This window comes from Mugil cephalus, chromosome 6 (genome assembly GCF_022458985.1).
Source record: "Mugil cephalus isolate CIBA_MC_2020 chromosome 6, CIBA_Mcephalus_1.1, whole genome shotgun sequence".
Classification (NCBI taxonomy): Eukaryota; Metazoa; Chordata; class Actinopteri; order Mugiliformes; family Mugilidae; genus Mugil; species Mugil cephalus.
Window position 1 is genome coordinate 24,139,758 of NC_061775.1, and position 60,948 is coordinate 24,200,705.

A 60,948-nucleotide genomic window follows, 5' to 3' on the forward strand; every position below is an offset into this window, starting at 1 on the left:
GCATTTTATACGACGTTTAAAGTTGAATTGTGTGCTTGTTTGTTTTGTATCACTACAAAAGGCCAGAATTTCAGTAATTAAAGGAAAATATGAAGGAAAAGTAAAATGAAAAAGAAAATCACTTAAGTAAAAGTTCCAGTGCTTCACCATGCACCTTATCGCTTTGTCACGTGTTGCCCTGAAGTTTACCGTAGACTGTAAAAAGTGAGATCATGATTAGACATCATTAATATGTAATGTAACTTTTACTCCTTTGCCAGGAGTTTATGAACTGGCAATAAATGATGAGACCAAGATAATTCAGAGACAAGCTTTGGGTTGTTTGTTTTTTGTTTCTTATTTGCTGGATATCATTGTGTATTTATTAGATCTTCACATGTACCGTGCTTCAGTGGTTAGAACTGATGCCTCACAACAACAGGTGAATGATTTTAAATTGTCTGTGTGTCTGTGACTGACGACCTGTCCTGGGTGTACCCCGCCTCTTGCCCAGTGACAGCTGGATAGCCCCCCTCCACCGAGGGGAAGTGAATGAATGAACGCATTGTACAGTTACTGTAGTTTAAATCAGAAAAGTCATCACGAGGGCTCGGGCAGGATCTGCTTGCGCACTCATTAATGTACATATTGGCAACAAATACATATATTTAAGCATTTTTAACTATTCCATGTTTGTGTGCAATGCTTGTTATCATGTATTTTGATTCAGCAAACAATGACTATTGAATTATGGTGTTTAAACATACAGTTTTTTTTTTTACTCTGCTCCCCTTAGACCTGACCCTCGTTGGCCAGCTAACATTCCAGCCCATACCTGACTGTTGCCTTTTCGCTAGGTTGATGAACTCCAGATTCAGTTTATTTACATCTGCTATCCTGCACGGCAACAGCAGAGCCTGCCTCTCCAGGTCAAGGCTGTGTTATTGCTACAACATAGACTGTTTTTACATGAGTATTGTGGTCAGTCATGCTTGAAGGAGGGGGCAAGATTCTTTCTGCTAAACAGACGGTAACCTTCGTCTTAGCAGTTAGCGTTGACAGTGTAAACAGGCTGGAAGTAGGCCAGTTATGTTCGAGACTGCCTAAATATGCCAGGCAAGGCTAAAAGTTTATATTTAAGCCACGTAACTGCTAAAGCTGCATTTGCACGCTCCTTCGACATTTCACGCTTTCCCCTTCTGGGTAAAAGTTTATTCATTATCAGAATTCTTCTGCAGTTCATTGGAAATAATAATGAGAGATGGTTACACAGTTTGAATTTAATGGATTTATAATTTGTAAAGAGCTGGAGGATCTGGGTTAAAGTTCCACATGTGATGAGAATAAATCAACAGTTTGCCTCTTTGACGCTGCTGAAACGTTTAAAGTTCAATGAGTTCACTGGATGTTGCATTTTTTAATCAACCCATTAAAAGATGCAACGTGGGGACTCATTTAATGGAGTCTCTGACATGAAGGAGGAGACCTGTATGCTGCCAATAGTCTGATTTCTTTGTTCTCACGAGCAGGACTTTTAGTGTAATATGAAATAATGCACGACTTCCATGTTCAACAATTAACTTATTATTATTATTACTGTGTTACTGCCCGTGACTTCACAGTGGGGTTCTTAAAGGTTTACTATTATTACTGCTAAGCTACGTTTTTTGATTCAAAAACATTACCAGAGAGAAAATCCAGAGCATGTATGTAATGCATGTAAGAACGATTCTTGACTGTATTTTTTATTAGGAGCTAGGTGTGAAGACAGGGTGCAGTGACCGTGGTGTGATTCTCAGTCACTTTAACTCATAATGACTGAACTGGCCGCAGAGATTTGGCTGTGTAGTCGTCTCTGCTGGTGGTGCTGAAATTCTGTTCGACCAATGGAAACCTCACATGGGTCTATTTGATTAACAGGGATCAACAAACAATCTGATCAATATAATATAATGTTTTACTGAGTCAAAACAAACATCGAGACACATGTACAGTTGCTGCCACAAGGGGGTAGATATAGTACTACATGAGAGGAGACAATTTGATATAATTTTGGGTTTCCTCACCTCGTGCTGCGGCTGGTAAGTTATCATGACCGGTTTGCAGGTCTTCCAAGGGAGGAAGTCAGCCATAGTGGTGCTGAGGCACGGCCCATGCTCTGGCAGACAGATTGAAACAGTTACTATCCACATGTAAAACGTCCTTACGTCATAGAAACGGGAGCAAACCATCACCTGGTCCACGCAGTATGTAGCTCGGGTTGAGAGTGGATGCTTTGGCCGGCGCTCTGTCCTTTTTATTGTAGTGTTCTTTGGCTGTGGTCGTGTAGTACAGGCCCGAGAGACTGGATTCACTGAACTGGACGTTGCTTTTGGTCATCAGGTCAGGCCCGGGCACGGTCATCGGATGTCGTGTGTGGCTCCGCTATGGCAAGAAATGCGACATATGAGTTGGATCATGATTTCAACAACATCAAACACAACTCCAAAGACTGTTGCAACATGTGCACAAAGGAACACAAATGAACCTCCAGTGAAATATGTCTGTTCACATGACATATCAAAAAAAAAAAAAGAAAGAAAGATCGTTATAAAATCAAAAAAAAGTAATAGAAGGTGTCTCATCTCACATCAGAGAAGGAGAGTCTGCTGATGGTGACTGACATCCTGTCTTTGTTTCTCTGTGCATCAGTGTCTCCTTTTGGAAAGGAACTCAAAGTATTGCTCCTTTTTGCCAAAACATCTGGATCAACTGGAACACAAGCAAAGATACGTTAATAAAGCAGCATTTAATCCATCTCTCACTGTTTAGCGTTTCATTGATGTAGCACACAGTCTGAATAAGGGTGTCACACTCATTTTAGTTCAGGGGCCACAAACAGATTTTTTTTTATTAATGAAGCATCCTTTCTCTTTTAATTTTGCTGTCATCTACTGTTCAGTTTAGGTCTGTGTTGTGCTATGTCGACAGCGCTGGGAGTCTGTGATTTCACCTGGCAACTGATTAGGCTCTCGGCCAATTGCGGGACACGTCAGTCAATGTGTAATATGCGGCCTCGTGATTGGCTCAGCAGGGCTAGGGGCGGGGCCTACTGCGGGGCCTACTGTGTATAGGCCTCACACCGGACCTGAAGAGACTCCCAGTGGAAGGCTTGTGTGTTGCATCTGTGTGGCTTCTGTCATTAATGTGTCAGTGGGTGAACGAGGGACACTCTAAAGAGCTCATGAGAAAGCACTTTAAGGAGTACTAAGCACAGACCATTCATTCATGAAACCTTTCATTCATTTTTTACAATCGTGATCAAACATTAATAATTAGAAACATAAAATAACTGCCTAATGTTTACATGTCCAAAATCACTAACACCATGAGGACAGTGTTCCCAAATATAGGAAACAGTATATTTATATAAATGTAACCAAAACTTTTTTTAAAATTTATTTATTCATGTATTTTTTTTTTTTTTTTTTTTTTTTTTTTTTTTTTTTTTGATGTCCAAATACCAAATACTCCCCTCTGGCAGGCAGCTGTGATCCATCGAGTACAGGACCACTCAACCATGGCCACCAGCTTTTTCAAACTCTCACCTAGCTTGTGATAACGATAATCCTCTTTGGACGTCGAGGACCACGAATCCTTGGAGAAATTTCCCAAATTGAGCTTCAGACTCTGTTTCACCACATGTGACAAAGGAGACCTGTATCAAAAACACGGATAATGCCTTTATTATTTATATGTGGAAATTTAAATGAAGATATTTGACGATGTCAATCTGACTCTTTGACCTCTCTATGTATAGGATAGGAACTAGTCATGGTGTCATGTGGAAGGAGTTGCAGACCTGCAGACAGCGGGCCGTATGAATGACGCAGCGTGGGTCGTCTTTCTTTCTAACAGCTTCTCAGGATTGCCCATCGGCACTGAAGAGGTGTGCTGGGCGAGAAAAGAGAAAAGAGAAGAGAGCAGTCACAGTCACGGTCTTGTGCTGATTTCTTGGAAGCCATTACAAAAATGTCAGTACCCTTGTCACTTTTGTGTGTACTTAATGCTGACAGTGCAGGTGTTACAGGTCACTGTGGGTCACAGTTAAAGATGGTTACAGGTTCTGTGGCTGATTCACAAAATGGTTTAAAGTAGATGATAAATGGGATGATGAAACGGATGAGAAAAATAAAAGTATCGTGCTATAAATGGGGTTTTATGGGTACACTATAACAATAAAAGTGTACATATAAGATATAGCTATTATCAACAAAATGCACTATGTATTTGGCCTGTGCTCTCAGTGCATCATACAGATGCAGGTCCTGAGAGTCAGAACTGATCTGGGCAAAAAGGCTTTTAAATTTTCTGCCCTGTCTACGTGGAACGATGTGCAGAAGGACTTTAAATTGACACATCTTGTAATCATTAATCAAGACAATTATGAAAGACAGAGAAATAAGCTCAGTTGTATCTTGTGACTGCACTGTGTAATAATGTAGACCCACTCATGTCTTTCTGTAGAGTGTGTCTGTATTTTATTTGTATTTTGTCTGAAATCGTTCTGTTTTCTGTGCTGCCATCGTGGCCGGGTCACTCTTGAAAAAGCGGTTTTAAATTTCAATGAGTTTTACCTGGTTAAATAAAGGACATATATGTATATATACTTGGTCACTTACAGCTGCAAGACTATAGATGATAGATTTTACTTAAGCTTAGTTTCAGATTTTAATTTCAATATTAATATTATCTTTAATAAAAGATATAAGGTACGGCTTTACCCCATAAAATGCTAAAGTAAATTAGTACTTATTTTCACCTCTGTTTAGTAGATTTATATCTACACTATATAAAAACTTTATATCTGAGTTGAAGCAGAGACATGTGGTTGCTATTTTTTTCTAGGTTTAGAATAAAAACCTTGATCCCAGTTCCTCGTCACCTACAGCAGTAGCTGCTCCATTACCTTTTTATAAGACTGAGCAGCTCCGCTCCAAACTCCCTGGAAGTTGTTGTTGTACTGTGTGGCAAAGCTGTGATGGCGCCCATCTCCTTTTACTGCGGGTGAGCCCTTTTCTACAAAGAAATACATCCGTTTACAGTTTGGGTAAACATTTATTCCTGCAGGATTATGAGACCATTCCTAACCACATGTGATGAATGTTTACATCAGTCATATGTGACTGAGTAGATGTTAGAACTGTGTCACTAACCTAGATGTTTAACAGTGGATTTCACAACAGGGCAGTCACGGTGTGGGACGAAGCTGGCTTGGAAGGTGCTTTCTGGAAGTTTTTCCATGTGAGGGATCTTCTTGGTGATCAGTGTTGGCCGGATTTGAGTGCGAGGGGGCTGGAGGGGACGGAGCTGGAAATTCTGGGAGTGGGTGGTGCCGAAGTCAACGTTTCTAAGGTCTGCTCCCATCTTGAAGTTGGTCTGAAGCTTTGTCCAGTGTGGGATGCGGATAATACGTGGAAATGGGGGATGCTGGTAGGACGCCTTCGCCTCTGTCAAGTACTCCTCGTTGTGCATTGAGGTCTTGTTGCTTGGCTTCGCTGGAAGATGCTGGAAGTCCCTCTGGAAACTGGTTGAATATGCATCTGAATTTCTCCTGTCCACAGATGGGACTTTTGAAGACAGAAGAACCTCCTTGGGCACAGAAGAGGCCGGAATCTCTGCTTTCGGCACCGCATTCATGCTGAACCCCGCCGGTATCCTTCTTTACATCAGCTCTTCGGTTCAGCCAGCCATCCACTTCTGAGGCAGGTGAAAAATGCTACAATGCCTCGCCATGGAAACCTCTGTGCTGTGGAACATGATAATGATGATACTGTTGCTGCTCCTGCAGAGAAACAAATGTATGCCTTGGTGTCCCGTTACCTGCCCAAATTTAATGAGTGGAGTGGACACGGACAAGTATAGCACTGCTACTTTAAATACATAATTGCTCACATTAGAAAACACTTTCACTATTTTCAGAATAAATAAACTGATGTCTCTGGCTTGTCGCTGGGGATAAAATAATATTAAGCCCTTTGGATTTAATACTAGCTTTCCCACCTATAAGATGTGGACATGGTTTCCATTCATTCATGTTTATTGATTGCAGTTATTACAGGTTATTTTATAATATCAATTTACAGAGTGGCCACTTATATTGAATTTGATTGTGTTAATATGAATGTAGAAGAGACTACAAAGCAAACCTAAAGTTATTTACAATTTAATTAAATTATAATCCTGGATTAAGTTAAAAGTCATGATTCAAAACTACTGCCCTCACAACAACAGCAGGTGTCAGTCAAACTTCATTTTGGGGCAGATCAAAACTCAAACGGGAAACGTCATATTTTTTATTTTATTTATTTATTTATTTATTTTGCATTTTCTTGTTTAAGTGGGAGCCAAAAGTTTAATTCAATTAAATGTCACAGTTGAAGTGAATTACTTTTACTTTTATGTCACATATCGCCCAAAACGGTTTGCAACGCTCCCCTTTATTAGTGTTGGAGATATTTCGCCGGGCTTAATTAGTAAGTTTAGTTATTATTATATATATATATTTTTTTAGCTGATTTTGGTTATAATGTAATTCGCGTCTAGCTAATTTAATGTTCAATGATTAATAAAGTTATTTTTTAAGAAGAATTCAATTCGTAGTCTTTTATTGCTAAAAGGAAACCTCGACGCAGGAAGTGACGTATTTCACCCGGAGCCTCTTCCGCTCTCTTTTCGTCGAGGCTCAGCTAGCGGCCGGGTGGGTACACGTTTTCTCCATTAGACATTTATCGGTTTTTAGTTAACGCCGAGTCGTTGAATGTGATCGAAACAACTCTTGGTTCGTTATATGTTGACGTTTTCTGTATATTGTCCGCCAGTGACCAATTTTAGTGGCAGAAAACGGAGATATTTGTGAATGAATTTCACGCTAACGTTGCGCATGTGGCGAGGCCGCGCACCCAGTACCAACTTAGCTAACGTAGCTAACATTTACCAACAGTCTGCCAAAGCATTTAACGACGTAACTATCGAGAAACACACAGTGACTATGTTATAGTTTATTTTAGGCATAAACTGTAATATATATTTTCCCCCGTGGCTGTGAACGGGCTGCTGAAGGAACGTCAACCACCCGTGTGGTTACCTAAAGTCTTAATGTCTGAAATGTGATAATCCCAATTAAAACCTGAAAAAGGTGTTAAATACAAGCATATTATGCATCGTAGGTTTTAAATAACATTTAGTCAAGTCATAAATCCTTACGTCCATCTATCGCTTCATTCGCTTTTTGTTCAGTGCGTTGGTGACGCTCGGCTAATTCCGTGTAGTTCTTTATGAAATATAACTATTGACAGTACGCAGAAATAGAACTACAAATGCCTATGTTCCTGTTCCTCTTTATTGGAGCCCACCCCAGGGATGTCCTGATTTGTGGGTTGAATGTCAATAAATTTTGCTAAATAATTCTGGGTCCTTGATTTTCCTAATTTTTCGTACTTCGTGTAGGCCTTACACGTAATGCGTAATGGTCTTAAGTTGTATTGTTCCAACTTGCAGACAACATGTTGTCTTGACACTGAAATTAAATGATTGTTTTAATATATTTATTACCTTTATAAACACCTGGTCTCACTTTGTTACTAAAACAAACAAAACGTCGTTTGTGACTTGTGTGAAATGACAAAGCTCTTAAATCTTTCTAAATGGTGAGTTTGATGCTAATGTCACTTTCCCCCACTTGCAGCCTGCAAACATGCAGATCTTCGTGAAGACGTTGACGGGGAAGACCATCACCCTTGAGGTTGAGCCCAGCGACACTATCGAAAATGTCAAGGCAAAGATCCAGGACAAGGAAGGTGAGTTGTCTGGCAAGTTTGTTAGTTTGTAACACATCTTTACTCCCAAATTACGTCTCAGGTTGAATCATTGCTTCAGATTTGGTCTGATGGAGTTTTTATAAGGCCATTATTATAAAAGTTTCTTATATTAAACCAGCTAAAATGACTTTTAAGTAAGTTTTCTTTCCCAATTCAATATAAAGATAATGTCTTGATAATATGTACAGAGTTGTTTTTTAAGTGACATAATAACCCAGTGTTAAAAGTTGTTGGTCTTGATGATTCTTAGTGCATTTTCATTGATGAATATTGTGTTTGCAGGAATTCCTCCTGATCAGCAGCGTCTGATCTTCGCTGGAAAGCAGCTGGAGGATGGACGCACACTGTCCGACTACAATATCCAGAAAGGTAAGAGCTTTGTAACACACGGCCGGAGTTGTGTTGAATAATGAACAGAAGACCAATTTCCTAAATCTCATACATATTTGGCATTAATTTGCATTGTATTTTCGTTATTTTGGTTTCCACAAGTACTCAGATTTAATACATTTGAAAGTGTAGACATGAAAATAACTTCAGTCTACATATGGTTGAACTTGATATTAACGTAGCCATGTCTTGTCTGTCCACCAGAGTCCACTCTTCATCTGGTTCTGCGTCTGCGTGGTGGCATCATTGAGCCCTCACTCAGGCAGCTGGCCCAGAAATACAACTGCGACAAGATGATCTGCCGCAAGTAAGTCCACATCCTAAATGTGACCCTTTATCGAAGTGTGTGCAGTGGTGATATTCGAAGAGCGTAGACAACATGTTTGACACTGCAGTGCATCCCGTCCATGGTTGGAAGTCACCGCAAACTAAAACCTGACTGTTTGTTTTTCAGGTGCTATGCCCGTCTGCACCCCCGTGCTGTCAACTGCCGCAAGAAGAAGTGTGGACACACCAACAACCTGCGTCCCAAGAAGAAGCTGAAGTAAACACTTCGCATGAGTTGGCAATGTGTGCCATTTTGTGTTAAAATAAATGTTAAAAAACTATGCAGCTTGTTTGGCTTCTGTTATTGAGTCTCGATTTATAGAGTACCAGATTGTGGCTCGTTAATGTAACAGCCCAAAACTGTAACTGAATCAACTACAAGGAGCAAGACGAACAAGTAAACTTATTATCATGGTTATTGTTTGCCAAATGTTCCCAAATGAAGATCGGAACGATTCATGGGAAAAGTTTGGCTATTAATTTACGTGAAAGTCCTGTTCTAAGAACTTGGTCTGCAGAGTTGTTGATTATAACCGTGTAAAACCTGGCTTCTTGGAACAGTTCTTCAAAACTGACTGGCAATTTGGCCTGGTTTCCACTTTTATTACACATTGGCACATTTCACAAAGGCTGAATCCAGATGAGGAAAAACAGTAACTGCAAGAGGGACCGTCTGGCACGCAGCACCTCACAGGCCACCTGCGGTTCCACTTACCTTAGCAGCTACAAGGCAAGATGCCCAGACAAATGGATCAAAGCACAAGTCAGTTTATAAGATGCGTCCAAACTCAGTAACCAACCAGAAAAACACAGAAGATGGAGCCGTGTAGGAAGAAAATGTAAGATGCAAACAAAGAGCACAGCAGTGACTTCGCATGATTTGACTTTTAATGTCTAAAACAGTTCTATACAAATATAAGGAACTCGTCTCACAATGTCAAAACACACACACACAAAGCACCTGCTCGGTAAATCTTTCAAAAAAAACGCCCGTCGTCAGTTTCCCTCCTTCTAATAAGCTAATCTGAAATATTCTGAGGTATTTTTACGTCGTACTGAAAAGTCAAACGTGTTGGATGCTGATCGATGAGCTAAAATAATTAAAAGGAAAAACGGAGCTTAAAATCACTCGTACATGTTCAGGTCTAATCCAGGAGGAACGTAGTGCATTCTTTCCCACAACCGGCAGCAAATGTTGCAAATCCTTATTCCAGTGGTTCCAAGGAGGAGAACACCCACAGATATTAAAAAATATCTTCATCTCTGTTGGGGTGTGAAGGATTTTTTCTTTTCAAAGAGAAACAGCTAAAAGGAGAGAAACGTACGTCACCAGAAAATCCTCAATTAGCCTGAAACATAAGGTGGATTTCTCCTTTAAAATGATGCAGCTACACAGAAAAACTACAGATCAAATTCACATTTTGTCACAAAGTCATAATACGAGTGATCGTATTGCGTGGTGACGCACTTTTAAGTACAATAAATCAATACTTAATCGATCCTAAAAGGAAAAATCCATCCCCGTCCGTTGACCCTGCTGCTTCGTAACAGCAGTTTGCAGGACAGGAACTGCCCCTAATGTGTTTACACAGTGTTACTACGCAGCAGTGAAACACTGGAATAAGGCTCTTACGAAGCAGAGACGTCACCCTGGGCTGTATTTTCTCCACGCTTGATGAAATGGCTTTGAGCAGTGTGTCATAATCTGGTGAAGCCATGAGGGGGGAAAAAAAAATAAATAAAAGCAACGAAGCTTTGCAGACGTCTCATTATCTACGCGTGACGCGTGTTAACTGCAAACAGGCAGCCCTGCTAGACGTTTTATTGCTACTTCAGAGATACTTGGTGTCAGAGCACCCCCCAGACACCACTGTAACTTGTTGAGATTGTGTTAACGTGAACGGCGGCAACATTAAATCATTTGCATCTTCACAGTTTCAAAATTTTGCAAAGCAGCAAACGCAGGTGGATGCAATAAAGAGGCGCCCCTGCGTTGCGTTGTGGTCGATTGCATGAAGAGATTTTACGCATTGACACGTTACGAGGATCCTGGGTGTCGCTGCGTAGTCGGCTGCAAAGAACTTGTGTGTACTTCTGTTACTGTGACATGAAGAAGTCAATAACTCATCAGGGGCCCGAGAAGCAAAGATCAATAGACTCTGCATTAGAGGTTCACGTAAGACGCAGACGGACAAGTCAGTTAAGTACCAATTTACTAGGACTACAGCGGTTGTGCTTTTTTCGCACACTGCCAAGTAACCCACCCACACACACACACACACATATATACACACAAAGCTTTGCATTCCTTGGCAGGTACGGGGCTTCTGCAGAGCTCATGCAGTGCTCTAGACGTGATCTATGCTCTACGGCGCCACTCAGCCTCTCTAGGGTTATTATTACTAATAAGTAACTGGTAGTGTTGAGCAACACAGACAAAAAAAAAAAAAAATCACAAACTGGATCGTACCGTGAAGACTGACGAATGTAAACAAAAAAAGAAAACTTGGCACGAACATTATCGAGTGCAAATCTCAGGTGTCGGCTCGACGTCATCGGGGCGGGAGAGCGGCCGAACTTCGCGTCCAACAGGCACGACTCCGCCGCAGTTCTGGCTGGATACCAGCGCCAGCTTCCCATCCTGACTGTGAGCAACACATCGATGAACATGAATAATAGAATAATAACTGGTGAAAAGAGCAGTCTTCTTAAAACATGAGCAAGGAAAAAAAAAAAAGGTTGAGAAAGCTGGAGATCCTCAGAAGACAGAATGGGAGCAGGTCGGTGCATCTCTGAGTTTGTAAATGTTCTGGCCGGTCTGGAGTGAGGCCAGTCAGGCCAGGCTGAAGATGGTGAACTGGAGGAGCCTTGCCTCCATGTGTCCTTAACCTGACCACAGTCCTACCGGGTGCATCTCCACAGTGTTTGAAGATGGTTGGTATTGTGCAGGAGAAGACATTTCTAATTGTGTAGCTCAGCTTTGTAATCGCGTAATCGTAAAAACGCAATATAGACGGTCATGTTGATGTTTCTACAGACCAGATATGAAGCACTTGTGTTTAGCACATGTATAAAATATAACTGAGAATTTTTATTTTGCACCTCAAACCTGATGCAGCACGAGCTTCACTGTCTGTGTGCAGACATGGCTGAGATTCAGCTCTGCAGGAGAAAAACAGAAGGCTGCCACCAGTGGCCTCAATCACAGGCATTATATTCAGATTATTTCCTTCTTCAACAAAAAAATAAAGTAAAGTAGACACCCACTAAACTAAACAAACCAAAAATCCTTTGGAAACACACTGTTGGAAACTACAAAGCCTCTTTTAAAGATTTAAGATCTTCATATAAGACGTTTTGTATTATTTGCTGTAAATAAATCAAAGCGCAGGAGGCCGTCATTTTTCCAGAGCAAACGGATGCAACGCACTGAGATCTGTCACTGACGGGGGCTCGTGACGAAAAAAAAAAAAAAAAAGGAAAAACGTGGTGCTAAATCGTGACGTGGGAAAAGTGTCGAATGCTCACGATACTTGGTTACGTAGCACCTTTTTAAAAAGGTTCACCTGCACTGATCAGACAGACTTGCAGTGGCTTCTCTTATTAGACACGTGGAGGGAAAACGCGTGCTCACTGTGGAGATGCAACAAAAAAAAAACAAAAAAAAAACCTCCCGCTGTGGCTACTTCTCGACCAGTTTTGACAGGCTCTCCCTCAGGCTGCTCAGGTCGCAGATTTTGACGTCCAGAACCTCGATGATTCGTCGGACCTCGACCTGGGTCTGCTCCTGCTCCTCCCGGTTGGAGGCCAGCGTCTTTTCAGCGCTTTGAACCTGATCCTCCAGCTCGGTGTTTCGTCTGTCCAGATCCTGCAAGCACATTTAATCTGCATGATGCATCCATAGCCACATTTTTACAGTTGGTACGTTTTTTGTTTTTAGTTTACTGCTGTTATGAGTCTATCCTTAAATAATAAATGATATAGCAAAACAGGGAACTAAGTCTTTGTGCATTGCTTTTCTTTCATATGTGCAGTAACTGTCTAAACATTGGCACCTTTTCATAAAATTTTCTACATTTTAGATTAAAATCAAATACATCAAAAATATCCCTGATCCTCTATATCCTCGTCTCTCACACCAGCTACCTTCATGTCCTCCTTCACCACATCCATAAACCTCCTCTCTGGTCTTCTTCTAGACCTCCTCCCGCCTGGCAGCTCTAACCTCAGCATCCTCCCACCAACATAACCCTCCTCTGAACATCTCAACCTGGCCCCTCTGACTTTATCTCAGCCGTCCCTCTCATGTACTCATTCCTGATCCGACCCAAAAAAAGTCCAGGGAAAACATCTCGAGCTCTTCCTCAAAGAAATGTGTCACCACCGTCCTTTAGGTAATTAGGTCGTCAATTAAAAGTGTTAAAGATGAGAATGTGTTTTAGGGTTTCGATTTTTAGAAGTGGTAAACTTTTGGTTCGGTGACAGCGTTGCACAGATCCAAACTTTTAGGCAAGAAAAAAATAAATGATGAACAAAAACAAAATGTTCATATCTTCAAACCTTGTTCTTTATCAGGTTTATCCTCTCTTTCATTATGCGTGCATTTCTGACTTTAGATTTCAATCTGGTAACAGCAGCTGTGGGTAAACACAATGTTTAAAGCCACACAGGAGCTCCTCGTATTGCTTTAAACTGTTCACGCTGCAAAGCTGAACGGGCGATGAGTCTGTGTCCTGGGGTAACGAGGTAACCCTGGACACTAAAAGCCCCAATGAATAGATTATATGGAACGGACACAAGGACGACAAGGGTCAAGATGGGAATGTAGATAATTTACGAGTGACACCGCGGGTAAGGATGACAGAGCACCTCGTAAAGGCCGCGCGATATCCATCAGGTGTAATCTCACTCCTTAATAAAGGGAATTCAACACAATTTGTTTTTCTCCTTGACACTTTCAGTTCACCTGCACCGATTCTCCGCCGCCTCTTTATAAGCGCCCTCGATATAGGATGAATACGTAGAATATAAATAGATCATTAACATTTCTGATTTACATATCTGCAAAGTAAAAAAAAAAAAAAAAAAGGAGTGCACTCCACAAGGTTAAGCAACTATAAAATGTAGATGAGTGGATCCAGATGCTTAATGCAATGATTATTCTTGTGATTAATGAGTTACAAAGGTTATGTCATTAAAAGTATTGTTTTTGTTTCATATTTTAATGCATTTTCATGCAAAACCAAAACCACTAAACCTGCAGCCATCAAATGTTTGGTCATTTAACCCGATAAATTACATTTAACTGATTTATTTAAACACACTGAAAGACACAGATCAGGCATAACATTATGACCACCTTCCTAATATCGTGTAGGTGCCGATCAGTTTAGGATCTAGTGAATTTGGAGGTCAGGTCAACACCTTGTGCTTTTCATCATCAAGTTGTTCCTAAACTGTTTTTGTGTCTGTGTCAGGCCTCATCCTGCTGCCATCAACGAGTGTCATTGCTATGGGGGTGGTCTGGTCTGGTCTGGTCTGGTCTGGTCTAGGTGGGGGCTACATGTCTAAGTAACATCCAGATCAATGAATGCCAGGTCCAAAAGTTTCCCAGCAGAACATTGAACTGTCACAAGATGGTCAATGACATTCACTTCACCTCTCGGTGGTTTAAATGTTGTGGCTGACCAGAAAAGTCTGGTGCGTCGCCAGCTCTTATACTGTTATAACATCTGTGTCCAGACATGGTTGATTGGCTGAGATTCAGCTCTGCGGGAAACCTGAGCACCGCTACCACTGGACCAATTAATCCACTGCCAGGAGATTAGATTTGTTTCCGAGTTTAACTGCGACTCTCATCTCTTAATTTAGTAAAAGAATAAACTGTTGCCATCTCAAATTCTTACATTTGAGAACCTGGAACCATCAGAAGTTTTGATTCGATTTGATTTTAATCGGATACTTAGCTAAACTTTAAATTGAATAACAAAACAGATGAAATTTAAAGAAAAAGATGCATGTAAATGGAATTATAGAGGGTGTGCACATGATGTCACAGCAAGCGGAGTTACGGCCACTGAGAGGCAAAAAGTGACAGTTGAACATGAAGATTAGCAGCATTAGCTTGAATCACAGGCTTTAATAACATCTAAACTATAAAATTAATTACAAAATGGTGAAGAGCTGTTGCGCGACTGACTGTTCCAACAGATTTTAAAAGCAGTCAGATATATTTTTACAGATATCTCTGACTGACAAGGAAGAGAGACGTAAATGGAGCGTTGCATTACAAAGAAAACAACAGGAATCCAGGCACAGAAACCTGGTGTCGACAGTAACTATCTTAGTTCCAACAGTAAATAACAATAAAACAATAAACGGAATATTTGTGATCACTCCTCATCCTCCTTTTAACGCTACAGTATTGTATGGCTAACGTTACTGCTCTGTAAAGCTCTTAGCGTTAGCACCTTTTATTTAGCTACATTTATCATAACTGAAATGACCTAAAACTAACCGAAACTTAGACTAATCCACTTTTCCAAATCCATTCTAGCCATACTATGAATCATCGTCGAGACCATTTGTCCTTAATTTGATATGATAATCCACATTTTCCCCGGTCTCTCTGTATTTACTGATACATTTCACTGTGTTTTTGCCACTCAGGGGGGCGTGGCCCAAGGCGGCAGTGACGTCAATGCATACCCTCTATTTAGTTTTTCCTTTGACCATGAAGCGTGAGAGTGAAGTACGTGACATTTTCAAGTAAAGACAGAACATGTTTGTTCTCACGTTTGATCAGTCATTTCAAAAGGAAAAAAAAAAAAAGCAGTAAACAGTACCTGGAGTCTCTGCACGGCCTCCTCTCGCTCCTTCTCGAGCTCACCCACGTCTGTTTTCTTGCTCTGTAAACTGTGGATTTCCTGAAAACACAGTAATTGCAGGCAGTTACCACACTTGTCATCCTGATTCCAACGCATCCTGTAATCAGGACACAAAGCAGCCGTCTCTCGTTTTGCACCAGAATGTTTCAGTTCGTGTTGAGAAGCAGGTTAAAAAAGAAAAAAGAAAAGTCATTTGTTTTATACACCAGGAGTCTGCGATGAGATTTGGGGCCACCCTGATGTTTCTGAAAGTGGAGGGCGTTCCACCTGCGGGGACTCGTATCATTACGACCTTTGAAACTTGTTAAAGTGACAGACAGGATGCAGTTATGCTAATGAGGCTGGAGGACGGCAGCAGACTGCTTTCAAAGAACGGTTTAATTCATCCGGAGAAAAAAGGCTTGGGGCTGACAGACGTGACCCAAACAACAAAACATTCACAAGACAATACAGGTACTTATACTAAGACCTTTATTTAAATTAGCATGGGAAAAAAAAAAAACTATCCTCGCACTGAACAAATGACCACAAACAGAAGCTGGTACGTCAACCTGAAAATGCATTCTTCTTTGTTATTCAGCATTTTTTTTTTTTTTTAATATATTCTGAAGTAATTATGTTTTAGCCAAAGACAAAAACAAGGTTACTGGACCAGAAAGATTCATTACAAACCTTATGAATGATTTATGGGAGAAGAACACAAACGGACACATAGCCGTCCTTTCGCTCATGCATACACAGATGAACGCTGCTGCACACAACATTACACACATAACACACAATGATCAGTTTGGGATGTAGTGAATTTAGAGGCCAGGTTAACACCATGTGCTGTTCTTCATATTTTTTGTTTTTTTTGAGTTGTTCTTAGGGAAGTTTGTGTATCAATTTCGTTGTATGCGGAGATGTACAATGACAATAAAGTCTATTCTATTCTAAACTGTTTTTGTGTGTGTGCGTGTCAGGCTGAATCCTACTGGGGATGTCTGCTGCCATTAAGGAGTGTCGTTGCTATGGGGTGGGGCCACCTGGTCTGGTCTAGTTGGGTGCTACATGTCTAAGTAACATCCACACGAATGAATCCCAGGTCCAAAAGTTTCCCAGCACAACAGTGAATTGTCATTTTGTGGTCGATGTTATTTACTTGTCCTAGTTTTCTCCTGTCAGTGGTTTTAATGTTGTGGCTGATTTTGTGGTAGATTTCCTACACTGATCTTCCCTCTAGGTCAGTAAATAGATTTGGACGGCGTGCAGAGGACGGGACTTGGTGTCTTGCCTGGTCTTTGGCGCTCAGCAGGGCTTCCAGCTCTTCCACCGACCGACTCAGCTCCTCTTTACCAGGCTGAGCAGCAGCAGCAGGATGTCCCAGCTGGGCCTCCAGCTCGGCCACCTGGAACACGCATAACGAATACATGCTTAAAAAAATGACATTACAACGTCACAAGATGACAACACTTGGGCTCGGAGTCAATTTTCTGGAGTTCAGCTGTTTTCCAGTGGAAGATAAATGATATAAAGATAAATAAAGGGTTTCACTGAACAGCAAGGAACTGTATAAACATATATCCGGGCGGCTCCACCTTGTGACTTTGGAGCCAGATTCTGATCAGTAGTCTACGGTCCGAGGCCGGAGCCACGATATCACTGACCCGACCACGCTGCCTCCAGACATAACTTAGGTTTTCATTTAATTAACACTACGACTCTACATCCTCCAGTTACAATGAAATGTTGGATTATACACTGAAGTTACTTTTAAAAATTGTTTTTATAACTCTCACAGTTCCACGGAACCGCTTTACGGAGCAGTTGGCATGGCAACTGGTGGTCACCATTACGGCACATCCTGTTTCTATTAAAAATAATTTGTTGTGTAATTTAGTGGTTTAGTTTGGCCCACGTCCCATTCATTAACATGGAGGAGGTGGAGCTTATGACCTATACTGCAGCCAGCCACTAGGGGGAGCTCTACTAGCTTTGGCTTCACAATTAACCCGTCACCTTTAGTGAGAAGGCATAATTAACAGTGAAGGGCTTTTACATTAACGCTAATAATAATAACAATACACAGACATGCTCAGGTGTGTTTCATGATTACTGTTGATGGAAATGAAGACTCACAGCAGAGGTTCATCGCCTACACATATTTACCATCCATCTCTGATAAAAGTCCAATTAGTTTTAGCAGCATCTATCATTCTGCCATGCAATCTACAACTGAATCAAGGACCTTTTTTTTTTTTACTCGCACCCTCTCTCAGCTCAACTCTCTCTCCTCTACTCTCCACTACACACACACACACACTTCAGTGGAAAAAGAGCTTTCCTGCCAACGGGCACATTTCTGAAGGCCCTCTCGCCTTCGAGACTTCTTTTTTTCTTTTTCTCCTCCAACGGATGGAGAGATGTGACCTTGTGAAAGATTGATGGAATTATTTTTCCCCAATCTGTCCCACTTCCACCCGTTTAACATATTAATGGAAACGTCATAGATTGTAAGTGACAGTTTGACGAAACAAGGTCAAACTGTTTCAACATTTGACGTCTAAATTTTCTTCTTGAACAGTCAGAGCAAGGCACTAGGTTAGGGGTTCAATTCCCCTCTATGCTTATCTCAAATGAACCTAAAGTGTTGACACTATGAATCAACAGGATCTAGACCTACTGCTTCATGTTGTTCAGTAAATAAGAAAACATTAGCTCTACAGGCGCCAGTATAAATATTCTGCACGACGCCTTAATTGGATTAAATCTAATTGAACGTGTGAATGTCACTGCGGACGTTTAGATGGTTTAAAATGTTTAAATGAAACCTGAAATGAGACACGATCACAGCTGACAGGTGAAACTCTTTTCTAATGGATGTGACTAATTGTTTGCTATACGATGACTGCCGGTAAAATAATCAGAGTTTACGGAGTTTAACAATTACATAATTAACCTCCTGAGACCTGAGCTTTTATTTGGTCTGCATTTTTAATTTCTCCACGTTATTTGGGATCAGTACGACCTTAGATGTTTAAAAACTAAGCATCATCTTTGAACAGGAAGAAGTAGTTTTTGAAAACAAACAAACAAAGAAAACACTGTCCTCATATGTGGACACTGGTATTATTTCATTATTTATATTATAAAGAAGCCACCAAAGTGTGACAGAATCTAAAACTGTTTATTTTAATACCTGAACATGACTGAGGAAAGACATAACAATGAAGTCCCAACGTCCTCAAATGAGTACTTCGCTAATTAGCGACGTTGTAGCTCTTTGCTTTGATAAAATTAGCTAAATTTTGAACGTTAATAAGCATAAATAAATAAGCTTTAACCTTTGCTACCACTAGATGGCAGACTAAATTGTCCACTAATGAGGACAATGGGTTTAAATGAAGCAGAATAAGCTGCAATAAAACCTAAAACCAGGGTCTCAGGATGTTAATTTATTTGTTCATTAAGAGAAAATTAAATAACTGACAGTTAAGTAAGGTTTTATTATTATTATTATTATTATTATTTGAAGCAGCTATGCCTGATAACGTCAGGTTAAAGTTACTCAAATGTGAATATTTACTCACTGAAGTCTCTTTTTAGTCTTAAACTGTTGGTTAAAAGCAAACATTTTGAAGATTTCACCTTAGCCTCTAGGAAATAGTGATATTTTATTGATTTAAAATGTTAGGAATGTAAGAAAATAACTGGCAGTAATGATAACAATGTAGTTTTTTAAAGTAATTGTTTGTTGTAGGCCTTAAAAGATCCAGTTTGTGATGTATAAGAAAAAAGAAACAACCTGGAAAACAGGGCAGCTTCTTTTAACCCTTGACGTCGGTGCTGCAGAAATCCTTGCAACCGTCACCTGTTTCCCACATTTCAGCTGCAGGAGCTGAATGTCAGAAATGTAAATATGTGCATGAAGGCAGGAGACGCTGAGCTGCTCATGGGCCGCTCCTCTCCCTTTGGATTCTCCGCTGCAGTTTCACAGGCAATTTCAAAGTGGCATTTTATGGATTTCACACTACGCTGTGCTGCACGCCAGCCGAGCGCAGCTTCAGGAAACTGCCGCAGGTTGAAGCGGGGAGGGTGGAGGGGGGCTATCATCCACCCTGTATGTGACAGCTAACTGTCCCCAGAGGCTCCAGCTCCATCTCTCTGGACCCGGAACAAGTTTACACCCAGATGGAGGGAAAAGCTCTCTCTAAACAAATGTTGCCAGAAACATTTCAATCTTAACAGGAGATTGTTGCTGAATATTGGGGTGGTGTTAACAGATTCCCACGGTCTACAAAATGTTTTCAAACTCTGACAAACATGTTGGTTTGAAAAAAGCCTTCCACCTCATAGAGGAACATCCAGGCCTGTTCTGTGGTGCAGCATTGGTTGGGTTGTGACACGTGACACATTCTATGAGAGGAGCAAGGGAGGTAAATATTTCAAACACATACATTTATGATGGTTCTAAAGTGGATATTTGATATGTCTTATTTAGGAAAAGGGTTTAACCTAACCTTTAAACTAGATTTATTCATACGCAGAACATTTTAACCACAGAGAAGTACACTTTTGTCCTCTGTGGTGGACACTGGGACTTGCTTCTGCTCTTATTTAAAATGTACGGTATCACGGGTGATGGCAATTTGACAGAAGCAGAGGGAGTTGCAGATGGGATTTGGAAATTTGATGACGATCCAATTTGGGTCAGGAGTGAGGAGACACTGAATCTTCAGTGTAAAAGTGATTTAGTTTTAGTTTAGTTTTTAAATATGAATTCATAAATTATGAAATTAAATAAAGAACAGACTCTTGACTTGGATGCATGAAAAAATGGATGTATGTAAACAAATGTGAAAGCGGTTTTAGATCATTAGAACATGAGTGCTGGCACTTGTCAACACTCACATTAGAGAATATTATTCCTCTCCTTTGTGGTGACTGTTAAAGTGGTTTAAAGTTAAAAATTAAAGTTTATTCAATGCTTCCCGTGATTTTCCCTGATTGGCTGAGTGAAAATCGCATTTTATTTTCAATTTAAAATACGTGCTGAAGTTACCAGCACATATTCCTCAACCTATAAAGGGTTAAAATAAAATGTATTTGGTTTCAGGTGTTTACTTCATCCATTTAGTTGGTAAAAACACAAAAAAACAACATCCTCCAACCTTAAGATGACACTTATTTATAAATTATACTCCATATTTTAATAATTGCGTTTGACTATAATCGTTCATTATCTCTCTACGCGTCAGCCTCTACTTAAGGGAGGCCACAGGCAGAGAAATAGTTGTCAAATAAATTAATAAACACAACAGCTTCCAGCTGTGTTGCGGTGTGTTTTTGTGTGTTTAAATGAACGCATTAGAGAAAACAAGCCTTCTCGTCCGTCCACGCATTGTCGCTCTATCGTATGTGCCTACAGAATTGTGTCATAATTCAACATGAACCTTAAATTAGGTTGGCAAAGAGGTTGGCACCTGTTTCAAATATCTTCCAGTTAAATGTGACGTATGTCCATTTATGAGTTGTCCTCATTCTCAGAGGGAACCCAGAAAATAAACACGAACATGGCCGAAGCTGTGAGCATGACGAGGGACAAGAGCCTCGGCCAACCTCTATGGTGATTTATCTTCTTCCTCTAAGTGGGGCAGGGAGGGGGGGGGGGCAGTATAGGGTGTCCCGTCCCAAAAAACTAACAAACGAAAGAAAAAAAAAAAAAAAAAACATCCAATCCCCCACGCAACACCTCTTTGCCAAACCCTGGAGGCTTGCTCTACTTCCAGCCACCTGGTTGACTTTGCTGCAGCATGTGTGTGTATGTGTGTGTGTTTTATTTATTTATTTTTTTTTTTTTGGGGGGGGGGGGGGGGGGTAACCTTCACCTGGACTCTAGAGATAGACGGGATAGATGAAACCACAACTTGAGCTAAAATTAAAAAAAATAAAGGGCCAGTTTTTTCACCGCAGCGCCGCTTAATTCTGTCGCACTGGAGGAGCTTTGATAAGCTCGACCGAAGACGTAATCCCCCCCCCCACCCCACTCCCCACCCCCTAAATTAAAGATGAAGTGTCTGCGTTGTTGCCCCCGCTATTGTCAGGGGAAGCCTGTCAACAGAAAGATCCCAGAGAGGGGCGCTGGATGATAAATGTATCTGCAGTTTGAGGGGGGGTGGAGGGGGTGGGTCCACGTGGGCCTTTTAATGTGATACTTATAGATGTATGAACTATAAAAAAAATATAAATTTAATTATATTACAGCATCCAGTTGTGGCCCAAGTGGTCACACAGGATGGGAATGATGTGAAAAATGTCTCAAACTCAGATTTGTTACACCCTACCAACCCTGTGATGCATATTATAAATATTTCTTTCTTTCAATATGTTTTGTAGAATTTAAGTGACTTTTCTTTATATATTAGGTGTATGATGTGCTGAGAACTCATTGTAATATTTCCATCCTCCTCATCCACACAGGACTGCTCAGCTTTTACCTCAGAGCTGTTGTCCTGCAGTATTTTTCCCTGTAAACATTACTACGCAATGTATTTATCCTCAACCTGGAGTATCTTTGTCATACAAACTTTTTACATTTATATACTGTTTCTGATGAGTATTCCTGCTGTGCTAGGAGCCACTGCACCGAAATTTCATTTGGATGGAAATGACTCGTCACTCTGACTTCACTCTGTAACAACGCCCCCCAAACACTAGTTGGTGCTGTGTCTTTTTTTTGCCGGTCGGGTTGATTTTTATTTCTATTTCCTGCTTCACCTTCAAAAATAGCAACTGAAATCTGTTCCATCTTTATTGATCCATATCAATGAATTTTAAAACGGCAGAGATGAAGAAGAAGCCGTAAATGCTAAAGCGGAAACATGCTACTACCAAGCGGACCAATCACAGCTGGAGAGGTGTTAGGTGCCAAGCTCTGCACCGTCACCGTTGCTACGCATTAGTCTAAACCACCTACAAGCCGTGACAAAATGTAGTTTGTAAAGTGATAAACTGTGCATAGACTCGCATAAATTTGCAGCACAAATGAATAAAAATCTTCAAGTTTCAACCTAATGCTAAACACACACGTACTTCGTTACAGAATACAACAACCTCGTAATGGTATTGGACGTTTTCTTACGCATCATTGTCGCACACAATCAGGAGGGTTTCTGTGCATTCTGCAGCACACAGAGCCAGAGTCCGCACAAAGAGAACAATAAGTCCTGCATGAAGTACTTTGGTCCCAAACAGAGACCTGATGTCAGACACAATAAATCTTCCACAATAACTGTGTCAAGCTCTCCGAGATAGTACAACCTACCTGGAAAATGCCAAAAGAGAATTTGTGCACTTTTAAGCAAATTTTTCTTCTTCTTTAGTTTTTCTCTTTAGTGTTTTATTAAAAAATATATCAAATCCTTATACTGCGTTATTTTCAATTGCCTTAAACCTTAAAACAGCCCCGTGCAAACCTTCAAGTCTGATTGGGAAGATGCAAACAACTGGTAACCATAGCAACAACACTGATAAGTTACTCTAGTTAGTTGTTTAGTTATTTAAAAGGGACAATGCATGTTAATAAACAAATGTACACTGTGTAAACATGCCGGATCATAGCAAAGATGCTAATTTCCAGCCGTAGTCCCTTAACATAAAACTGTATAATAATAAAGCAGGTGGCTTCTGCTGCTGCTGAAACAATGGATTACAAACTGGAGCAGTCTATGTTAAGATAAAGTGTGATAAAAACAACCCAAAGTACTTTATCTAAATAATAAACCGGTCTTCTCACACTGGGAGAAAATGGTTAACTTTAAATTACTGCGATAGATGCCAAGGAGTAATTAAAATCTTAACACCCCGGCGTTAAACTTGATCACTGCTCTGTATTTTCTGAACCACTCTGTCATAAAATGGCGGCGCTACAGGGCTCCCCGCAGATGTGGTCACCTGGTCTCGCAGGTGATCGGTCTCCTCCTGGTATTCGGCCAGCTGTTTCTTCCACTGCTCCACGCTGCTGTTGGCTTCCTGCAGCGCCGCCACCAGCTTGGCATTGCTGTCCTGCAGAGTGAAGAGTTCAGCCTCCAAGTTTATCTCGCACATGGACCTGAGAAGAAGAAAATATTCAAATATTCAAATATTACCCCCTACGTTTGTGTTTCAGGCGGCGCATTCACAAGGGATAAACACACTCAGTGTTTTTTTACTCAAATGTACGTTCTGTTGTTGTGGCTCTGCTACTTCCCGTCTCACTCCACTGCAGGTCAGAGACAGGTTTAATTACTTTGTAAATTATAGTGGATGATAAAAATATATTCTTAATACTATTTAGAGAAGAGATTACCAATGACCTGTCAGCATTTAAATCAGCTCCACCTTTGCAGGAGATGATTTCATCCCTGGTCTAAACGGGCGAATATTTCAGCGACATCTCGACTTTGCGCTCTAACATCTGTCCAAAATTTGAATTATAGCACATCCTTCATTATTCTTAAGTGACAAGAGGCAGAAAAAAAAGCTGCAAATCAAACAAAAGTCGCAAAAAAGTAAAAACTCACCCCGAAATTACAGAGTCGTCGATTCGCACTGGATTAGTTTTATCAGAGGATCTCTGCGTCAAGAGAATTATGGTGGGTGATTCATGGTGTAATTTTTACTTTGCGGATTAAGATCACAGACAGCATCCGTGATTATTAGAAATTACCAGAGGTCCCCAGGTAAAACTAATCCTGTGCAATTAGGGATAAATGTTCACGTGTTCACCTGAAACAAACCAGAGGGCTTTCTTTGCATATTAGTTGTTTTCTGATATATTGTGGAGGTAAGGTGTCTACTCTAAACCAGGGGTCTTCCAGGGGACTCCAAGACTAATGAAGAAATTTAGTAGTATTAAACTCGGCCTAGTGCTATTTATGAATATGCATTATTATATTTTTGCATTCAATATAAGATATTCAAAAACTACACAGCTTCAAATACTCATTTGTGTTTTATTTCAAACATGTGCAACAGTAGATTACTGTGTACAGGAGGCTTAGATCAACAGGTCTATTGTGGTGCTCTGTGTGAAACACACTGTATTGCTGAATGTCTTCTTCCTCCATTTATCCCTTTATTAAAATATATTGGATTCATGTTAATGCATGTTTAAAGAAATATAAATATGTGTAAAAAAAAAAGAATAAAAAATGTCCCAGATTTTGCGACCCCCCCCTCCCTGTGCAGTACCACCACGGACCCTCTAGAGGTCGCGGACCCCCTGTTGAAGACCCCTGCTCTAAATTAAAAACTAAGATGTGACAAAGTGTAGTTTATAGATTAAATTAAAAGAAGCATCCAGTTTCCTGCACAAAGGCCTAAAACAGGACTGTCTGGAGATTGTTACCTTATATAAAATTGTCGGAAGAAAGTGAAGATAATGAGGTGATGAAGGGAAACATTCATATTAAGCTGAACCATCTGTTTAAATAAGGTTTGTGGATGTTTAATGAGTGTTAAGCAGCCGTACAGTAAGTATTCCGAGAGTTTCCAATAATTATTAATATGGCGATTTGTGTCAGCGCTGCACAATATATCAGATTAGTCGATATGTTTGTTTTTATGAGATGTTTGGTTGCGGCTTCACTACAGTGGAACAGAACTACACTACACAAACTACACCACTGGGTGCAATGTGAGAAAACAATCCATCGCGAGTAATGTGTTCTCCTTTATTAATTTGCAGGAAACATCCTGTACGCCGGTAAAAGGTCAGGATTCAGTGGGGATATTTAATAAACCAGAGAGCTTTTCAGCTAAGAAGATGGAGTTTAGGAAGCGGAGTCTTCGTCATGGCGACAAAACTAACAGCGTGGAAAACCGTAAAGATTCTCACCATAGCAACAGGACAGAAAAGCCTGTGTAAGGATTATAATAAAACCATAAAATCAAATCGCTGGAATAAAAGACTGCAAATAAAATACACTTCCTGGTCTCAGATGGAAGGTTGAGTGATAAGTAATGGCCACGATAATAACGATGATAGTGAGCCGTTAAATTCAGCGCCGGTTGGGTCTGGATGGTGTAAAGATGCACACACAGATTATAACCAGCACTCCAGAAGCACTGGGATAAATTGACAGTTCAGGTTCATGCTCTTGAAACACAAGTGCAGCAGAACCGGGGAGTGTCCACCTGCACCGTGGTTTCCAGGAAGAGCACACTTTGCGGTAAAAGTGCCTTTAGACTGACTCATTGCTGCTTTTCTTGTTAATCAGACGCCAAACTTCATAAGAACTGAAAGTTAACTCTCAGTGCACACACTAGCCCGGCCGGTTTGATTCATTACAAAAAAAAAACATCGGAAAAGATGTTTTCTCTCAGCAGAGCATTTTAATTTCACAATTTTTAGTCTCTAGCAGAAGTCAAGCTCCAAATACACAACATCTGTGTTGTGTCTTTACAAGAACACTCTGCTTGCATCCACTCTAATCTTTTAGTGCTATAACTTTGTCTCCATATTATCGTCTTCCATCTGTTGCTCTCCTGTGTACTATGTGTACTACTTCTGAGGGACAGAGCACGTTGTGTGCAGCACAGCGTGTGAAGCCCTTTAAGGCGAAAGTGTGATTTCAGGTCACGTGAATTAAAAAAATGATTTGACTTGACCCAGTTAACTTCTGACTGGCTAAAAAAAAATGTGGATCACTACATTTATCCTACAGTTTCCATAATGCAACGCGACATATCATCAATTTGTTAGAATCCATCTGATATCTGATAGGAGCACATTTTCACTTGTATCTTAATGTGTCATTTTTCTTTTCCAAATCACAGCTCTCGGAGTTGGCACCAGCTCAGCTTCTTGGACAGATGACAGCACACATTGTTTGCAGAATAAATCCACAATGCTTTCAACTATAACGTTTGCTCAACGTGCCAGAAATGTGTTCAGTATGGATGGATGGAGATCTCAGAGATTCCTCGTCTTTTTACTTCACTTTTGCACGATCGCAATTGAAAACAAAAAATAAATAAACAGAAAAGAAAGTAAGGTGAAGCAACTAAAACATAGTCGACTGTGAAGCCTTTTAAGTGGCTTGTCTTCATTGTTCCCTTTCCACCTCTAAACCGAGGACAGGCATTGGCGGCTTGAGTCGGTACCATTCGCTCTGCGGAGCTCAACAAAGTGCTTTGGGCTTTTACATCTGCTCATGTAGCCAAGCTGGGGGTTAGAGACCGGCAGTAAACTTTCTAACCTCTAAAAATTTCCATTCCAGCACTCCCACACGCACATCTGCGGCTCTCGCTGTCATCTCACTTCATTTCAAAGTCTGTTTTTATTTCATATTAAACACGTCCATCTCTGCAACCAAATATCGCGTTGTGAACATCAGCGGCCAAATATGTAAAGTAAAATTTGAATAAAGGCCATAAAATTTGCCATATTTGTTCCATATCGTATGTGTGTGTCCCATAACCCTAAACTAGAGGAGGGGTTTATCACAGGTTTGTTCTTGTTCTTATAACTTCCATTTTCCCCGGACAAAAAGTTCACAAAGGACAAGTATAAATCAGGGATGCAACAAAATATGACATTTTTGAGGCTATAAAATGTCAATATTTCCATCTTTTATTTGCATGGGATGCAAAGTTAATGTTTCCATGCTGGCAGCGCACCTTCAACGAGTTATTTGCAAAAAAACATTGAAACTAATCAGTCACTTAACCATTGCATCTCTGATATACACTGATCAGGCACAACATTATGACCACCTCCCTAATATGGTTTATTGTGTCTTCAAATCATTTGTGACACATCTGAGAATGGAAATGAGCCTTCTGATGGTGTCCTGTGACATCTGGCAACACAGTGTTTTCAGTGGGGGCCTTTGGGTCGAGGGGAGGGGTCTCTGTGATACTTGATCAGTTTGGGATCGAGTGAATTTGGAGGACGGGTCAACACCTTGTCGTCAATGTTATGCACGTCTCCTTTCATTGGTTTTAATGTTGTGGTTGATCTGTGTGAATGGAGCCGTTGAGTAAATAATAATAATAATAAAGTCTGTAATTACCCTTCAGACAACATCTTCTTGACCCGCTCCTTCTCTACCGTCAGCTCCACTTCGGCGCTCTTGCTACGAAACAGCTTTTCCTCCCCGGGCCCGTTGACTGTCAGCAGCGGTGGAGAATGACGGTCCTCCGACAGCTCCTACACCGACAGCAGGTTGGACACGACGAGCACAGGGATGCGAGACATGAGACAAAATGAAATCAGCAGCAGACATGTGTAACACGGCATCACTGTAATTCTGAAAGTGCTGCTTGGAAAACCATGAAAAATGTGTCTCACTACAGGACAGGAGCACAAATGGGTTGCAACTAGTTCACTTTGTCCACTTTATGGTGTTTTATTCACAGTGGACACTCTACACACGACACTAAGTGATATTAAATTCTGCATATATATATATATTTTACATAAGATAGGCTCATTAGCATTTTTTTTTCTCCAGACCTGTCATCAGAACAAAACGGACCAGGCACAGCAGCAAGACAGGACAGAGCCCAACTTGCCAGTGCTTGATATGTCCCATCTGGGCTCCTGTAATCAGGATCCACGCGGAGCGAGCAGCCATGTGTGGAGCCCAGCTGCCTTGCCTTGCCTTCATAGAGCCTCGCAGATCTGACGCAAAAGGGAACTGACTGAAGTACAGTTCCTCGTTCCAAAGGCTTCATCTGCCGTTTGTAAGCGCGTGTGCGTGCAGAGAAATTATGCACGTGCTGCTATCATGTGCAACCCTGATGAGAAATAAAACCTACAGCACATCTGGCTGGAGGCTAACCCGGAGGCTCATGTGCCACGCGGTAGGAAAACGGCGGAGGAAACCGCGCTGACAACTATTTTTATTTCCTGAGAAAACTTTATTATTTTTAGTGACGCTCTAAGCATTTTAATGGTGAATTCTATTCTAATTTGTGTTAAGAAAAATGAAAACTCTGCAAACATAACTGTCCAGCTGTTTTAAATAAAGGTCAAGTTTAAGAGCTTCCATTCGTATCACATGATCTTCCTTGCTCTTTACCCATTTTCATCCTTTTGTATACAGTATATATGCTACGTATGTATATTGTGGCTTTCACAGAACTTCATGAATAAAGGTTTTTATTTTATTTTTATTGTTTTCTTAAAAAAGGGAAAATTAACAATTTAAACAAAATTAAAAGAAAAACCTCGTCAACATTAAGACCTGAACCGATATATTTAACTGTATTAAAGAAACACATATTAAATTGGTATCTGCTGTTGCTGCGAACTAAATAATAGATGAGTGGTCCATCTGACTGTTTTTGTGTTAACGCTGCGGGCTGGTTCCTAAGCAGAGCTAACTGGAACCATATGACAATAAATATCTTCAGTGTCTCACGCTGATGAGTGCAGGTAACTTAATAACACAATCAGTAAAAGGTTGAAACATCCAGCAGTTTGAGCTGTGTAAGTATGAATGTTTAAACCAATAAACTGTACAAATATGGAAGGCGGAACAAAAGCAAGTAAAGCTCCCCCTGGTGTCTGGCTGCAGTATAGGTCATAAGCTCCACCCCCTCTATGTTAGCGGGTGGGACTTGGGCTTGTTTCGTTCATTTTAGGTAGATAATATTACGTTGATGCATGTTCAACCGTCATCTTTGCATGTTTTAGCCAGTTATTTGACGCTATAGAAACAGGATGTGCCGTAATGGTGGCTATGGTCATTTCTTTGTACCTAGAGGAGGAAGAGCAGAGCGTAGCATTAATTAAACTAAGACGCGAGTGAGCTCGGGGGAAGTGTGCTCAGGTCATCGACCTCCCGGTTACACTCTGCAAAGTCGCAAGATGGCGTTGCCAGTATTCCCGGGAAAATGCAGTCAGTTTGGCCCATGCGAGCAAGTGGGGACACGTTGTACATATTTATATACAGTCTATGTCGGAAACCTTCATAAAATGAGCAAGGAATTAGGTTTTCTTTAAAACAAATAGTGAATGAATGAATCTGCAGCGATAACATAACAACATGTCTCAGCTTATATTCATATTTTTTGAATATTCACCTGCACAGTTTTAGCCTGTGGTATCTTTCTTAGGATAAACTAACCGAACGCCGTTACAGTTCAAGAAGAACTGCTGGTGTTAAAAACAGACTTTGAATATGACATAAGAGCGTACAGATGGCCGGCCTCCAGCCTCGTCCAACCAATTGGCTTTTGATATTTTCCACATGGGTTCAGGCTTCCCGTCACACAGTTTTGTGAACCATTTTGCTCCGTCTGAGGCTGTGGGCTAAAAGGCCACTTCGTCTTTCTTTTCTAAAAGCACGCTGATGAATTGGCTCAGGCACATTTCTGCGCCACCCGTCGCCTTCTTTCTTCTTTCCGAATAGAAACCCAAACCTGAACTCGTCCACAGCCCAGTCCCTCTCTGAAGTAATTCAACTATGCACTTACTCTAGAAAGAGCTTGTATTATTAATCTGAGGGAGCTTGACTGTACTCCCCCCCCGAGGACAACGGGTCATTATCTATAGTGCAGCAGCTCTTACTTAGTCCTTATGGATGGACATGGAAATAAAACACATGAGGATGAGCCCTGCGTCCAGAGGAAGGAACCAGAGAGCAGGCAAAATCAAAGCTGACTCCGGTCCGGTCCCAAAGCCAAAGGATCTGCCTGCTGAATAATTCATACCGTGGATCATGTTTAAGTCATAAATGGGATTACAAATTTACAGCAGTTTTTTCCGTATGTTGTGCACCAACAGGCCAAGCAGAAAAAAAAAAAAACGGCAGAGACACCGGAGCACAATTCTGCAAGCGACCACTGACTAATTAGAAAAGACATTTTTAAAAGACATTTCCCAGTATTTTCTGTCCTCAGTTCAGTTAAATGCATCCTCTGGACAATAACTAATGATAAAATAGAAAGGGGGTGACGGTTTAACTTCATACTCTGTATGCCTTAAAAAAAAAATATACAGATCCAGATACATTTAGTGTGACTTTAACAAAGCTTCTTCCCTTTCATCAGGCAACGCCGCTGTGTTCAGAAGCTCCATTTGCTCTGAAGTAAACTTTGATCAGACTCCAGATGAATTATTGAACATGTTAGACCGTGTAAGACTAATACTACGAACACCCGCAAGGAGGAGAAGAAGAAGCTTTTCTTGTCGTTTTGCTCTTTGATTGTAGTGTGTGTGTTTGTGTGTGTGTGTGAGATTTAACGCACCTGAGAGAGCTGAGACGGGGTGGACATGTCCCGTGATGCGTCAGGCAGAAAGAGAGGGACGAGAAAAAAAAAAAAGATTAGATGATTAAAATCATGCCTTAAACACAAGGATTTTTGATGCACAGTGATGCATCGTGTGCCTTTTTCATGGCAGCTTTTCCTTTAGATTCTGATCCTTGTTTCTGCGCAAACAGAAGAAGGTGGAAGGTAGAAAGAATGAAAGAAGAAACTGTATCAGAAGACGAAGAAGAAGAAGAAGAAGAGGTCAGTACCAGATGTGACTGACAGGTGGAGAGAACGACCTTAGCAACACACCAGGGAGGCACGAGTTGGAATTATTCAATGTTTTCCCATTTGTTATTGGTGAACAGTCTAAAAAAAAACAAAAAAACATTCACGTTCCCTCAGTAATATAAAAGAAAACGCGGCGGTCTGTGTTGTATTTAACCTCAAGGCAGAAGAGCAACAACTTCAAAACTTCCTGAGGAAAAATGAAAGCCTTTCTTCATAATCGATGGAATCCCAGATACTTTGAAATATTAAACATCTTTCCTGAGGGCCTTCATCACAACGTCTCTGCACCACTGTTTGTCTTAAGTACATCTACCCTGTTTACTTATTCATCTCGGCATCGGCCCATTCGCTCCCTTGGAATCGTGAAGCCCCCCCCCCCAAAACTCTGCGTTTTATCAGGACCACAAACCTGCATTATTTACTTATTTCCTTGCTTAGTCTTCACTTAAAGCACCTGTCCTACCCACCGACCGACACACAATCACTATATTTCTTTTTCTCGCTGGTTTTAATGCCGAGGCCGTGGTTTAAAATATTGATGGCATTTCTGTCTGCCTCTGCATAGATACCATGTAGCGGTGGAGTTGCAGAGGGCGGAAGAAAAAAAAGCTCCAATCAGCAGATGCAAACAAAATGACAGCTGTTACCTGCCAGAGGAGGGAAACGGCCTCTGCGTCCTGCTGTGTTTACACGGTTGTGTTCATCTGGTTTATAGACAGGGACATTGCATGTCTTTGGATCTGACGGACTGAGGTTTCCCGATATTAACAGCACACCACAGAAATGTGGATATGATAAGATGATAAGGTAAGAATTTATTGATCCCCATTGGGGAAATTCAAATGTTACAGCAGCAGCACAAGTCAAATATTATGACATTTTTCTTTTTTTTTCTGTGTTTAAACCATAGACTGTATATAAATATGGACTGAAGCCACAGTATCGATGACCCGACCACACTTCCTCCAGACACAAATGCATTTTCCTTCTCGATACTACCAAGCTCTGCTCTACCTCTGCTAGTTACAATGAAATTCTGTATTATACGCTATTATTTTGTATTTATTTATTTATTTATTTATTTTTACAACTCCCATGGTCCGCTTTACGGAACAGTTGTCATGGCAACTAGTAATCACTACTATGTTACATCCTGTTTCTATAGCGTCAAAACTAAAATGAAACTAATCCAAAAACTCTTGAAGTGCATCAACATTATATTTACTACCTAAAATGACAGAAACCATCACTGAAAAAAATAAAAAATAAATATTTGTTGTTTAGTGTTTTAGTTAAGTCCCATTAACTAACATGGAGGGGGTGGAGCTACACGACCTATATTGCATTATTGCATCCAGTCACCAGGGGGAGCTCTACTTGCCTTGGCTTCACTTTAATGCAGCAGTTCTGCTGTCCATATTTATACAGTCTACGGTTTAAACATTCATACTCCCATGGCTCAAAACTGCTGAATGTTTCAACCCTTGTTAAGTTGCACCTGCTCTGCTCGGTTTTCAAAAGTCAAGAATTGAAGTTCTTACTTTGCACGTCTTCGTTTTGAAGGAACAGTTTTATATTCCGCTCATTCGCTTTCTTGCAGATGGTTAAATATTATGATTAAAACAACTCCCACATTTTTTATAAGAAATAATAAAGTTATTGGAGTCTCGAGTGTCCTTCCTCCATGCACCTTGGCAGCAGGTGAAGTGGAGCCAGAAACACAACAATAACTACTCTGGAGAAACTGGAGCACGAGTTCGAGACGAGAGGCAAAACCCGAACCCATCAAATAACCTCATTTCATTCGTGCTTATTCATCGCAGCTTCGAAACTTTATGATCCATGTTTGTTTCTTAGCTCATTTAGGCGACGATAAATTACCTGAAATAAGTAGCAAACACAAGCGGTCGTGTGTGTAAGATTTGCTGCATTGTCTGCACTTCAGCTGTGTAGCTCCTGCAGAGAATTGGTACTGCTGCAGAGCTTCTGTTTTGCAGGTATTTTCACTCCTATCCATCTATTCACCTCTTCCTATAACAGGCAGAATCCTCTGAGACGTATTGTTCACAAGGGCAGCGTGTTTTAGAACGATCCTCCCCAGTTTTCCAGAATACATTATAAAAAGCAAACCTAATTTGAGCAGATAAGTTTCCTGCACAGGTGACATTAACACTCACATCGTCCTAATTTTCATCAACAATGAAGCAAAACACATTAAAATCAGTCTTTATAAACCTTTTCACCATCTCTGCGTGTCTCAGTTCTATAGTGATACCTGTTTATCGTCCTCCATCCTCATCTCACAGACCTCTCCATCTCCTCCTCCATCTCATCTCTGAGCTCCGCAAATAAGCCTGAAAGCCGAAGCTTTAGTGCATGCAGATTTCCTGCTGCCATCCACACACATCAGAGGCAGAGGACGCGCTCGGTGAAGCCCGAGGCTGCGAAGATACAGCTCTGCAATAATGTAGACTTGTTACTGACCAAGGTTACCGACAAACCCACTGAAAGGAACACGGAGTGAAGTGGAAAATAAAAACAAAACGCTCCAGCTTCTCACCACAATTACATACGCGGACACGACATATAGAGCAGGAATATGCATTTATGCACATTTCGAAGCTAGAAATGTTCTTTTCTTCAGCATTTTCAGTTAACATTTGAGTACAATGCAAGTACTTTTGTGCGTATTTGTCCTTTAAACAGTCCTCTCGTATTGGCAACTGTCTCCAAAAAGCTTAAAAGGCTTAATGGAGCTCTTAGCTGGCATCACCGCCACACTGGGGCTGCCATCGATACTTGGCCGCGGCTCAAACACACCTCACGCTCCAGTCCTCGCCGTCTACAACGGCTTTGATCGGTGATTATTTTTGTATTACACGGGTTGAGGGGGGGCGGGCCGGACGGCGTTTCACGAGGTGCAGCGGCGAGCCAGAAGTGAGAAGACGTGATAATGAAGACAGCAACACCTCTGTGTTTACTGCCTGGCACAAAATCAATGACGGGCTGTCTTATCGCAAGATCAGCACAGGTTGCAGCCTGATTCTGACCTTGCAGGTTTACATAAGCAGTGTTACTGTATATGTGTGTGAGTGTGTGCTTGTGTATTCATGACAACGAGGTGTTTTTGTGTGCGTTTCTATGGCAACAGTACACAACACCTCTGCTTGTTGTTATGTCACTGACCCTCTGACCTCTGACCTTTGGCCCTTGCACCTCACTGCTGATTTAAGTAGTTTAGACTGCAGTGTCTATGTAAGCGTGTATACACCGATCAGGCATATCATTATGACCACCTTCCTTATATTGTGTAGGTCTCCCTTGTGTCTCCAAAACAGGGGTTAGGGTTGAGGGGATTGGCCTCTGTGGATTATCCCACTGATAGATGATCAGTTTGGGATCTAGGGAATTTGGAGGCCTGGTCTGTTCTTAATGTTTTTTTGAGGTGTTCCTACACAGTTTTTGTGTGCATTCCTGTGTGGCTACTGCCATCAAGGAGTGTTCTTGCTTTGGGTGGGGGCTGCCTGGTCTGGTCTAGGTGGGTGCTACAAGTCTAAACCACGTCCACACGAATCCAAAAGTTTCTCAGCAGAACACTGAGTTGTCAAAACTAGATGGTCGATGTTATTCACATCTCCTGTCAGTGGTCTTAATGTTATGGCTGATCAGTGCCTGTGTGTGCTCTTCCTGCAGCAACTCTTGCCTGCCAACGCGGAGACGAGCAGAGACGAGCAGAGACACGATATTCATCTCACAAATGTAAACTTGCTAGAGCTGAATATCGACATACGTCACATGTATAAAACAGGATCCTCTGCTTTTAAATCCATTTCTTTTTCTTCTGTTTTTGAAAACACCCTGTCAGTGATATGTTCTGGTTTTTATCTAGGCCTGGTATCTCCATATTGTTATATTTACATTTCTTCCCCCATTAGGAACCACTTTCATTTTTAATTTACCAAGTGGGATGCAAATACAAAAGACTGGACCTTGATGACGGCAGAGTGGTTAACCACATTATTTCAGCGTATTCGTCCTCGCTCTTTGTTTACTTGTTGTTGTCAAGGCAAAAATCCTCAAAACGAAAAAAAAAATCAAATAAAACAAAAACCAAGGGCAGCTTTCAGGGCTTTCTGAGCTTAAATTCTTAAAAGGACTTTGTAGTTGATTCAGTCTCCGCCACAATTGCAGTAAAACTATAACTCTACAGATGTTAAAGTGTTTAAAAGACAGTAACTGACTCGTATGAAGGTTTCACCAAATGGAGCAATGACAGAGTCCCTATAGTGGTCAATACATGATGTGATATAAATATAACTGTGGTATAGACTAAATGATTAGTCTCTACAGATGGAATTTGACTATATGATATGTAAACATTACAGCTGAATACCTTTATGTGTGCATTAAAATGGTGGGAATTAATATCTTGAAAAGCAACCTGTCTCAGGAGAATTTAACCGAGTTAAATCCAAAATGAATTATCTGTTGGTTAAACATATCCCTTTGTTAGTTTTCTGTACTTGAATTTGTTAGTTTGAACAGAAATAAACCTTTTTGGTGTTTTCGATGAAGGCAGTTTTCCTACTGAGCTGACCTTCGACCTCAGTTCGCTGTGCATTTACATGCACATGAAAAAGGGAATTATTGCCTTAATCCGACTTTAACCGGACAATTTACATGCATGCGAAGTAAAACCGAAGTTCTCCCTATCCGATAAAGATATTGCAATTGCGCGTGTGCACATGCTTCACCGGTGCTGCACTGAGGTATGACCACGGAACAAAAACATCCAAAATATCTGGTCGCAGAAGAAGGAGGTAAACAGAGGGGTAGCGCCATCTTATCTGCACCATAAGTATCACGCACTTTATGTTTAAAAAAGCTGAACTATTATCAGTCTGGTTGTAGTTTGAAATGCCGGTCTGCTGCACTCCATTTCTTTATTGTGTGACGTAATCGGAAAGAGGTCGTGTTAACCTGCTGAAAAGACACATATCACCACCTGGTGTGGAGGAGGAGGAGGACATGTTCCCAGCATTTATTAGGTTTTCTCCATTGCGTGTCAACTGGAACAAGGACCACATTCTGAAAGTCGAATTGTGAGCATAGTTCGATTAAGCTGTGCATGTAAACGCGCTGACTGAGAAAACTGCCTTTGTTCAAAACAGCATTCAATAAAAGTCTACAATCGAATGTCGCAAACTGTGATCAAATATTTCTGCTCCTGACTTCTGGTGCTGCTGCCCTTCTTGGTATTGATGCTCTGTGTGCTCGTATCCATTTTCTCTCAGCGTCGGCGAATAAACAGACAACACACCACATCAGCTCTTATCCGAGTGTCTCAGAGCTGAGCTTGTGACTCTGCAGTCGTCCCAGACCTGCTGAATACCTCATTGTTAAGACCCCCCACCCCCCCAGTGCACAATCACAAACGCATAAACAATCACTCTGCACTTTGGTTTGAATCCACGTTGTCAAAACAACCAACAGAAACTGTTATTGTGAATACTTGGCAGAGACGACTAGCTGCTCGGAGACGTCCCAAATGTTTGCATCAGATACTTTCCTCCACACTGGCTTCGCAAACAAGTTGTTTTGTTATGGCTGATGGTGGAAGAAGAACCGTCTCACTACAAACTTTCACTTTTTCCACCTGAACCTATGAGTTCACAGAGAAAGTCACAAATGCTGGCATGAAAAAAGCTGGCCATTGTCGTCGCAGCAGCAGCCAGATTCCCGTCAATTATAGATGATTCAGCTCCTTCCCCCTCCCATCGTTATTCTCCGTCCCTCCCGATCCCTCATCCTTCTTCCTTTCAGTCATTACTGCCCCTCCAAACACCTTCAGCTCCTGCCTTTCTCTCCCATCTCCATTTGTCATGCATGAAATCTTTTAATGGAGTTAACCAATGGCAGAATAATGGAGCACCCAGATGGGGATCCATCTAATCCCTGGTGATTCTGTATATGTGTAAAATTAGAAACAACGGCTGGACGTTGCCACTCCGCTGTCATATAAAAACCTAGTGTCAGTGGCTATAACCCGTGCCCGTTGTCCATTTTTATCTAAAACCATGTTCAGGTATGCAGACATTTTAAAATGTTAATGTTGAACATTATATTTCCTCCTTTATTTATAGATTTTTAATAGTTCAGAGCAGCTGTGATGTCTTAACACGGTTCATATTATAGCTACTTTGCCTCATTTCTTCCAATTGATTGATTCATTTTAACATTATTAGAAATAAAATAATGTTTTCCTTCCATTTCTGTCCTTAATATAATAAACTGAAATAAAACTACCATCCATTCAGACACTGTTAGATCCCAATTACAGTTGAGGAGATCAAAACTTAGAAAAAAACCAAAAGCAAAGTGTCTCCTCAGAAACAATGCATCACTGACTTCTAATCCAGACAGAAACTTTTGGAAAGCAAATTTCTAACCAGGCATATGTAACAAACGGCCGAACGTTAGATCTGTAACTTTTTACAAGCTTCCCTTTTCCAACAGGGAGCTGCTTTAACCAGCCAGACAAGAGGAGATTTAATAAAGAAGAGCGGTGCTTCACCTGTGGAGCCGCGATGTTCAGAGCGGGGTTGGCCAGTTCAAACCGCTCCTGGGATTTCTCTCTGGCAAGACGAGCCGCCTCCTTCACTTCCTTAAACTGTTCTGCAAACTGCAGGCGGATGGGGGAGAAGAGACAGAGGTCACACTTTGTCACTAAAACACCTACTACTGCAAATCTACACGTCTCTATTTTCCATTTGGCCACTTCTTTATCACGCAGCTTGACTTCAGTGGAATTTCTGACCACTTTCTATATTCGCTACTTGCGTTAAATCCGCTGAATGAAGCTCATTGAGCTGTCGCAGTTTAACTTATACATTATTATTTTCCTAAATGGTTGCAAAAAAGAAAAAGTGCATTACCATAAGAAGTGTAGGCGTATAATATAATGCATGTGCATCGGGCGCTAATGCAAGGCGTGCTAATTCAACATTCCTCTTCCTTTGATCCATTCGTTATTAAATGAATAACGAAATGATCGAAATGGGGTTGTTTTTTTTTACCTGCTGCAGCTGCAGCTCTGTGGAGAAGCCCAGGCCGTAGACGGTGTTGGCCCGGCTGTCTGCCCACTGACCAAACTTCTGGGAGGTTTTAGTGAAGGTCATGTTCGGGGTGATGGTGCTGTTGATGATGGCCTGATGGCACAGAGAGCAAAAGTCACAAATAATGAGGATGACCTCCGGGAAAGAGTGTGATGTTTTTGTGATGATGCACCACAGAAATACGGGATATGTACAAAACAAAAAGGCTTGAAGATGTTTCATTAAACGTACTGGACTGGGTTCAGATGAAATCTATAGATTATCTGAAATCTAGCTTTCCATCAGCAGCATTTTTTATTTCACACGTCAATAAATCTGAATGCGTAATTGCAGTTGCTGTGAAGGTCAAGAAGATTTACGTCCATTTCTTATCAACCATCTGATGCGCTGCCCTTGCATGTATTTAGAGGTATGTATTATCGAGCTACTTCACATACTTTAAAAGCTGGTTTTCAAAAGAAGATCATTTTTTTAAAGAATTCACCACATAGAGCACAGACAAGGGGGGACATGAATAATTTGCGTCCCCTGTAAATGCCAAATTCATTACAGCCCTTTGTTATTTTTCATTTGTATATCCTCGAACGGCATCTGAGTAACAAGAGGCCTATTAGCTAGTCACTGGGATGCAGCTCATCACAATAAGCAGGCTGGCGTGCAGGGCTTTTCTTTAGGACGCTCATTAGCGATAATAATAAATAACACGGAAACATTAATATCATTAGTCATATTTAGATTATGGGGTCGTCAGAACCTGAAGTCCTTGTGTCGCAGTTAAACATCCATCAAGGAGATCTACGGAAGAACTGCGCATGCAAATAAGGACAAAACACCCGACCATCAGGTCACAGAGAGGGAGCCGAGAGCTCGTTGTGGTCTGCAGGGATCTGTTCAGTAATAAGCAGGCTGCCAAGCATTTCTTTAGTCTCTTCTCCAGAAGCCCCGGGTCTCTGGGCAGTAAATTGGCACAGCAGGCCGATAACAAGAACATGTTTTCTTTGAGTTTAATTTACTAACAAGATATCTGTAGCTCAGCGCTGGGAATCCCATGGTGCTTTAACATCGCCGCATTACTGATGTTAAAAATATTCTGCTGACGACGAGAGCTTTTGACTAATGCATCCTCCCCTCCCCTCCCCTCCACGACAGCCTCATCCAAACAGCAAACAGATCTATTTCCATTCATTTGAAGGATCTCGGGATACGATGCACAAAGTGGAGTCAGGAGAAACTGATATGAAGCGTCTCTACGCTAATGTGATACCAGCAGCGGATGAGGAGAGCGTTACCAACTCACTGCTGAAGGCCTCGGAGGACGCAGTGTGGTGAGGTAGGAGTAACAGAAGATGCAGTGAAAATGGCTAAATGAAAATTCGCTTAACATGCACTCCCACTGTGTATACCATGTTTGCTTTATTTAACAACTCCAAGCCAGCCTAAGTTAAACTGAACAACTTTTTTGGGTTGTCAACAAAGATCTTAGTCTTAAATCTGAAGTAAGCAAAATAAATAAGTGCAATTACCTTAGTTTGAGCTTTATTATAGAATTCTTTAGGCTACTTTAAAACCAATTACTGCTGAAATTGCTTTTTTCCCCTATTTAAACCTCAGCTCCCCACCTCTGGAGCTGGACTGGAGAAGTTACCTGGATGAGCAGCGAAACATCTGCTGACCTTAAATGTTGCCACTTAAACTGTATGTCTCCATTGTGCATTATCAGCCAAACACTTCAGACTTAAGTCCACCTCCCCTGTTCAGAGAGGGGGCTTTCAAATTCAGATCCGATTTGAACCCCAACTCCCCACCTTTAGTCCTTTAGAGCCAAACAAACCAAGTATCTTCAAGGAATCTCTACTGATTTCTAGTCCAGTTGTCCTTGTTTCAGGTTTACTAAATTTTAAAAGGCACTTTCCAACAAGCCCGTGCATTAGCGCGTGTGCGTTAGCGATCTGTTAAGAACAGAATCTCTTCCTATGAGCATGGGTCCACACCTTTGTCCCGCCCACGCTGATGATGCGGTACACGTTGCGGCTGGCATCGTAGAAGAAGGACACGGTGACGGCGTGCTTGCTGGCCGGCAGCCAGTTGCGTTTGGTGGCCGGGTCGATCTGGAAGACATGAGCTCTGGCGCTGAAGATGGGCTGCTCCCTTTTAAAAGAAACAAGACAGGACAGAAGTTCACATTAATCACAAAACACGACACATTTAGGCAGGAAGGTTCCCCCTAAATGAAGACAGCCTGAAGTCAGGTGAAGGCATTTTACAGCTCTCATCTATGAGTTTAGTGTCATTGTTGTCTGCAATTATTCTGTGTTCATATAATGAAAAATGTACATTTAAGAGGAGTCAGTAAACAATTGAAATATGTTCGGCACAGGAAACGACGCTCTAAATATCACATTAGATCATTCTGTGTTGTTATAAAGTTATAAAATACAAACAAGGAACAAATAAATGTACATTTTAATGTGTCAGTGGTTTGTTTTGTTACTTAAATTTGTTTTCAAAGTAATACAAATTAAATTCGGTTTGAGATAGATCAACAATTCACCGACAAGTTGCAGGTTTGTATTAACCATCAAGCTTTACAGAATCATCTGCTCCTAAATGAGAACTACTGATATCAGTGGCAGTGGAGGCGATTTCTGAGCAGATTTCTCCACTAAAATGTGGAACTGAAACTCATTTCACAGTTTTTCTGGAAACTAATTTCCCGTTTTGTACACTGCAGCAGAAACAAAGGAACTCCTCACATGTAAAAAAAAGAAAAAAAGAAAGACATTTATTTTTAAATGAACATGGTAATTTAGTTTATTTTCATGAAAGGGGCGGATTAAAGCAGGAAAATGAATGTAAGCATATCAACCTAATGCGTCTGCGTTTTGTGCCATCAGTCATCTTGCACCAAAATACGTCGCTTTCACTGGAAGATAAATATACATCAGCGTCGGCCTGAGCTCTCCATTCGTCACTCAGCTCAGTCTCAGGCAGGAAAGTGAGCCTGAGGTCACGTGTTACATGCCACCTTTCATAGAGCCTAAAAGAGACATAAATCTGTCTGCGTGTCGTACTTCTCGCTGAGCCAGATTCTTTTTGGAGAAACTCGGGAGCTGCGTCGATAAAGATGGATGAGCTCTGGACTGCCACTTTAAACCTAGCACATACTGTAATGCAGTGGCGCAGAAGAATCTATCAAGTTATACTTAGCAAAACTATTATAACTACTATTTGCACGTGTTTTGGAACTCACCACACCTAAAAACAGTCTTTAATGGCATCTGTAAATAACGCTGACAGGCCCTTTCTGTGTGTGTTGTATAATGAAGTAGTGTTCAAACAGTCCTAACATTACTTCCTATTTCTGTTACCAAGGGCAGTGCGTCCTTGCTGAGGATAATAACGAGAAGAAATATTGAAATCAAAGCAAAGAAGTGACCTTGGAAGACGCAGACTTTACTCATCCAAGTCCAATTTACAAAGCTTCTTATTAGCTTCAGTTAAGCCTGCATTAGAGAGTACGGACAGCAAAAGGGAGAAAGAACGGAAAGCAAACGGCAACTCTGGAGGCCGTCAGTGAGTTTTTTTGTGCTGCGTTCAAGTGCAAATGGTTGGTTTGCGAGAAAAGCAACATCACAGACGGCCTTCGTTGTCGGTAGTTATTTGATGTTGTATGTCTGAGAAGGTTCTCAGACGTCCAGGTCATGGTATATCCAAAAAAAGAAAAATCAACTGGGCTTGTTGAGTTTTGAGAAGAAGTTTTTGAGAAGACACAGACGTCTAATCACCAGTCCTTCAGAACTGAAGAGGATACTCGGATGAGAGGCATAACTCCACAAGTCCAGTTCTTTTTTCTTTTTTTAATGCTTTTTGGATATTTGATGTTGGTTTGTTGTGTCTGTAACTTCAATGTTCATCTGCATGTGAAAATGTATCATATGATCTCTATTATTTTCATAGTAATGGATCAAGATCATTTGGAATCTAGTCTCATTTGGAGGCCAGGTCAACACTTGTGCTGTTCAGAACACTGTATTGTCACAAGAAGGTCAATGATATTCACTTCTCCTGTCAGTGGTTTTAATGTTATGGCTGATCGGTGTATGCCTCATAATGAAATTCAAATGATGCTTTGCAAGATTCGTTCTGAAAAGAATTGCTGATTAATGCTAAATAGTGGAATAACGATAGTTCAGAACTGAAGTATTATTATTTAAATAACCTCTACATTTATGTAAATCATTACAAATAAAACCAAACCCATTCCTCAAATATTTTTTAGGTTTTCTAACGACCGACCCGTTTTAAGTAAATGCTGTATTTACGACATAACCCTCACTCTTTGAGGAAGTTACAACACGACCTCCAGTATATTTTTGCTCAATTTTTATCAAATTTTAATGAGCTGCTGGTTTTAAATGTTAATGGAGGCGTCGCTCAATCGTCCCCCATCGATGGAATTTTTTTTTCAAACAGCATGCATATAAATACTCTTCATACAGGTGTTATTTTTAGATGGAATCGTTCCAGATGAAGCGATGTGCAGAAATTAAGTCAGGCATTACGCAAATATATTCCCAGCTCTCTTTCTCAACAGTAAAATTAAACTCATTATTGTTCGCTCATCATGGACATAAATATGGTCGTGCTTTTCCAGAGGCCTTCAAGGTCACCGATGTTCTCCCGGTGTAATGAGGCCATCGGTGCAAATGGAGCTGAAGACGTGCTAACGGCTAGCCGTCCAATTAGCCGCCCTGCCCTCTTTAAGAGAAGTCACCCCGCTCTGTGGGGTGGGGGGTGCATGAGCACTTTGGTGAATTCATGCAACATTACACAGCTAGTAATGTATGCAATGAGCCATTCCTAGCGCAAGTCAGCTACATACCGACGTTAATGAGGCTGACGTGCTCTGGGAGGAGACCGTGGTCTTTGTTTAAGCGAGAGAGACGCCCGTTTATATAGGTCAGCTCTGGCTAGAAGAGGAATTGTTCCTGCTGGCACTGGTTGGAATTACTGAACATTTGAATACTAACAATACTCGACATTGTTCCAGCACAGATTGCCGAAGCTACAGTTGACAACGGCGGTGCACACTAGGAAGCAGATTTACAGTAGCTGCTGAAGACGCAACGGATCTCACAGGTCACCACCACAATGAGGATTTAGTGGAGAAAAGGCAAAAATCTAATCAACTCTCAGAGACGGTTTACCAGCGAAAATACTCGACTCATTTGTGGTACCCTCAGCTCACTGTGTTTCTTTCCTCCTACTACATGAATCTTTCCATGAACTCCCTCGCACATATTTCTTTTTTTTTTTTTTTTTCCACAGAGGTTGAAGTAACATTGTTTTGTTGCTGACACATGAATGGGATCTCTGAGAAAGTTCCCTCCGGGGCTGAAAAAGAGAAGGCATGAGTATTGATTTTATGCAAAGCTACACGGGAGGCCCTTTTAATGAAGTCCTCCTGACCTCCGAGTTTGTAGTTTGGTGAAAAACTAACTGCAAATTTCTCTTTAACAAACAGTTCTGTGAAAAAAAACAAGACAACTCAACAATACAAATAAACCTTTGCAAGATGTAGTCATTCTGCTACTTGTTTATCATTATGTTTGAGTTGGACTTCATTTCACAATTCATTTTTTAACCCTTTTTTATTGTCTACCCCTAGACCAACTTTTGTCCTCTCGGGTCAAAAATACAAGTTTAAAACATAATGGGCATTTATATAAAATTACATTTATACAAAGACACCGACAATGGGTCAAGTTTGACCCAAAGCAACGTGTCCTCGTTGTGTAGACCACTTACATTATCATATCATTTTAATATCAGGAAAAGATGCACAGCTTAGATAGCCACTACATTAGGTACACTCGTTGAGTCTTTGTTCATTTTTTTTACTGAAGTCATAGTTAGTCACAGTCAGTAGTACTGGACTGTGTTAGATTGCATTATTTATTTATTTATGTTTACAAGTTACCCCTAAAACATAGGCCTTCAACTGCAACCTCTAGGGGTTACGCGGAGGTACTGCAGGGGGGTCACAAAATCTTTGGTTGATCTGACATTTATTTATATATATAGTTTTTTTTCATTTTAATTTTCCCCCAAATTTCTTTAAACACACACTGAAACCAACATATTTTAGTAACTGCCTACAGACAGTTAATAAATTAATGAAATTTAGCAAAACAGCTGAAGTTGAAGGCCGACCGCTGGGTCATCGTCCGGCCACTCCCATTTATCTGTGTTAATCTCAGCCACTGGCATTAACACTAACATTAAACATCAGCCCAATTTAAGACTGAGTAAATGTGCTGCTTCTAACACTAATCATTGTGAACAGTTTAATATCATTTCTATCACCTTTAACAGCCACTGCCCTACAGCGAGGACATTTTAGCAGCAGTTTATCGATTAAAAAATTATGTAGTGAGCACAGACATGGTGATAACACCGTATGAAGCCAAAAATAAGAACAGTTCAGGCTACTCTTCCATCAGCTGTTGAGTTTGGAGCTAATGTTCAACTCAGGTCAGGAGGAAACATTCTGCTCCAAACATCAGATACTGATCAAACTAATTAAGAAGACCGCGAAATTACCTAATTAGACTCAATAGGTCTAATTATCTGTCTGTGTAACAGATAACCAGGACGTTAAAGGCAATAAGCCAACTCACTAAAATAAAGACGCATTATCATGAGAGCATCTGTCAGGATTCCTATTTCTATCAAAGTCTCATCTAATGAGAAATGATGACTGACTTCTCGTCAGCCCCTCAGCCGCCACGGAGGATCACACAAGAACGAATGTCCCGTCATTCATCCGTAGCTACTCTGTGAAAAGCCTGTGAAGCTAATCAGCTCAGACAGGAAGCATCACGGCGAGGTTTGATGATATGAGCAGATTAAAACTGGATTAAATCCATCCTGAGGTGAGGGAGCTGCTGACAGCCACAGAAACCCTGACTAAACCAACACAGAGAGAGGAGACTCTCATACTGTACACACACGGCATCCAATTAACGTGAGTCTGGAAAGCTTTTAATTAAATCAGGTGTTGTGAGGGTGAAACCTCGAGTGAGTGAGCTGAGCCAGACAGCTGCTCATATCAAACAGACTGTTAGACAAAAAAAAAAGTGAGTGAGGAGAAGGCAAACAAGAGAAACTAAGGCTGCAGGAGCTAGAACCGTGTCAACATCTCTAAACCGACAGGAGTTACAACATTTATGTCTAATAAAATACAAGCTTCAGACGTCTGGTTCACAAACAGCGACAGCTGGAAGACAAATACTGACTTTGATGTTTATTAGACCATCCTGATACTTTATCACTAAAATATAAAATTAATAAATTAAAATACAGCTGACAAACAACGTGAATAGGAAGTCCTCTGCAAAGACCAAGTGAACCAAGATAGCTGTTCATCAAGCTAAAATATATTTTTTATGCAGACGACACTCTACAAAATGACTCCCATTTCTTACGTATGTAGGCGTTTCTCTCAGATTCCAGTTCAATATTGCCTTTTATTCAGAATTAAAAACCGTCTTCTAGGTCTGGGCAGTATGACCAAAAATGTATATCACAGTATTTATTTATTTATTTATTTTGTTTCATGTATAATCAGGTGTTTACAACATTTTCTACTGGTTGAGAGAGGAATTAAGGACTATTTTACTCTTGTGATGAGCAAATATTGTAGAATAATTCCGCACTAGTAGTAAAATAGGTTTGCATGGCCCCGTGTTAGCACTGCAGCTTTAGCCTGACAACAGAAAACATAACCCAAACAACCCTGTGTAATCAAATACATCAGCATGTCGGTATATTAAAAATTCATATGATAACGAATATAACTACTGGTATTCAGTATGAACCAGTATACCGCCCAGCCCTGCCATCTTCTCTGACTTTCATTTCCATGCCGGTCATGCTGGCCAGTCTCTTTCACCGTGCTACACTTTATACTTATCTTCGCATTCCAGAGTTGGATGAATGTCCTGGGATAAATATTTTAAAATCATCTTATAAAGCTCCAGTATCAGTATCTCTTTTTTTTTTTTTTTCCTTTTTCTCACTCATTCCTTTTAAATCCCATAACCACATGTACACACCCTCATCTTGGAAGAAGTTTGGGCCTTTTCAGGTTGTATGTACAGTAAAGCCGTGCTGTCTTTCTTTTAAATCTGTCTGAGCTTCTTTGCAAATGTTTTTCATAAACAGCAGCGTGTGTTAAACTCCACCGGTTCAGCCTGTTACGGTCTTTGCTGCATGTCCTTAACCCCTCTCATTTCCTGTCTGTGTCTCCACTTACGTTATCCAATAAAGGCAAAAATTTCAATAAAAATCATCTCGAGTGAATGTACATATACATCAATCAGCCATAACATTATGACCATTGACAGGGGAAGTAAATAACATTGACAATCTTGTGACAATTCAAAGTTCTGCTGGGAAACTTTTTGACCTCAGATTCATTACTGTGGATGTTAGATATGTAGCACCCACCTCGACCAGACCAGGCACTCCCCACCCCCAAGGGAGACCTACATAATATTAGGAAACCTTTACTGATGTGTCAACAAGAAGAAACTTAATCTGTCGCGTTCTGATGCTATCAGGCCCAGAGCTGTGAGCGTGAGGCCTGAATACAGGGAGGAGGGGGGGGTCGTGTGGATCAGTTATCGTGAATCCATTTCCAGGTCATAAACACGTCCTGTACAAACAGTGTGTGCTGCTCATCTGTGCATGAGTGAAGAAAGAACCGCGTTCAGATTACACCTCAGTAATTAAAGAGGTCGAAACATGTTTCAAACACTTCACCGCGCTGTTGTTCTCTCTCTGAAGACTCAAAGCTGCTGAAAATGATTTGTGATTTCATTTCCGTCTAAATGAGTTTCATTTTAGACAGCTGTGCCCAAGATAACTGTAGTGTGACTTTTTCATAAAGTGCCTGTATAACATCGAAAACAAACAGAAGATTAACAGTTCAGTTAAAGCGTTACGAGAGTAATCACAAGTAATCATTTTGCGTAAGCTTCTGCCTTGGGAGGGTTCAGATTTTAATGAAAGTAAAGTTAACATCTAATGGCCAATGATGTAATACAGCAGTGACTGAGTCTGTGGTCAGCTGATGATGCTGTTGAAACATTTATATATCTGCATTATTACAGACAGAGGGTGTTTCTGGTGATATTCAAAGAAAAGCCGCAGTATTAAATTGCTGCAAGTGTCATTTCTATAATGAATATCTAGACTTGAATGCAGAAAGCTAAATGTGCTAATCAGTTCAGAAAATGCTGAATGCTGCATTTAAACTGCTGGAAGGAGGTTAACATGGTTTGCGCAACTATTGACAGTTCAGTGTTAACTGCTATTCTTAAAAGCAGGGTATGTAATTAATTTTGTCATTATTTTGTCCAATTTCTATAATAGCCTGTTGGCATATTGTAATTCAGTGTAGATTTGGCAGACCTTTAATTTACAGAACCAGATCATTTTGGTCATTTCTTGACTGAGTTTGAAATGTTGCAAAAACACAAAAATAAGCAGCCACAGTGTTCGGTTAGATGAAGAGCTGCCGTCGACATGGTTGCACACCTCCAGCTTCTGACTCAGGTAACCACTTCTTTTCAGACACGTCACTAATACAACGTTGTCATCTGAGGTACGTTTGACATGTTAGCTTAGCAACATTAGCGGCTACTTCTGCTCTCTACACGGACTGTTTACCTGCATCCAGCCAAATCTACTCACCTTAGAGCAGTGGGTCCCAACATCATGACCACCTTCCTGATATTGTGTAGGTCACCCCTGTGCCTTCAAAACAGTTGTGACTCATTAGAGAATTGACATGGATTTTCTGAGGGTGTCCTGTGGTGTCTGTGGTTGGGTATTATGTGTTGAGGGGAGGGGCCTCTGTGGATCATCCCACATATATTCAACCAGTTTGGCATCTAGTGAATTTGGAGGCCAGGTCGACACCTTGGGATGTTCTTCATGTTTTTTTTTAGTTGTTCCTAAACCGTTTTTGTGTGTCAGGCTGCATCCTGCTGTGTCATTGCTATGGGGTGGGGGTGCCTGGTCTGGTCTAGGTGGGTGCTACATGTCTAAGTAACATTCACACGAATGAATGCCAGGTCCAAAAGTTTCCCAGCAGAACGCTGAATTGTCAATAAACGGAGGAGAGAATGCTTCTCTCTGCTTCTACTGACATGGTCTCACCGATGGCTGACGGAGCACCAGGAAGCTAAAAGCAGGCCCTCCATCATCAACAACAACAACACAATCCTAAGGCACATCTATGACACGCCAAAGGATAGAGAGGAGCAGCTTAATAATAAGGTACAAGATGCCACTTTGCTCTGCAGACGGATGAAGCCACTGACAGCAACAAACGATCAATCACGGTTTGAGAACCAACACCCAAACACACAGCTGAGGAGCTGGAACAAACGTGATATAACTTTCTGGCCATCAATTTACGAATCAATGAATCATTTTATCTTTGATGGGAATATTAAAAAAAAAAAAAAAAACTCAAACTACTTTAAAAAATAATTTTAGGGGCAGCGTAGCCAAAAATAGACAAAATCAATGCGAGTTACTGCAGAAGCTTCAGAAACTCCGAGAGAACAGCCTGTTACAAAGCCCCATTTTTCATTTAAGGAGAACAGCCAGTGCATTCCTCTGGACTTTATTTGTATTCAGGGTCAGAGTGGAGGAGCCAGGAAAACAGAACCTTGGAGGCAGAAGAGAGAAACGTCTGCTGGGCTCGGAGCCAGCGGGACAACGGGACCGTGGTTCAGACCTGAATGGGCACAAGCGCCGCTCACACCTTTCTAGGGCATTTTATCCTCAACATGTCTTTGCATTCACAGCAGCAGCAGCAGCAGCGCGTCGCAGAGGGCTGTCACCTCAGGAACCGTGTGATGATTTGGAAGCAGGGCCGAGTGGAGGCTTAAAAAAAAAAAACACACTCCTTCGATAAAACCACTGAAAGTTTGCCCTGTGTTTTATATTCCGTGTTTGTCAGATGGCAGGAAAGGAAAACGTCTGAGTGAAGTTTCCTTTAATCCGACAAACTCCGCTCTACATTCCCCTCAAAAAGGCGCCACATTGACACCAGTCAGAGGAGGAGGCACGCGGCCCTCGGGCCACCAGCCGCACACCGCCCTCATGATAAATGCCACGAAGCATCCAGATAAATTTCGGGGTTATGGGTGTACATGCAGGATGAGGGATCTGATGAAAGGCCGAGCCGAGCCGAACAAGCAGCACCTTCTCCTCCTACGGTCCGTCTCCTGGAAGAGTTTCTGCTGAGCGTGCAAGCTCTTTCTCAGATTCACATTTGCACAGATGATATAATTCCTCTCAGCGACAGGAAAATATTACAACAATATTTGGCCGCGGTCTGCAGCGCAGGCTATAACGGCAGGGACCTGCGTGATTGCTCCGTAGCTGGAAAAAATAAATTATTTTTATTTTTTTTTGAAAAACTGCCAGCACGAGGAGAGAACTTTCTATACGGACACGTCAGAGAAGGCTAGAGGACGAGAATACGCTTCCATGACCTATATGTACCGCACGCATTCAGCTTCAAATTACCATCCCGGATTACGGTTCATTACCTCCGCTACAATAAAAAGCACGTCTAATATAGATTCAAAGTGACAGTGATGAACATTGGGTTTAGCAGAATGAAGACAATTACTTTTATTTTTCCACCTCTAACATGAAAGGATGTGATAGTACTCTCTTTTAACTCATGTTGGAAGACCGTAATCATTCAATTAATGAGGACATAAAATAGTCACACATTTTAAACATTACACCTTAACCTAGATATTCAGACATAAAAATAAAAAGGTGCCTGGTCTGGTCTAGGTGGGTGCTACATGTCTAAGTAACATCCGCACTAATGAATGAATGCCAGGTCCAAAAGTTTCCCAATTGTCACAAGATGATCAATGCTATGAACTTCCTCTGTCAGTGGTCATAATGTTGTGGCTGATTGGTGCATCTCACTTTTACTTGACACTGGAGACGCACGGTAGTTATGGTCGACACAGACCTGGAAGTAAAATATAAAAAGTGTTTCGAAAAGCGTTTCCCTGATGAAGATCTTAAAAATTGCATGAGCATCCGTTTTTAATTAGCCGTTAAAGATTATTACAGCCAAGGTTGTAATCTCCAGCAGCAGGGAAGAGGTCACTGCGGCATCGGGCACAAACGAATGAACGATATCGCATTCAGAATCAAAACGTGGTGTACATGAAAGAGCATCAGCCATGAGGCACGGAGGAGCACATAACGAAACTCTGCTCTGGAGTCGAAGCTTTGATCTGAGGGTCAGACGTTAAAAAAAATTATACGTCAGCCAGTTTACAGAGTGGGAAATGAAACCTGAAATTAAATTATACTGTATTTATAAAATGAGGTAAGTTAATCAATCGAATGTTTCAGTTACCTATGAAAAGTAAAAAGAATTAATCAAATGTAACTTTCTCCACAATTTCATATTTAGTAGAAATATTTCCTTATTTAAACTATGTTAAGTTTTTATAAGTATTTTTTATTCAGTGTCTTGTTGCCTTTATACTCTCACACACCACAGCTTTGGTGCGTGAGCTTCACCCCAAGCCATCACTTTCTAATCCTCTTTAGCTGCTCACTTCATCTCTCTTCTTAACCTCGGCAACCCCCGAATCTCTGATCTGTAAAAAAAAAAAGAAGAAGAAAAAAAAGAAAAAGAAAACAGTAGCTACACCCTCCTGTCGGGGGCCCCGCAGTCACTCATTGAGAAAACGCTCCTCGAAGCGCCAGTAATGGAGCCTTTAAGCCGTGTGGGCTGTAAATAGCCTGCGTGGAGACAGGAGCCGCTGAACCTCTGCTGCCAGAAATCGTATTGGTTGTAGTTAAAAGTCAATGTTCACACTTGAAAGAGCAGAAAGCAGAAAGCTCGCAGGAGGTCTGATGAGGCAGGAGACGGCCGAGAGGTTGGGTAAAGGTCAGAAAATGGCTTGTGATGTAGAGCACGGCTGGAAATCCAACGACAACGATACTTCAGAAGTAAATGTAAAAAGCCGCAGAAAAATAATATTATGACTCCAATACCAAATCCGGTACTAAGATCAGACGATATTCCTCCTAAATATTTAATATACACTAGGGCTGGGTATTGGCAAGGTCTTCATGATTCGATACGTATCACGATACTTGAGTCACGATATGATACATTATTGCGATATTATGATATATTGCAATATTCTACATGATTCAGTGAAAAACTTTAAATGCAGCTTAAAATATACATTGAATATATGTACGCCAAAAAACAAAAAACAATATTAATCCAAATGATCCATTTTCAGAAAACATTGTGGCGGAGGAGCGGTGGAGTCGTTCACGATTAGCCCTGTTACGCCCCAGTCTGGGGGGTTTCGAGGACAGAACATAACAAGATGAGGCAACGCAATGCGAATAAGATGATCTGTTTAATTACCACCCGAAATAACACCAGTGACAAGTGAGCTATTTACCAGTATGTACACACAACAGGGAAGCACAGCTTCAGGGTGAACCGAGGCCAAAACAACAAACAAAACACCGTCTACCTCACGCCACAGAAACAAAAGACAAGTTCTAAAACCTGACTAGTGTCGTGAAGCAGGAGAAAGAGGCACTTGGCAAAGATCGTCATAATACACAGAGGTAAATTCAAAATGATTCAATCTTTCCCATCCGCTAATATATCCTGCCCAGAAGAATGAAAGAAACCTGTCACGTCTGTTACATGCGCTCAAGGTGAACCTGGTCTCATCTATGAATACCACTGGGGGGGCCAGTGGCGGACCTGTCGATTCTGGTGTCCTATGGAAAAGGCCAATGGTGCTCCTGGGACGTCAGTGACCCAGGCCACCCCCTGAAGTCTGTTTCTGATTGTTGAGTCAGAGACATTCATATCAGCAGCCTGCTGGAGGACAGCACAAGGTGTTGACCTGGCCTCCAAATTCACTAGATCCCAAACTGATCAAGAATCTGTGGGATGATCCACAGTGGCCCCTCCCCTCAACCGACAGGCCACTAACAACATTGTGTTACCAGACACCCTCAGAAGGTCCATGTCCATTCTTCGATGAGTCACAAGGGAGACCTACACAATATTAGGAAGGTGGTCGTAATGTTACGCCTGATTGGTGTATATAAACCACATTGATGTTAGTTCCTGTTATTGATCAGTTAAGTCATAATGCTTTCCATTCACAGAGTTGAATTATCTTTATTATTCTTATTCTTATTACTCGTTCCAGTTATATGATGAACTTTTAACTCTTTTTAATACGTTCAGCTTTGAGGATATTCACCGGCAGACTGAAGGTGCAGGAATTAAAAACGTTTTCAGAGCCGCAAATGTGATTTCCCCATTTCCCGTGAAATATCCCATTATTTCTTCATCAGCGAAGCAGATAAAAAGGGTCGGTTTGTCATTTCCAGGTGCCTAATTCGCATTTTGGAAACTGTTGCCGTGAACATAGTCTCTAAATGAGCTTCCTGATGTCGCTTTTTGCCCTGAAGATGGACACGATCTAATGCGTTTCATTTTGTTTTTTTGTCACCTTCTAGATAAAATGTATGGAACGAGATATCCACTTCGGATGAGATGCTGTCAGCGTGACCAGCAGCGTTATCTAAACGCGCTGCAATAATTTCACACTAATCCTAGAGATACATAAGGTTAAATGAGATATTTTCACACATAAATATGTGTTTGTCATGCATTCATCTTTAAGTGTTACATTCAGTGTAAACAGCTCCACACAATACTCAAAGTCTGCCTTAATTGGTATCTGGGCCGATCAGGCTTCAGCCAAGGCTGATCTTCTGTAGTTATTTAGTTAAATTACCGTATTTCCTCTAATAGTGACCGGGGTCTTTATTTACTCAGCCGCCCAGAATAATCGGCCATTATTAGAGGCCTTTATTTTTTTGTTTTGTACCGGTACATACTGGTATATTTGCTCAAACTTTTCTTACCACTTGCTATCTGCTCTTTTTTTTTTTTCACTTTTGCAGATACACCATTTTGCAGGATTAATAAATGCTGAAGCACAGGTGGTCAGAACAGACAACCGAATAAATGACACCTTTGTATCAATTTGAAGATATTGAGATATTTGAGGCCGGCCATTACATTCATTAATACACAGGACAATCCCTTGTGCCATGATCAGAGGCAAAAGTCATTTAGAAGCCTAGCCCAAGAAAAGCTGACCAGCAGGCTAGCAGCTACCAAGTAGCAACCAACAAGAAGATACGAGCTAATTAGCCTAGCCATTAGCAGCAGGTAAGAAGTGATGGGACATGCTACTACACTTCGACCAACACTTCTCCCCTCTGTCAAGATCAGAAGTAAAACACTAGAAGACACCAGCTAACTAGCCTAGCCAACAGCAGGGAGCAGCATGCGGCACATCATAGGGTTTTAATTATAAGAGACTCGGCTGTTAATTAAATATTGGCCACTATTCTAGGAAATACTGTAAATTAATTTTAGCTCTGCCGTAAACCAAAACCACGTCCAAGTAGTGCCAAGAGAGTCAGAAATCGTATAAATAAATAAGTAAACGTGTCTGCTGTGTGGAAGAACTTTACTCTGGAAAATGAAGTCAGTCCGATACAAATTTCCTCCCCTGGTGATTCATAAATCTTAAAATTAAATTGGAAAAATTTAATTATGCGATGTGAATGTCTGGCGAGGTGGTAGCAGGAGATTCCTATACAGTACTATTCTGACTCAACATCACAAAACAAAACCAAAGCCCGTTTCTGGAGTAAAGAGCGCAGGTTTTCTGGAGCCACGGATTGAGCTACACCATCTCTCTCTTGGTTCGTCTCACAGTACGTCTCCTTTAAGGCTCTTCTTCCTCTGGCCTCTGAGCGCCGGACGACTCGTGTCCATCTTCCCCAAGCCAGAGAAAGTGTCTGGTGCAGTCGGGCAACACGACACTGCTACAACCACATACCGAAATAGCACCGTGATGGGAAATGCCAAGTCATACCATAAAGGCTCGACAAGTCAACACATCTGCAACACGAAACCACAACAGAGTAAGATTCCTGCTCTGGTACGGAGAGAGGGGATAAATCTTCGAAAAAACTCATCGAGCAGCTGTTCTGATTTAACTTTAACTGGCAAAGACACTTGGAAAAACAGCCTGGCTGTGTTAAACAATCATGTGAAGGTCAGTTCCCCTCGAGGGAGTCCCACCGATAACTCGCTGCTGTCGTGAGTTGTGGAGGTGACGCGAGCGTTTTCTGCTTTCGGGATAAAGAAGGTCAAGCAGAGACACGCCGATCTCGCAGCTCAACACACGTTCACGTTCAGTGAAACGAGATAAAACGAGATAAACCGAGACACTGGAGCTGCAGCTGGTTTCTCCGTGCTCAGTAAGAGGAAGCAGCGTTTCACATTATTTATTTATTTATTTATTGCCATCGTGCTGCAGGTTCATTCATTAAGTCGACACTGGAAACAAAGTTTAAACGTCCTCTGTGCTGTAGAGGGAGGCTGCAAATGAGATTATAAGGGTGGAAACATCTTCCTCCTCTCGTATATCTCTGATAATTATGCATGAGTGACGATCATACCGTGACCTACTCTGATAACCGTTATTTATTTCACCAACCAGAAGGTGTGGGCCATCATACAAATGTGTTTCTGAGTCAAGGAAGTAATTCAACAGTTTGAAGGTGAAAGGCACTTTCTAGAGAATAAACTGAGATGTAAAGAACAATTACTGCCGAATTCTGTGTTATGGGGAACAGGGTAGGTTAATTTTTACTTTACAAATTACGGACTTACTGAGGCCCCTGGGTAAATCTACTCCCGTGCAAATAGATCTTAGGCAGCTTGAGTTACAGAAATAAAGTCAGCACAGTCTCTAAATATCACTAAGTAACTCGCTATGCATTTTTTTTTTTCATGCAAACACAAAAATCGGAGCTGTTTTCAGTGGGAAGTTGCAGATCTATTCTCAGAAAACCCTCACAGGAGTTCACTGCAAGAACAGCATTACTAGAAAGAAGCAAAATACTCTTATACTCAATCAAATCATTTTGTATTAGAGATAATGATCCGTCAGTGGTTGTTGTTGGTTGTTTTGCTTGACAGAAATTATTAAAATAAGCACAAAGTTTTGATCTCTGAACAAAATACAAGATGTATTTCTTAGATACTTTCTTGCAGTGTTTGTTTCTTTTGATTCTGAGGCCACAGAACAAGGCAGCGAATCCGCAGCCGGACAGAAACATGAATAATGGAGGTTAAATAATCACAATCCTTCTTTTTAAGGAAAGCTCAAAACGCGCGTTGAGAACACACAACGTCTGCGGTCGAAGGGTCGACTGATGGGCCGACTTCCGTTTTGTGACGTCGAACAGCTCCACGTCAGAAGGGAACACTTTTTATTCACACCGCAACACGCACTTGACAGCTTCAGCCGTTTTTGAACAGTGAGGCTTGACATGCAAAAACATGCCAAGGGCTTGCAGGAAAATGGAGCACCGATAAACAGCTTACACAGTCCAACAGTAAACGGGGCAATGGAGCGGGTGACAGGATAAAAAAAAAAAAAAAAAGAGGACGAGCAGAGGAGCAGGACGACATGCTGACAACATCTGCACATCATGACAAGCATGAAACCTCCAAACATCTCACGGGTTTGTCCACAGGCACTGGAGGAGAGGGTTGACACTACGGGAATGGAATGAGGGTGGATTTTGCTCAATATATATTAAATGAAGCAGGGATGGGCGCATTGATCCCCCTGATGTGTCGATATGAGATCTGATTTGGAAACGAGAGGCTAATGCATTAATGCACAAAAGTTATTTCTCAAATTGAGGATGCATTGTTGCTATCCCGTAAAAATAAATGTGAATAAATACCCCCAGTTTTTAGCAGCTAGGTGTTATCTGCTGAGGGAAAGTGTCTGTAACAGTGATAATTAGTTTTTAAAAAATCCAAACTAGTGTCATCGCCCATCCCTGACATGCACAGCCACGACACAGAGACGACCGGGTACCTCTCTCGGTGTAGCGGGTACATTTTACAGCCGGCAGACAACTCCTCTGCAGCAGAACGAGAAGAAACAGGGTCCAGGTTAGAACGGCGTTAATTAAAGACGGCCCCCGATCGATCGCCGTTTTCGTCCTCCTCCCTAAAATGATGGCTCTCCGCTTGGCGCGCGCCTGAAGCGGCGTTGAGCAGATCTGATTCTGGTCGGAAGTGCTCGAGAACTGGAAAAACTCTGAAGCAGAAACGTTAAGAAAACATCAGATGAAAACTAGAATCACAGCTCCACTTAAAAATAGTTCCTCGGTGTGTTTGTCACACCTCATTAACACATAACACAAGCAAACGCTGCAGTTAACAGCGTGTCTCGGTCTGACGCTCCTGCAAATGTACAAAAAGAAGAAATGCACTTTGTTTAATGCACAGATCCTCAACACCTTTATACCCCCATATATTCACTCGGTTTTGTGGTAACGATGCATTCAGGCGCTCCTCTTTAACTCTTTGCATTTATCAGGTTCAGTTTTAAACCAGCAGCCTGTTTCATATAAACCCAGAAGATGTTAATAACATCACGATCGCTACAAATCTCCTTCAGATCAAATATTCTGTTTGCTTCCGGAGGCCAACCGAGGGCACGCGCTTCCACGACAAGTGTGTAAACAGCAGGAGAACACCTGCGTGACCAACACTCTTTTTGTTTGTGGTCCTGAAGTGGCTCTTAATCTCCTCCTCGTGTCAAGTGGGTAGAAGAGCTGCAGGCCCGTCTCTCCAGAGCTCACGTCTGAGAGACAAAAGCCAGTGTTTGTGCCTCGCTTCTTTCCTCCGGACCAGGTGGCTGAACTCTGCTGCGTCTATTCCCCCACGGAGAGACGGAGCGGAGCCGACGCCCGTTTGAAGGTCACGGGCCACCAGAGCGGATGTTTGATTGTCTGTTGCCGTCAAAGCACTTTATTTCCTCCATTATGCTGTGTGTGCCCCCGGCATTACCTCTAATCGTACAGTCTACATGGAGCTTTTTGTGTGTCGGCACCGTGGCACGATGCGACGCTCGCTGGGGCGCAGCATATATTTGCTAACGCTGTCTCTCGTGTTGACATTAACGCATTTCACTGGATTCTGACGAGGGTTGTTCGATGTCAAACATGACAGAGAGCCAAAGGTCAGAGGTTAGTCACACTCGTGCATAAGAGCTGTTTGCAGTCAACTCACAGATGTTTCATTTCCTTAAAGTCCTTCAGTACTTCTGCCTTTTATTAAATCTTTAGCCTAATAAGCATACTTGCCTAAATTGTGGAAATTGTGATAACAAGACTTAAAGATTGTGTGTCCGTTATTTTCCCCGTTTTTAACATCAAAACACAACTTCTCTACTTCCCAGCAAATCCCGTACCTGAAAGGAATAAAACGTGCTGGGCTCCAAACCCCCTTAATGCCAACATGATCCCCATGTCCATATTTGGAGTATCCAAGTGTGGGCGGGGTAAAGCTTGTCCAACATGGCGACCGCGGGCTCCGCCCACTTCAGGTTTCATTTTCAAGGTTCAGAATCGAATGGGGGGCATCACATCGGATCTCTAACCTCCTGCTACATATCAGCAAAGCCGAGAGGAGGACACGGCCGCTATTCACATCGAGGGAGCAGCAGTGGAGAGATTCAGCTGCTTCAGGTTCCCAGGGATCATCATCAGTGAAGATCACAGCTGGTCTTTCCACACAGGCACTGTACTATATAATTCACTTAAACATCATGCTCTTTGTACAAAATAATTAAAATACACCAAATATCAAATAGCATCCCTTGTACTTCTCCGCACATTCATTAGCAGCTTAAGCTGTAAATAGATGATACATGAAACCACAGTGAGCAGAACATTCAGTTTCTCCCATTAACCTCCTGAGACCCAAGCATTTGTTTGGAATGCATTGCAATTTCTTTAAGATTAAGATTTTTAGATATTTGGGATTAGTAGGACTTGAGAAGTATATACTGGAAGTAGGTTTGGAAAAACTGGAAAAACAAAACAAAATAGGGCTGGACACAGGGATTATTTCACTGTATATTACAATTTAAATCACCAATGTGTAACCAAAATATAAAACAGTTTATTTCCATGCAAAAGCGGAATTGGAAACGATGAAATCCCAATGTCCTCAAACGAGTACTTGTGAATTTGTTAAATTTGCATGTCATATCAAACTAAAAAAGTTAAAAAGCATAAATAAACAAGTGTATTGGCTCTTCACTAGCAGTACATGGCAGAAAAAGTGTCTCCTTAAGAGGACTACAGGTCTAAATGAAGCAGAATAAGCTGCCACAAACTTAAAATGTAATGTCCCCATATGAGGACACTGGGTCTCAGGAGGTTAAAAACAGGAGCTTGGATTTTATACGGCCATTGTTTTGGGGATTTTTATAGGCGAAGAGGAGGTCTCTTAACCTTTTTTTTTTTTTTTTTAAAACAGGCAGCTATATGCTGATGTGTCCTACTTTTATGGTGCATTCATGGCCTGTTCTTCATGTTGCATTTTATGACTTTGTCTTATTCTGGGTCACTATCAAAGTGTTTCTGTACATCACTGTTAAAACATTTAGAAGCTGCTGTGTAAGTGTCACTTTAGGTTTCAGAGCCTCCTCCCCCGTGACTTCTTCTTCTTCTGTAGTACCCCCCCTGTAGTGCACGTTCTTTATCCAGCACAATGCAGAAACCCACCGGTCACGAGAGCAGTGTCCAGTCGAAAACGCATTAACTGCTGATGCACAAACTGGCCCAGAGGTGGGAGGCTGACAGCTTGGGACTCTGGTAATGTGAGCAGGGTTTCAGGTGTGTCTGAACCTGGCTTGAGACATACTGTATGTATAATTCAACACACATGCACAGGAGAGAGGGAGTTAATGAGCGCAGTCCAGGAGCTTTCCAAAGCAAACCCACCCAGGACCCCCCTCCTGCACAACAATCAGCCTGGAAGTGGTCCAAGCTCTCCATCCCTGTACCTCACACAGATACACATGTACAAACACACACACACACACACACACAATTTGACGTTTAATGCAAACAGCCGAGGGACACATCAGAGGACATCAGTAATTCTGCACCTGAAGGTTTTGCTGGTGGAAATATTCAGTCACGGTTTTTTTTTTTTTTTCCCAACACGAGTTCGACCTTCCTGCGGTCACAAGGTTCATTGAAACTGGGTCAAATACATATATAAAAACAAAGCAGATCCGCCTCAGATGTCTATTATGATGTAAACTAAGAAAAAATGACAATGACAATGCCACATGTGAACTAATGACACCCCCATCCATGGCTCCTGCACAAGGCTGGAGGTTATTAAGACGTGCTGCGGTTCGACCGGATCCAACACACTCGGGACAGAAATCTCTTAAGTCGCCGCAAAGTTCACTTTTAAGCCATTTTTGTATTCAGACAGCTTCCTCACAGCAGCAGATGGGAACGAAGTCAAATATATCTCGGCGCAAATCTCTACTAACTTACCCCATGCTCCGAGGATCTGGATGCTGGTTTTGAGGACGTATTCCACTCACTAACTCCTTTTTTCTGCTCTGTCTCAAAGACCGATTCTCTGTTGTCTCTGAAATCCTGGACTGAGTTACAAAAAAAAAAAAAAAAGACAAATCACTTCCGACTCCAGATTCCCCCAGTTTCCCCTCCAACAGTACTCCTCTCTCGGCTCAAGTCAGTTGTTGTACTCCGAGCCGCCTGCTTTCCTTTGTCCGCGGGTCTCCCCGGCGAAGCAACACCGCGGATCTGTCGAGTCCGTGCGTAATTACGCAGCGTGAACGCTTGGCTCGGCTCTGCGGGCCGGACAGACGGAGGAATGTCGATCAAAGTCGGACAGCAGAACGCGTTTGGCTCAAACCCCCTCCAGGACTTGTGTGCTGCGCTCCCCTCCCGCCTCCGTGCCAGATCACACTGGGATCCCATTCAACTATCTCCGTGGGACTGGCGAGCCTCTGTAGCTCCATCTGATGGGCACAATGCAAATAACAGGCATCGTTTAAATGTCACAATAAGAAATATAATGTGGAAGTGGCCTGCGGACAGGAGTAATACCCCCCTCCGTGCGTATTTATGAGGTGCAGCGTAATAAAAGCCGGAAGCATCTGAAATTAGGTTCGGAAGAACAGACGCCAAGTAGCTCTTTACGAGAAGAAGCTTTAGTAAACAATCAGTCAAGTGTGGATAATATTCAGTCCCATCCAACAGTGTGACGCATCAGAATCACATAAAATGGTAAATGTTTTGTCGTTGATTGGATAAAAAGAAACATCACTGAATTATTATTGGTTTTACTCGTTTATTCTCGGACTTTCTTGTCTTTTCCTCTTTTTTTTAACTATGTAATATTTTATGCTTCTTTTTGAATGAGATTGACTCTAACTTGTTTGGTAAATAACAGATAGAATTCACACAATGAACCCATAATGTAGAGAGTAAAATATATAAAAGACAAATTCAAGGTTTCTGAAAATGTGAAGTTTTTCATGAAGCTGCTAATTGGTCAAAGAAAGTCAGACACTTCTTTCGTCTTAATAAAGCTTCACAGTCTTCCTCGTAAAACTGCTGAACATCGTTTGTGCTTAGAAAGAGGCACTCTTCACTTCATTAATTAGCTCAGCCCTTGATTCAGAGTCACCGCCGGTTCCACATCCTACCATTTATTTGCATGAATATACTCTGAGCATGTTAGAGCGGAGCCTCCGATGTAGTGGAAAAGCGGTGGGAGCACTGGTGCTGCTGCTCAGTGGCCTGTTACAGCGCTCTGTG

General features: G+C 41.4%; 3 protein-coding genes across 4 annotated transcripts; 1 reads left to right on the forward strand and 2 right to left on the reverse strand.

Moving 5' to 3' along the window:
• Nucleotides 1–1,418: 1,418 nt before the first annotated feature.
• Nucleotides 1,419–5,658, reverse strand: si:dkey-13m1.5. The gene is made up of 8 exons (XM_047587675.1): nucleotides 5,175–5,658; nucleotides 4,928–5,037; nucleotides 3,821–3,912; nucleotides 3,567–3,676; nucleotides 2,609–2,730; nucleotides 2,214–2,403; nucleotides 2,046–2,137; nucleotides 1,419–1,884 (listed from the first exon to the last, which is right to left on the reverse strand). The coding sequence occupies exons 1-8, from the start codon at nucleotides 5,656–5,658 to the stop codon at nucleotides 1,789–1,791; spliced, it is 1,296 nt and encodes a 431-aa protein (XP_047443631.1). The 3' UTR covers nucleotides 1,419–1,788.
• Nucleotides 5,659–6,658: 1,000 nt separating this feature from the next.
• Nucleotides 6,659–8,826, forward strand: uba52 (ubiquitin A-52 residue ribosomal protein fusion product 1). Its single transcript, XM_047587528.1, has 5 exons — nucleotides 6,659–6,718; nucleotides 7,706–7,817; nucleotides 8,121–8,207; nucleotides 8,433–8,535; nucleotides 8,683–8,826. The coding sequence occupies exons 2-5, from the start codon at nucleotides 7,715–7,717 to the stop codon at nucleotides 8,774–8,776; spliced, it is 387 nt and encodes a 128-aa protein (XP_047443484.1). The 5' UTR covers nucleotides 6,659–6,718; nucleotides 7,706–7,714; the 3' UTR covers nucleotides 8,777–8,826.
• Nucleotides 8,827–12,003: 3,177 nt separating this feature from the next.
• homer3b (homer scaffold protein 3b) lies at nucleotides 12,004–60,490 on the reverse strand. 2 transcript variants are annotated; one of them, XM_047587526.1, is made up of 11 exons: nucleotides 59,656–60,490; nucleotides 56,163–56,208; nucleotides 40,065–40,221; nucleotides 38,035–38,166; nucleotides 37,533–37,640; nucleotides 30,665–30,673; nucleotides 27,481–27,617; nucleotides 23,378–23,534; nucleotides 16,719–16,832; nucleotides 15,401–15,481; nucleotides 12,004–12,423 (listed from the first exon to the last, which is right to left on the reverse strand). In XM_047587526.1, exons 2-11 carry the CDS (start codon nucleotides 56,183–56,185, stop codon nucleotides 12,238–12,240), a joined length of 1,104 nt encoding a protein of 367 aa, XP_047443482.1. In that variant the 5' UTR covers nucleotides 56,186–56,208; nucleotides 59,656–60,490; the 3' UTR covers nucleotides 12,004–12,237. The 2 variants fall into 2 exon arrangements, with proteins under 2 accessions (XP_047443482.1, XP_047443483.1); XM_047587527.1 differs by lacking the exon at nucleotides 56,163–56,208 and having other exon boundaries at nucleotides 59,656–60,488.
• Nucleotides 60,491–60,948: the final 458 nt, after the last annotated feature.

What these genes read in the sequence shown, in the direction of transcription:
- si:dkey-13m1.5 (XM_047587675.1), bottom strand. Translation starts at nt 5,658, where the DNA reads ATGAATGCGGTGCCGAAAGCAGAGATTCCGGCCTCTTCTGTGCCCAAG. An exon ending in TTATCGTTATCACAAGCTAG is followed by an intron (nt 2,731 to 3,566) that starts GTGAGAGTTTGA and finishes CTTGTGTTCCAG; the next exon opens with TTGATCCAGATGTTTTGGCA. An exon ending in CTACATACTGCGTGGACCAG is followed by an intron (nt 2,138 to 2,213) that starts GTGATGGTTTGC and finishes TCTGTCTGCCAG; the next exon opens with AGCATGGGCCGTGCCTCAGC.
- uba52 (XM_047587528.1), top strand. Translation starts at nt 7,715, where the DNA reads ATGCAGATCTTCGTGAAGACGTTGACGGGGAAGACCATCACCCTTGAG. An exon ending in AAAGATCCAGGACAAGGAAG is followed by an intron (nt 7,818 to 8,120) that starts GTGAGTTGTCTG and finishes TTGTGTTTGCAG; the next exon opens with GAATTCCTCCTGATCAGCAG. An exon ending in CGACTACAATATCCAGAAAG is followed by an intron (nt 8,208 to 8,432) that starts GTAAGAGCTTTG and finishes TCTGTCCACCAG; the next exon opens with AGTCCACTCTTCATCTGGTT.
- homer3b (XM_047587526.1), bottom strand. Translation starts at nt 56,185, where the DNA reads ATGTACCCGCTACACCGAGAGAG. An exon ending in CAGAGCTGCAGCTGCAGCAG is followed by an intron (nt 37,641 to 38,034) that starts GTAAAAAAAAAC and finishes ATCCGCCTGCAG; the next exon opens with TTTGCAGAACAGTTTAAGGA. An exon ending in CCGATCACCTGCGAGACCAG is followed by an intron (nt 16,833 to 23,377) that starts GTGACCACATCT and finishes TGCGTGTTCCAG; the next exon opens with GTGGCCGAGCTGGAGGCCCA.